Raw genomic sequence first — 60,948 nt, 5'->3', positions numbered from 1 at the left:
TATCAGTCTCGAAGATAACATAAGAAATGTGACTCCATTGTATGCAAGTGTGTGAAATAGACTCTGAAAACACGACCAGCAGAAATCTTCCAATCGTCATAGCTAGCAAGTAGAGCTGCATGCAGCATATTTTACAATCTGTCTAGAACAGGTAGAAAATTCACTGCACATGTTTGTTGTCTAGTACCCAAACCCAACCACCATGGATGCACCCCCTACCGTTAAATAGAGCCGTCCTCCTTGCACCCCTCACCACACACCTTGCTAGCTGTTGCAGATCAAGAGAAGAGCCAGCTGAGCTTAGATCAACAATCAAGCAAAGCTCCGCCTCGACCGCCATGACCGGCAGCAGCAGCTTCGCGGCTCTCTCCATCCTCGTCGCGGTCGTCGCCCTGCTCGCCGCCACGGCGGCGTCGGCGGCGGGGGAGAAGGAGACGCACCTGCGCGTGTTCTGGCACGACGTGGTGAGCGGCGGCCCGAACGTGTCGACGGTGGTGCAGGTCGCCGGGGGCCCCTCGTCCAACGCCTCCGCCACGGGGTTCGGCTCCGTCGTCGTCATCGACGACCCGCTCACCGAGGGCCCCAACCTGACGTCGAGGCTGCTCGGCCGCGCCCAGGGCATGTACGTCAGCGCCGGCAAGGACAGCCTCTCGCTGATGATGGCCATGAACTTCGTGTTCGTCGACGGCGCCTACAACGGCAGCAGCCTCGCCATCCTCGGCCCCAACCCCGCCGAGCGGAGGGTCCGGGAGATGGCCGTGGTCGGCGGCACCGGCGCGTTCCGGTTCGCCACAGGTTACTGCGAGGCCAGGACGCAGTGGATCGACACCAGGACCGGCGACGCCACCGTCGAGTACAACCTCCACGTCCGCCATGACTGAGACGACGGGTCATGCTGCGAGCGAGCAACCACACTGTTCCCGATCGTCCTTGATTTAATGATGATGATCTTTTTACATGTTTATTAGAGCTCGTATAGATGCTTGTTTTATCGATTTTGGCATTTGGTTTAAAGTTTTGATCTAGAGGGTGTGTTTGTTCTTGTGAGATGATGCAGAATAATGAAGCAGTGTAGCATTTGATTATTCAAATAATGCAGTGTTCCTTGTATACACCGGCTTTACTGTTTGAACGGGAGTGATCGTTCAATTCTGACTTAGCCAACCCCGTTCATTCTCTAAATATTTTCGATGAGAAGAACCGCAAGGAGAAGATGCATGCTATCAACTAACAAGCTAAGGACGACGATGAAATTAAACCATTATTACAGATGAAATGTGATGTTGCAGCGACGCACACAGTACAGTATATATTTCGACAAGAACAGATCAAGAAACAGTTGTTGGAATGGCAGACATCAGGGGCGAAGCTACGGTCATCGTGCCTGGTGCATGTATAGGTGAAACGAAATTCACAGTAACGTGGCAACCAAATTTGGGTGCCTGGTGCCGGGTACAAACGTTTTCTTGGTGCCTAAATTTGCTGATATGATAAATTTATTTATGAGGAGTTTCATGGGATAAAAGAGTGTCATCGCCCAGGGGCGAAGCCACGGTCATGATGCCTGGTGCCGGGTACAAACGTTTTCTTATTCCATTGTAGTACTAGAATTTTCTTGTGTCTAGAATACAATGCTAAGTTGTGCGCCAGGGTTTGTTTGACCTTTAGCTTCGCGTCTGTCATCATCATAACACTCCTCCGATACTGTTATCATCTCAGTCTTAGTAACTCTACAACTCCGATATGGTGACACTCTCCACTAATCAGAGTGTCCTTACTACTTTTCTCATTGCATTGGTTCCTCTTCAACTCTACAAGCGACTACTAACGGTTTTAACTATATATATTTAGATACTAATTACTATTATTGTGGTCCAGGGGCGGAGCCAGGACCCGTGTTGGGCGTGCTGGAGCACGGATCCAGCTCGGTTCATCCCATGTAAGCCCGTGTAGTATTTAGACCAAAGGAGTACTATTTTAGCATAATTTTAATTAACCATGTATTGTTCACTGGTTTAGCCCGGCTGGAGGGGCTTTAATTGACTAGAAAAACATTCTATAGTCGTCTACTTCAGAAAAAAATGCCTATGTAGTATTTAGACCTACAACTTCTGTATAGACTATTTTTTAATCTGAGACAATTTGAATTTCAAAAAATACATGTTCAAATATTATAAAAAGTCACAAAGGTGACGTGTCTTGATGTTGCACGTCAGGTATGTCATACGCGCTTTGATGCCCGTCACCTTTGACTTGTCAAAGCCCATCACCTATAATAACCTTATAGGTGACGTGCTTTAATGTTGCTTGTCACCTATATGAAACTTATAGGTAACGGACTATAAATGTAGCTCATCACCTATAACAAAGGTGACGGGCAATGTTTTAGGGAGGCCCCCTGTAAGCATCTAGGCCCTCTAGGTATGTTTCGGTGATTAATGACAATCTTTATTGTGACTAATGAGTTTGTGCAGCTTAGGTCACTTGTTAAAGAGGCCCCTCAATTTCATTATTCAAAAAGGCGATCTCGGTATTCAACTCAAATATATATCAAGACTAAGGATCTTTCTAGTCCTAAGTGTCGTAAAGTTGAGAAGGACACTTAGGTTAGTATAGGTTTTATTTTTTGTAGTGATCGCACTATTAAGAGGGGTTAAGGCCAAGTAACTTGAGCATGGACATGGTCAATCAAAAATGGATGCACACTGGTAACTCAGGTTATTAGAAGTTCAAATAAGTGTTTCTCAACTTATATCTCAAGAATATTTGGATTTCATTCAAGACTCAAATCAGAAAAGGCAAAAATCAGAAAAAGTCTATACACCAGTTTAACCGACGACTCAATTTTTCTATACGTTGGTTAAACGCAGTTAACAGAGTCTGGACAGGTTCTATACACCGGTTAAACCGACGATATTTGAATTAACGTCGGTGCATTAGTCCAGAGTTGGTTTTTCCAGGGTGTTTCAAGTTCTATACATCGGTTAAACCGACGATGTTTGAAATCAAACGTCGGTGCAATTGACCAGTGAGATGGTTTTTCCAAGGATCTCAGAAGTTGTACTCACCGGTTAAACCGACGATGGATTTGAGTTAACGTCGGTGCAGTTGTCCAGAGAGTTGGTTTTTCAGTTGATCAGTGGACAACTACACTCACCGGTTAAACCGATGATACGTCGGTCAATCTGCCCGAGTTGTAACGGCTAGTTTTCCAAATGGGAAGTTTACATTCATCGGTTAAACCGACGCTGGCTATTGGAGGTTCGTCGGATTAACCGGCGCTAAGCAGTTTTCTGGCAGCTTTTTCTCCAACGGCTCTATTCGTGTGAGCTGCCTATATATACCCCTTCAATGGGTCATTTTGAGTCCTCTTGACACCAGGCAACATTCATACACTATACTCTTATTGAGAGCAACCTTGAGCTTCATCTTCCACATATTTGTTCATTCAATCATTCAAGAAGCAAGACTAAGGACTTGAGTAGAGAGAAGCTTGTGTGCATCCGTTCTTGGTGATCGGTTCTTGCTCAAGTGAAGGCCCTAGCTTGTTACTCTTGGTGATTGGCAGCACCTAGGCGATCTTGGTGATTGAAGGTGTTTCTTCCGGAGCTTGCCAAGGATTGTGGGAGCCCGAAGAAGTTTGTACGTGGCTTGAGCTCCACCACGCCGGGATGGTGAACGGAGACTCTTAGTGAGCGCCCAAGTCTCGGTGACATGGGAGGTGACAAGACTCTTAGTGAGTGTCACAACATGGATTAGGGGTGTGTGCCAACACATCGACACCACGGAAAAAAAAATCCGGTTGTCTCTTGCCCACTCTTTCATTTCAAGCACTTACTTTCATGCAATTATTTATGTGGTTGACCTTAGAGATCATAACTTAGCTCTACCTTGCTTAGTTTCTTATCTAGTTGTATCTTTGATAGCTTGTGTAGATTGCTTAGTTAGCCAGTTGGTGAATTGAGCCTTTCTAACATTGCATAGGTTAAGGTTGGTTTAATTGTTTTAGAAATTTGAAAAAAGCCCAATTCACCCCCCTCTTGGTCCATCGAGCCTTACACCCCCAACGGGTCAAAGGTGATGTGCATCATCTTCGCGTGTCACCCATATGACAAAGGTGACATGCGACAATAATGTGTCACCTTTGTGCGCGTCACTATAGGTCGTTTCTTATATAGTGAACTTTTCAACTACAAAGTTGCGGACCACGTCGAGGGCTATAATTTTGATATAGAGTTTATCTTCATTCGAGTTCATATGAAAAAAATTATGAATTATTTTCTAATATAGAGTTTTTAATTGCCCTATATTGACTCAAACATGACTCAAAACCAAGTTTAGGGACCGGTATGACACATCTTAACAAGTTTGAGGACCTAAACGGGTGATTTCTAAGTTAAAAGACTAGGATGACATGGCTGAACAAGTTTGAGGATCTAAACGGTCGATTTGCAAGGTTAGGGAGCGGAATGTCACAGCCGAACAAGTTTAGGAATCAGTGATGATGGAATTTACTCTAAGATAAATTAGTGTGCTACTCTTTTGGCAGGGCCATCGATTCAGAACTGACGACCGGAGGGAGTGAATAAAAGCCTTCTTCAAAAATTCTCCAAAAGAACAATGCCTATGTCCCGACTTCAACCTGACACGTCTTTCTTCTAAACAACAAGGCGACACAAGCCAACTCATAATGATCTCACCCTAGGAATAGTTAGAAAAAGCTCAATGCAAAGTAGAAACAAAGATGAACCAAAATACCAAAAGCTCGACAGTAAGCAGAAACAACCCAGAAGTAAACAACTCGAGTGAAAGATATCACAAAAGCTTCACTTGACCAACATGCGATGACTCAATACAGATTAGCGCATCACTAAATCAAGCGAAAGCAAAGCTTAACCTATAAGCCGATCAGAGTCTCACCGAAAAAAGTCAGACTGATCACTATAAAAGAGTCCACTTAATTAAGCAGGTAAAGACCAGTAAAGATTATCAATCACAAGAGCTAACTATCAAAAGTTAAATACTTGCAAGCACCGGTAACAACGCAAACTAATTAACTAGCTTAAGCAGGAAAGAAACATGAACGGAAGTAAATTGCAAACCAACACTGCAGGCTGCTGGACCGTGCTGCGCTCACCTCTTCTTGGGCCACGTGCCTGCTTGCCTTGCGTGCCTAGCAGCTGGGCTGCTACGTGCTGCTGCCGAGCCTTCTTGTGCAAAGCTGGGCTGCCGAGCCTGCTTGCGACCAGCGGTGGAAGCTGACCCGCCTGCTCGCGCTTGGGCCGCGTGCCCGGCCTGCAAGTCCCACAGGCCTGCTCCCTCGCGGGCTGCCTGGATGGGCCGCGCGAGCCTGTGCTCCCCCGGCCCACGAGCGAGCCGCCGCGCCTAGGCGTGCGAATAAGGCTAAACCCACCCCAGGCCCAGCTCAATGCTTATGGAAATTAAATGACAACCCACTCTATAATAACCCAAAAGGTGAACTAAATAACCCTCTCTGCCCCCATTGAATGCCTAAATTCATGGGTATAGATAGATCTACTAAATAAAATTCTCCAACCCATATTTAACTATATATATACCAACCTAACCTCCATGTCCAAATACTTGTAACTTTTGGTCACTTTATATGTTTCGAAACACTTGGCAATTCACGTTTCTCTAGAAAACACTTTACTATTTTGTCCTTAAAAATACTTTAGGAATATTCTAGAAACACTCAAAGGTAGCTTTATAAGGGCGTTTTAGTTATTTCACTCATTAAAAAGTGAGTTGCCTTGGTAACCATGTATGTTCAAAATTGCCAAATATTTAGAAACCAATGGGGTCTATATGTAGGTCTAGCCACACTACTTCGCACAGAGTAGCTGTCAGTTAGACTGAGTCATCTCTAATAAATTTTATGGCTCCTGATGTTATGCCATGTGTAGTTCTAGCCACGTGCTGCTGGTAGTCGAAGAAAACAACACAAATCTAATCCAAGGAGGATCTGCCCCAAGAAAAATCTAATCGAAGAGTACATAGGGCCAACTAAAATTTTGTTGAAAGGGTTAAGCAGATAAAATAGATTGTTTAGAATGATAGGACAAATTAGTGTGCTACTCTTTTGGGAGAGCCATCGATTCAATTCAAGCTCACCTTGTCCAAAACCACATCCTTTCAATTCATCATCTTACCTTATGCATAGATAGTCTGAAGAAAGTATTAAATAATTAATAAATAAATAACTGAAATGACCTTGTCGATACATATTCCCCATTGCACCGAATCTTTGCATGTGCATTGCAACTATGCTGCAAGTATTCTAATCCAAAGTGCTACAGAGTGTTAAAGTCTACCCTTGAATTGCCGCTTTTTTTTTTACATCAGCTTTGAGCTTTTCACATGATCTGTGCGTCGGGGGGGGGGGGGGGGGGGGGGGGGGGGGGCGGCTCCAACAACGGCTTTCCGCGGAAAAATTCCTCGAATTCTGACTCATGTCCACAAGGGTCATGCCTTGCGGCGAGCACAACGAGAGGAATTTTTTTTACCCGCAACGGAAATTCGCGCCAGTCAAGATTCGAACTCGCGACCTGCGGGGTGCCAACCGGCCGCTGTCGCTACTGAAAGGATCGAGGCCCAAGAAAGGGGTTGAATTTGGACTTTTTCAAATTTCTACCTGGTCCTTAACCTAGACTAGAGCACACTAGCAAAAGGTCCTTAGATAGGTAAACACACTATCATGATCATTTTGTCTAGATGGTTGCACACTAGCAAGATCAAGACCAAAGCAAGAGATTACACTACCATGCAAGTTGTTCTAGTCAATCTACAAGCAATCAAAAGCAAGAATAACAATAAAATGATTTAATTGCTTGAAATAAAAGTAAGAGACACGAGACAACCGGATTTTTTCCCGTGGTATCGAGGAGTTGACGCTCCCCCCTAATCCACGTTGGAGCACCCACACAAGGGTATAGCTCCCTTGCTTCACCAAGGAGCAAGTGATCACTAAGAATGCTCCTTCTCCATTTCCGAAACGGCGAGCTTCACACCGTGTACAATCTTCTTGTCTTGGGGCTCCCACAAACTCCAAGAGCTCACCAAGAACCTCCCGATCACCGAGACCGGCTAGGTGCCGTCAAACACCAAGAGTAACAAGCTCCTAAGCCTTCACTTGACCTACACTCAGTTGGCCCTAGCTCAAACACACTTGCTACACTTGCAAAGGTTGAATTCTTCAAGGTTGAAGCACAATCAATGTACTAGATCTTCACTCTTTTGCTCAAAGCACTTTCTCTTCTTCTCAAGGGTGGCCTCAGGTATTCAAGGTGTCAAAGGCACTTCAAAAGAGCCAGGGGGTGGCCTTATATAGAGTGGAGAGGGTCACATAGCCGTTGGAAGTACACTGCAGAAAAAACGTGACCATCGGAAGAACCGACGGGTTAGAAAGTGAATGCGTCGGTTCAACCGGTCTCTCTGTGTCCAAGTAGTAGCCGTTGGGGTTTCTGACATAGTATCCAGGCTTGCGTCATTGCACCGGTGCATGCTCCGTAGAGGCATCGGTTCAACCGGTGCTGAAGAGGTTCACTGATCAACCCAAACAAGCTCTCTGGAACATAGTACATCCAATGCACCGGTGGTTGATTCTGAAGCGTCGGTTCAACCGGTGCTGAAGACGAGTTGAGGTCCACCAAAACATGCTCTCTGGAATATAGTACATCTAATGCACCGGTGCTTTGCTTGGGACCATCGGTTCAACCGGTGATATAGAGTGACTTGACTTGATTTCAGCTTGCTTCCAAGAGAGATAGACCAACAGGGCGTCGGAACTTCCGTCAAGCATCAGATGCTCCGATGATAGGGGCATCGGTTAAACCGGTGCTGCTGTTTTTCTTCGTTTTCAACTGAATTGACTTGGATTTGAATGTAACTTCGATTATTTCTTCTTCCAAGTGTTGTGTTGACTTCTATTGACCATATTAGGCTGTTTTTAAGCGAGTGTGCAAGATTTCTAAGGCCAACTCAAATTTGATCAAGCTACTAACTCATGAACCCCTCTTAATAGTATGGTCAAGAACTAAAAACTATAAACCCTAGCTAAATCAAGTGTCCTTCACCTCCTTGTGACACTTGAGACTAGAAATGTCCTTAATCTTTATAATTGAGTCCGTGGCACGCATGATTGTTTTGAATTGAGGGGTCTCCTTTCATATTTCATATGAGACTAATCTAATCATTGATTTTTCCTTTAAAACACACGTTAGTCGCATACGGTTGTCGTTAATCACCGAAACTTACCATTAGCATCTATCGGCCTAGATGCGCTTCAATCTCCCTTTTTTTGGTGATTGATGTCAACACAAAGTAGAGATACAAAGATATGAAATTGAAACGCGATAAACAAGCATGCATTACTAGAAATAAAGCACATGTAGGGACATGTCAACTCAGAGCAAACACAATATCCAAAAAACATGTCCATACACAAAATCCATGAAGATCGAAACACGCCACAAACCACCAAGCTCCCCCTATGCCTACTCCCCCTAACTATCTCCCCCTTTGGCAACAGAGCACCAAAAAGGAAGGCGATCTAGTCCTGAGCTGGAGAAGGCGTGGTCTTCATGCTCGGTCCGGTGGAGAACTGAGTGGCGGAGTCGTCGGCGTCGTCGTCCGTCCAGTCTTCGTCGGCCGAAGAGGACTTCTGCTCAACCGGAGTCGTCGGTGCAGCAGAAGTAGCTGGAGTAGAGGTAGCAACTGGCTCGGTGACGACCGTGGAGTCCGTCGGAGGAGCAGACGTGACGGGAGTCAGGTCTGGCTGAGTAGGGCGAACAACGGACGGACGGAGCACCTCAGGCTGTGAGGGTGACTCGAACGTGAGGGACTGAGCTGAGGGGTGCTGTAGCTGATGCAGAACCTGCTGCTGCCTAAGGAACTCTGCACGCTGCTCGGCAGTCCAGACACTAGGCTGTGGAGCAAGAGCCGGAGCAAGAGTGGAAGTAGGAGTAGGGCTGGCAAACAACCCGGTCTGAAGAAGAGGTGACATCGGGATGGACGCCAAGGGTGTCTGCACAAAGCCACCAACAGGTGGAGCAGGAGCAATGGGGTCGAACTGGAGCTGCTGGGGTGTAGGGAGCTGAGGCTCAGGCAGTCTAGTGTGACGGTACAGCTGACCGAAGCATCCCGAGAAGAATTTGAACATCTGCTGCTGAATCTGGGACTGCTTCTGAAGCTGTAACCTCTTGGCCTCCTGCTGCTGCCAGATCCCCTCAAGTACAAGTGTCTGGGCCTCTTGCTAGCGAGCCTGCTCGGCTTGCATGCTCAGCTGAGCTGCCGCAAATCTGTCCTGCTGGTCAGAGAGCCTCTGAAGAATAGCAGCGAGTGAATCAGGCTGAGTGACCTGAGCAGCAGTAACTGGAGGAGCAGGGACTCGGGCTGCACCAGAGGATCCTGCCTCATCATCATGAGCACCTCGAGGGACGGTAACAATGGGTATGAAGTCCTCGTCATCCTCCGAGTCCTCTGAGTCTGTGTCCAGGTAGTGTGGGAGTTGGGCCTCTACCGCTACGAGTGAAGCGTCCTCAGCTGCAGTGGGATCATCCACAACTCTACCCTCAGCCAAAACACGCTCATCCAGAATCCGTTGTGCCCTGCGCTGGCCTCTCGGGCTACGACGACCGTCTCGAGGAGTAGTAGGTGAGTAAAAACTAAAGTGCATTCTCGACTGCTCCAGCTCATCCATATGAGCATTCTGATCGAGCTGAGCGAGTATCCAGCAGATCCAATGAGCAAAAAGATGGCGACAGTGAACTGTCATCCCATCCAGGATCACGTCCTCTAGCTCGCAGATGAAGAAGTCGACAAGGTCAAAGTCTCGTCCTGTCATGATATACAGTAGTAGTCACTGCTGCAGAGCTGTGATCCCCTCGTTGTATCCAATCCGGAACAACAGACTCTTCCTCAAAGCTAGGTGTACGGTGTGAGCCACGAGAGTCAGTCTGTCCGGGGTCCTCAGTGTGCCAGGCAGGAAGGACTGCTGAAAGAGAACGCTGACCGCTTCGTCAGACGGGACGTGAGTCTCATGAGGACGACGAGGAGGCACCGTGTTGCCATAAGCCTGATAGTGCAAGAAGTGTGACTCCTCGGCAATCTGAACTCCTTGCAGGGTAGCCAAACGTGCTCGAGTCAACCTATAATGCCTCTGCTGGTAGACCCTCATATCTCTCAAACAAAGGGAGTATAGGAATACCTCCTGCTGCCACGCGCATAGCCACCCAGTGAAGCATTTTGTGCTCACTGATCTTGATGTCCATATGGAAATAAGAGTGGTAGAAAGATTCCTGGAGCAGAGTGTGAAAGCGACGGTCAACTCCAACGTCCCTCTACTCGGGAAACCACTGCTCCGGGGTGACATATCTCAATCTCTTGACCCTAGGTTCTGGAATGCCCCGAAGATCAAGCAGCTCAACATGTGGAGGCTCCTCCTCTGCATCACTGTCCTGACCAGCTACCTCTCTCTCACTGTCATGGCCTGCTGCCCTGTGAGTACCACCACCTCGAGTCCGTGGATGAGAGCGGGACTCAGGTGTGGTCTGAGCTGTCTCTGGCTGACGAGTACGTCCTGAGCGACGTAACTACTACTGCTGTGGCTCCCCCTGAGCCTGAGGAACCCTGATCCTGAGTGAACCCTGCCTGTCTACTGCATCTGCAACTGCCTCTGCTCTCTCTCGCTCTCGGTCCTCATGAGTGCGTTTCTTCTTCTGCACAACCTGCTTGCCTTTGCCCTTCTTGTCTCATGCCATCTGTCATAGAGAATCGATAGAAGATAATGGAAATAAGACAGGGGATTATGCATATATGAGATATCCACTAAAGGGAAGAATGTCCTTAAGCAAAGCATGGAATGATATGAGCCTATCATGATGAGATCTAGTGGATAACAACTCACTAACACCCTAAAAGGACTATTGAAGTAACGAGATTTGATGTGAGTGAGCAAGGTAAGGATATATGTAAACATGTGTTTAAAGGATAAGAAAACGAAGATACATCACATGCTAGGAGGGGCAGCACCATACCCTTGCAAATCCGAGAATCGGTCGAGAAGAAATCGAAGAAAAAGCCTAAGAGGCAATTCCTCGAACACCTTGCGTGCACTCGAACCAAAGGATGGGGAGGACGAAATGAGTCCTGGAGTCGAGTGCGTGTGTCTGAAGGAAGGGAGCTGCGCACAGGTGGAGAGGAGGAGCTGCGCCGGGGACGACAGTGAGCAGCAGTGTAGGCGAGCGGTGGCGCTGGACGTGGATGGCGGTGGCGCGCGGGCTGCAGAGCTGCGCGGGAGGAAGCGTGGGTGCGCAGTGCTGCAGCGGAGCAGAGCTACTGCAGTGGCGGCGTGTGTGCGCGCGGCGGTGTGCGGACGGCGGAGCTGTGTGCGAGCGGCGGCGGAGCGAAGGCGCGGGGCGCAGCGGCTCGGGAGGAAGAAGAAAGAGAAGGGTGTGAGACTGACACGTAGGGCTCGCGGGAGGGATAAGTGTAACTGAATGATCGGACCCGCAAACCCTAGCTTACACCGGAAGAACCGATAGCACAGAGTTTTGAGCATCGGTGTAACCAACCTAGCAATTTTGACCTAGATCTGAAAGAGTTTGAACGAGGTCAACAGAGGGCATCGGAAGAACCGCCACTGGGTCATCGGAGTATCCGATGGGCGTCGGTGCAACTGCAGGAGGAAGGTCCAGAGACGCTGCAAGGGCTAAAACTCCACGCAGTAGCACCAGTTGAACCGATGCTTTGGCGTCGGTTCATCCGCCAACCATCGGATGCACCGGTGGCCATCGGTGTAATGGTCGGAGGTTGTTCCAGAGACGATGCACAAACCATGCCACAAGGAGTTAAGCACCGGTTGAACCGATGCAGGGAAAACAAGGCGTCGGTTTAACCGGTGGTTAAGGAAAAATTTCTGCTGAACTACAAACTCTACTTCTGATCCAAATATCTAAAATCAAGGCCATAAACGCTCAATTTGGACCATTTTCGAGAGACAACCTCACCCTTCAAACACTCATACTTATAGTACTCGCAAGCTTTTACATAAACATAGGCAAATTAAGATCCAAGCGAGGTTTTAAACACAAAAAACCAAATATATGAGGCACTTTGCCTATGAATTTAGAGATTGAAACTTTAAGTTCGATAGGACGTGGCTCAATAGGCATGAAAGCGCAAAATTGATCTTATCACTCTTGTAGAGTTGATATATCATATTTAGCATGAATATCTTTCTCAAAGTGTGATTTGCTTCCTTGTGATGCTACTCACGTGATGCAATGCCAATGCAAAGCTAGAAATTAAACATGGATGCATTCTATATGACAAGCACATGTAATATAAAAATTTAAATCTATCTTGTCAAGTTTGAACCCTTGGCAAGCTTCTTCATGATGAATCATTCTTCATGCCATGAGCGAAACCAAGACCACCGGCTCATGCAAGACCCATGTTCATCACTATCTTTACAAGATTAGACAAGCCCCTAGCATTTGTACATATGAAATGCATCTATATGACTAGGCAATTACATGACGTTAGAAGCATCTAGAACGTTAAGCTCACTTCGCAACCTACAAAAGGTGCTCTCATCTAGTGGTTTGGTGAAGATATCCGCCAATTGATCTTCGGAACGAACACCACAAAGTAGTATATCATTCCTTGCCACATGATCTCTTTGAAAGTGATGACGAATATCTATGTGCTTGGTGCGAGAGTGTTGAACCGGGTTATTAGCAATTTTAACGGCACTCTCGTTATCACAAAGGAGCGGGATCCTATCTAATGCTACACCATAGTCCAAGAGGATTTGCTTCATGTAGAGGATTTGAGCACAACAAGCCCCGGCGGCAATATATTCTGCCTCCGCGGTTGACGAGGCCATGAAATTTTGTTTTTTTGATGACCAAGAGACCAAGGAATGCCATAGCAAGTGGCACCCACCCGATGCACTCTTGCGATCCACACGACATCCGGCAAAGTCCGAATCCGAGTATCCCAAGAGTGTAAAACTAGCGCCTTTGGGGTACCACAAGCCTATGCTAGGCATATGCTTGAGATATCTAAGGATCCTCTTAACGGCACTAAGGTGTGATTCCTTAGGATTAGCTTAAAAACGGGCACACATGCATATGCTAAACATGATATCGGGCCTAGATGCGGTTAGGTAAAGAAGCGACCCAATCATAGAACGATAGAGAGTTTGGTCAACCGGTTTACCTCCCTCATCCAAGTCAAGATGTCCATTAGTTGGCATTGGAGTCTTGATCGGCTTGCAATCATCCATCTGGAATTTCTTGAAAATATCCTTTGTGTATTTTTCTTGATGGATGAACGTCTCTTCCTTCAATTGCTTGATTTGAAACCCAAGGAAGAAATTGATATCACCGATCATGGACATCTCGAATTCCCTAGCCATCATTTTTCCAAATTCTTTGTAAAGAGTGGGGTTAGTTGAACCAAAAATGATATCAACAATATAAATTTGACATGCGAATAGCTCTTCATTGATGATTCTTGTGAATGGAGTTGTATCCACCCTCCTGATCTTGAAGTCCTGGTTGAGAAGGAAGTCACGAAGGCGTTCATACCAAGCCCTTGGTGCTTGCTTGAGCCCGTAGAGCGCCTTGTGCAACCTATAAATATGATTAGGATATCTGGGGTCCTCAAACCCGGGAGGTTGTTCAACAAACACCAACTGATTAATAAAGCCATTTAAGAACGCACTCTTCACATCCATTTGAAAAAGTTTCATGTTGTGATGTGAAGCGTACACTAAAAGGATACGGATTGCTTCAAGTCTTGCAACGGGGACAAATGTTTCACAAAAATCCAACCCTTCAACTTGTGCAAAGCCCTTTGCCACAAGTCTTGCCTTGTTGCGAACCACTACACCATGCTCATCTTGATTGTTGCGGAAGACCCACTTAGTACCAATGATATTCTTGTCTTGAGGACATTCTTCAAGAACCCAAACTTCATTGTGGGTGAAGTTGTTGAGCTCTTCTTGTATGGCCATCACCCAATCCGGGTCCTCAAGAGCTTCATCTATATTTGTGGGTTCCAAGCAAGAAACAAACGAGTAATGTTCACAAAAAGAGGCATATTGACATCTACGAGTTTTTACTCCACTGGAGGAGTCACCCATGACCAAGTCAATGAGATGATTTCTTGAAGTTCTTGTAAGCCTCTCTTGTGCTTGCGACGTTGATTCTTCTAGTGGTTCGCCATCTTGATCTTGAGCTTGGGCTTGTTCACTTGTGATGTATGTGTCATCAAATGGAAGTTGTTCTTCAACCACTTGTTCATTTTGGGCATCATGGAAAGGAAGTGAGGCATCATCTTCTTCATCGAATGACTCATCATGGTGATGTGGTGGTGTAGACTTGTCTTCATCCTTTGAGTCATCCTTGGAAGTGACTTCAACTTGAGTGGATGAGACTTGTAACTCTTCTACCTCCTCCTTTGGTTTGACTTGCCCAATAGTAATGTTCTTCATGACTTCTTGAAATGGTTCATCACCTACATCATCACAAGAGAAAACTTCCCTTTGGGAGCCATTAGTCTCATCAAACTCCACATCACAAGTTTCTTCAATCTTGCTAGTAGCACTATTGAATACTCGATATGCTTTGGAGTTTGATGAATAACCAACAAGAAAACCAACATCACATCTACTTTCAAACTTGCTTAGGTGCTTGCTTTTCTTGAATATGTAGCATTTGCAACCAAACACCCAGAAGTAGAAGATGTTGGACTTCCTCCCAATGAGAAGCTCATAGGGTGTCTTTCCCAAGAAGCGGTGGAGATAAACTCGGTTGGATGCATTGCATGCGGTGTTGATGGCTTCCGCCCAAAATCTTTGTGAGATGCCATAGTCATCCAACATTGCTGTTGCAAGAGTGATTAATGTCTTGTTCTTCCTTTCCACCACTCCATTTTGTTGGGGTGTGTATGTTGATGAAAACTCATTCTTGATCCCCATGTCGTTGCAAAGCTCTTCTACTTGAGTGTTCCTAAACTCCGTGCCATTGTCACTCCGGACCTTCACAACACTAGACTCAAATTCATTTTGAGCTTGCTTGACAAAAATCTTGAAGATCCCCATAGTCTTGCTTTTGTCCTATAAAAAGAAAGTCCAAGTATATCTAGAGTAATCATTAACAATTACAAGACAGTAGATATTACTACCAAGACTTTTGTAGGTGGTTGGCCCAAAAAGATCCATGTGTAGTAGCTCCAAGCTTCTTGATGTTGACAAATAAGCCTTCATGGGATGTGATGATGCAAATTGCTTCCCGGCTTGACAAGCACTACACAATTTGTTTTTGTCAAAAGTAACATCTTTGACACCAACCACCATACCTCATTTGAAGGCCTTCTTGAGTTGGCTCATGCCAATATGAGCAATACGGCGATGCCAAAGCCAACCCATGAAGTTCTTAGAGAAGAGACATGTCGCCAAGCTTGCATCATTAGATGAGAAATCAACAAGGTAAATGTTACCATGTCAAAATCCTTTGAATATTAAGCACTTGTCCTCCTTGCTTGTCACTACAACCTCACTATCACTAAAGGTGCATATTAGTCCTAGATCACAAAGTTGAGCAATAGATAACAAATTAAAACTAACCAACTCAACAAGCAACACATTAGAGATAGAAAGATCCTTGGTAATGGCTACCTTACCCAAACCTACAACTTTTCCTTTTGAGTTATCCCAAAGGTGACATATTCATAATCGCCCTCATCTTCATCTAGTGAGGTAAACATATTTACATAGCCGGTCATGTGTTGTGTACATCCGCTATCAAGCACCTAATGCTTGCCACCGGCTTTGTAGTTCACCTACACACAAATGAATCACTTTTGAGGTTTGGGAACCCAAGCAAGTTTGGGTCCTTTGACATAAGTTACTAAAGCTTTAGGAACCCATAGTTGGCGTGGTAGCTTTCCCTTCTTGTGAGTGCCAATGAACTTTGCCTCAACCTTGCCACTTTTAAACTTGTTTATCAAAAAATGATGTTCATTGAATTGAGACTTGTAATTAGGAGGCAAGGTAGGAGGTGGACGAGTAGGAATTGGACACTCCCTTGTGTGATGCCCGATGATTTGACAATGTTGGCAATATGAGCCAACTTCCTTGTTGAAGCATGCCTTGAGCTCCGACGACTTGGGACAATTTTCCGGAGGTTTGGGAAATGATCCAAGTCCATTTGTCCCAAAGTGCCTTGCATTGTTAAAAAGAATTTCCTTATGCAAGTATTCTCCCCTTGTCACATTGAACATGTATTTGGTCATGCTTTCAAGTTCCTCATCAAGTTGTTTCTCCCTGCCATGGTTAGTTTTTGAATAAGAATGAGAAGTATGATGACAAGTAGTAGGGCGAGGCAACTCCACAAGATCATCACAAGAAGTAGCTATATTGACTTTGATGACTTTCTTTTGAGTTTCTTTTAGTTCTTCATCCAAGGCATCAAAGGTAAGGTCAAGTTCTTGATACATCATACTTAAATTAGCATAATCAAACTTAAACTTCTTATTGCATGAAGTGACTTGTTAAGCACAACTACTTCCTCATATTTAACATTCAATTCATCATGGTTAGCAAGTAGCTTGTCATGCTCCTCTCTAAGTTGCTTGCTAGGAACAATACAAGTATCATGAGTTTCAATTACCTCATTGTGTCTAACAATGAACTCATCATTTGAGGCCTTAAGCTTGGCATATTCAATTTCAAGAACTTTACATTTTTATTTGTACTTCTTGATCACTTGTTGGTACTCATCTAGGATGTTTTGCACTTCATTAAGAGATAAGTCATGTTCACTTTCATCACTGGATGAGTCGTCGTCATCACTCACCTTGGAGTTACCTCTTGCCATAAAGCACATGGATGGTGGAGGTAGAGGTGCCTCATCACCATCACCATTATCATCATGCATGGCAATCCCCACAATCTTTTTCATGGATTCTTCATCACTTGAGTCATTACTTGAGGATTCACCATCCGTGATCCATTCTCCAAGAAAAGCCTTGACATTCTCTTTTCTTGTGAAAGACCCTTTCTTCTTGTGGTCCTTCTTCTCATGATTTTTCTTTGATGTCTTGTGTTGGTTGTCATCATCTTCTTATTTCTTGTTGAGTTTTGAAGGCTTCGGACAATCATATGAGAGGTGGCCATATTTGCCACAATTGTAGCAAATTTTCTTGACATTGTCCTTACTTTTCCGGGTACGAAACTTGTTTTTCTTGGGGTCATAGTTGTACCCTCTCTTGTTCAACCTTGACCTCATCTTGGAGGTCTTCCTCATGAGAAGTGCTAGCTCAACATCACCATCTTCATCATTTGAATCTTCGTTAGCTTCATCCTCGCTTGAGCTTGGTGATGAAACTTTGCACTTGTTTTTTTTGGACTTATGATCACTCTTAGCTTTGAGTGCAAGATCTCTCTTGTATTGCGGTGGACCAACTTCTCACAAGAGGAATATCTCATGAGACCGAATCTTCCCAACAACATCACTCACTTCAAGTGTTTCATGATCCTTCTCATAGAGTAATGAGGTGACGATGTTGTACTTGGGCTTGTGTAGACAATGAAGAATCTTCCGGATGATGTCACTAGTAGACAAAGGAGAAATTTTAAGAGCATTAATGTCCTCAATAAGCACATTTAATCGAGCATATATTTGTTCAACGAACTCATTTGGAAGCATTTTGAATTCATTAAGTTTTTCCTTAAGCACTTGATATTTTTCTTCACGAAGTTTTTTAGAACCAACATAGATACCTTCAAGTGCTTCCCAAATTTCATGAGAGGTCTTTTTGCTGTGAACACGAGCAAAAATCTCATCACTAAGAGCATCAAACAAAGCATTTTTCGCTCTAGCACCATATTTGATTTGATCTTCATTCCAAGGACCGACAATAGGTTTTTCCGTGACCGCCCAAGCGATGGGATTAATAGCCTCAAGGTAACCCGCCATGTGCGCTTTCCAATAAGCATAGTTTCTCCCATCGAGCTTGGGTGGACCACCACTCCCCCCGGCCATTCTCTAGGATTTTAAGCCTAAAAAGAGAGCACTTGCTCTGATACCAATTGAAAGGATCGAGGCCCAAGAAGGGGGGTTGAATTGGGACTTTTTCAAATTTCTATCTAGTCCTTAACCTAGACTAGTATTGCCCAATCTACAAATTTGAAACCTAGTCACTAGAGCAAACTAGCAAAAGGTCCTTAGGTCGGTAAACACACTATCATGATCATTTTGTCTAGATGGTTGCACACTAGCAAGATCAAGACCAAAGCAAGAGATCACACTACCATGCAAGTTGTTCTAGTCAATCTACAAGCAATCAAAAGCAAGAATAACAACAAAAGGATTTAATTGCTTGAAATAAAAGTAAGAGACACGAGACAACCGGATTTTTTCCCGTGGTATCGAGGAGTTGACGCTCCCCCCCTAATCCACGTTGGAGCACCCACACAAGGGTATAGCTCCCTTGCTTCACCAAGGAGCAAGTGATCACTAAGAATGCTCCTTCTCCATTTCCGGAACGGCGAGCTTCACACCGTGTACAATCTTCTTGTCTTGGGGCTCCCACAAACTCCAAGAGCTCACCAAGAACCTCCCGATCACCGAGACCGGCTAGGTGCTGTCAAACACCAAGAGTAACAAGCTCCTAAGCCTTCACTTGACCTACACTCAGTTGGCCCTAGCTCAAACACACTTGCTACACTTGCAAAGGTTGAATTCTTCAAGGTTGAAGCACAATCAATGTACTAGATTTTCACTCTTTTGCTCAAAACACTTTCTCTTCTTCTCGAGGGTGGTATCAGGTATTCAAGGTGTCAAAGGCACTTCAAAAGAGTTAGGGGGTGCCCTTATATAGAGTGGAGAGGGCCACATAGCCGTTGGAAGTATACTGCAGAAAAAACGTGACCATTGGAAGAACCGACGGGTTAGAAAGTGAATGCGTCGGTTCAACCGGTCTCTCTATGTCCAATTAGTAGCCGTTGGGATTTCTGACACAGTATCCAGGCTTATGTCATTGCACCGGTGCATGCTCCGTAGAGGCATCGGTTCAACCGGTGCTGAAGAGGTTCATTGATCAACTCAAACAAGCTCTCTGGAACATAGTACATCCAATGCACCGGTGGTTGATTTTGAAGCGTCGGTTCAACCGGTGCTGAAGACGAGTTGAGGTCCACCAAAACATGCTCTCTGGAACATAGTACATCTAATGTAACTTCTATTGTTTCTTTTTCCAAGTATTGTGTTGACTTCTATTGACCATATTGAGCTGTTTTTGAGCGAGTGTGCAAGATTTCTAAGGCCAACTCAAATTTAGTCAAGCTACTAACTCATGAACCCCTCTTAATAGTACGGTCAAGAACTAAAAACTATAAACCCTAACTAAATCAAGTGTCATTCATCTCCTTGTGACACTTGAGACTAGAAATGTCCTTAATCTTTGGAATTGAGTCCTTAGCATGCATGATTGTTTTGAATTGAGGGGTCTCCTTTCATATTTCATATGAGACTAATCTAATCATTGATTTTTCCTCCAAAACACACGTTAGTCGCATACAGTTATCATTAATCACCGAAACTTACCATTAACATCTATCGTCCTAGATGCGCTTCAGCTACCAACCTTATGCGACAGCTCAACACAATATCAAGAGCTTGAGGTGTTGATACGAGCCGTGACCAACGCAATCAATAAACGAAAATCGCACCCGACACATCATAAATCGAATTCTGCAGCAAGCAAGCAATCAAGGTAAATGCTTGATTACCTTGTGTGCAACTACTGTACGAACAGTACGGGCGCCTCTTTTGTTGGAGTTCGTTCTTTGCTTGAAGCAGCACGGTTCATCTTCAGGGGGATGCTCAAGAAAAATGGCAGCTTCTACCAACTCCTCAGTACAATACAGAGAGCATAGGTGCTCCCTAGGGCCACAGTACGGGTGGGGTTAGTTACCAACAAGAGATATCGATGCGCGACATACTAACAGAATATAGGGCGCGTTTAGTTCCCAAAAATTTTCACCCAAAAATTTTCACCTCCCCTTTAAACACATGTATGAAGCACTAAATGTAATTAAATAACAAAACTAATTACACAGTTTGGATGTACATGACGAGACGAATCTTTTAAGCCTAATTAGTGCATGATTAGCCATAAGTGCTACAGTAACCCATATGTGCTAATGACGCGGTCAAAGTCCTCAAAAGATTCGTCTCGTGGTTTCCAAGTGAGTTCTGAAATTAGTTTTTTAATTAGTGTCCGAAAAATCCTCCCGACATCCGGTCAAAGTGCTGATTTGACATCCAAAAATTTTTGAACGGGGAACTAAACGCGCCCATAGTTATATAAATTGTGCTGCGTCATCGTCATGGGTTCTACCAAACCCCTGAATGATTCAATATAACAAATCTTACAGTTACTTATTATCAGTGACTCGTTTTAAGCTTCATGCTAAACATCATAAAACGTGGTAGAAAACAGAAGCATATCATAGAAATTCTCGCAAAAAAGGATAAAACGTATACAACTGAGTTGCTTCTAAATTGTGCACCAATTTTATTAAGCAAGCAATCTTTAAGTAACAACAAATTTGGATTTAAATTATTCCCCTCTAACATTACGGTAATTATCTAGAGTAGTCATCCTTAATTTCCATGTAAGCTGGCCAGCTATATATGTCATAATAATAATCTAAAAGAACTCTCTAATTCTACATGTAGATTACCTTCCTCTACCATTAAACAAACTAATTCAAAATTATTTCTAAATATATGTGCCAGTAAAACGAAAAATATCCAAAGTACCTTATATATATATATATATACTAATCTACACCCTAGGTGTAGAATAGCATTCTACACCCAACCAACCAGACAGCCCACCTTCGTAACCTACACCCGCGCTCCTGAGCCCACCTGTGCGCCCTCATGATGGCCCAACCCGCCCATGGAACGGCTAAAAGCCCACACACGCCCGCACTAGCAAACCCACCCCAGCCCCCATAATCCCGATCGGTTGCCCCAAACCCGATACATTTTTCCCTTTAGTTTCGCCGGAGGCGGCAGGATCTGCAGGCGTGGGGGCGGCCGGCGGCAACAGCAGGCGCGCGAGATCCCCCCACACCCCGCAGCCCCGAACCACACACTGTGCTCTTCGCGCACGCGGCGCTGGCGAGGAAACACAGTCACCGCGAGCGGGATGAGACAGCGGCAGCCGCGGAACGGCGGCGAGGGTGTGGCAACAGCGGAACGCTGCAAGCGTGAGCCCTGCTTCCTAGCGCCCCTCGTCCTACCCCGGCGCACGGATCACGCGCAGCTCCCTCCTTCACCTGCAGGGACGACGACAACGCCCGCTGTTCTCCATCGAGTGTTCGAGTCCTTCTTCACCACTGCCAGGAGGTAAGTGCGTGCTACTTTTCTCGTACGAACCTATTAGTTAGTCCAGTATTTCTGTTAGTATTTTTTAGGCTCAGTATTTTGATAATTCCAGCACATGGTAATTGTATTTTCTATGTCTATATGGTACAAGAAGAGGTATTTTGTTCAATTCAAGTTGGGCATGAACTCTCTCTTTTCTCTCAATTATTTTACTGAACATTGATGCTTTGAGTTAGTCTAGTAGTTGTGTCAGCATATAGTATTAATAATTTTTTGTTAGGTCAATATTACCATGGTTTTTTTCTTAGACTCAATAATATTCCCAACACCATATTTTTTTGTGATTACTGAATGGTTATGATGAGCTGAGTAGTTAGTACAATAGTTCATCTTTAGTCCAGTAGCTTGTTAGCTGCTCATGTACAATTGCTCTTTTTTTTGTTAGGCTCGTCAGTTCAGTAGTAGGTGGTATTTCCGTATTTTTGATGTGTTAAGTTGTTGGTATCATAAATTGTTCAGTAATTTTAGTTGGTATCATAAATTGATCGCACCAAGCTAGTCATTAAGCAATCAACGACACTCATAAATTCATAAAAATAGTGGGAATAATGCTTAATATCCAAGTTCACATGCCCATTTTTGTTTGCGGTTACAGAATATTTCGACGCTCTAAGCTCAGTAATATTCCCTGCACCACTTTTTTGTTGGCAATTACTAAATGTTGATGCTCAAAATTTAGTTAGGGCAGTAGTATCAGACTATCAATAATTTTGTTAGGTTTAGTGGTTAGTCCAGTATTTTTTTTATTTTCCTGAGCACTGATGATCTGAATAGAGTACGTAGTTTAGTAGTTCAGTAATGAAATACTAGACTATCGAACTACATGATATTGAGCTCAATCATCTCATGAATCATCTCATGAATCATCTAGATCCAGCCACTCAACATAGATTGAATATGCTAATTACTGAATCATCTGCACAATATTTGACTGATATATGTGTTCTAGGTTTTCTCGTGGTATGTTGAAAATGGAGACATGTTGATCACATCAAGCTAGTAGTTAAGCAAGCAATGATGTTGACAACTTGAGGTGAGAACAGCGGGAGTAATGTTCAATATCCAAAATCACATGCCCATTTTTTGTCGGCGCTTACTGAATATATCAATGCTCTAAACCGTGCTCCATGTTGGCTAGTTAGGCTAATTGTTTTTGTTAGGATTTAGTATCAGTAATTTTTGGCTAGTTGTTTTTGTTAGGATTTAGTATCAGTAATTTTTTAGGTTTCGTAGGTAGCCATTATTTTTTTCATTACTGATGCTTGATGATAAAGAACTAAACCCCAATTCTATCGGATATGGGGCCATCCTACCGCCCTTGCTGTATGTATCCAGTAATTCAGTAATACATACAAATATCAGTAATCCCTCGATACCCGAGATTTACTAGCGTATTTTTTTCAGTAATTCTCTGTAACCCCGTAATACCTATGTAGTAATTCAGTTACTCTTAGTAAAGCAGTAACCCAGTAATTCAGTATCCTGCTGTATTTGCTCTGTTTTTGTCAATGATTTTTTCAGAGTTTCTGGTGGCAGGTTTATGTGGGCATGCTCTATTTTTGTCAATGATCTTTTCAGAGTTTCTGGTGGCAGGTTTATGTGGGCATGGCATGACTTTCCAACTCTCTATTTTTGTCAATGATCTTTTCAGAGTTTCTGGTGGCAGGTTTATGTGGGCATGGCATGACTTTCCAACTCTGTCACCTCATGCACATGACAGTGATAGTACTGAACTTCACAAGGGGAGAGGGCTCCAAGTGAAGAGAAAAATGCTTCATGTTTTTTCTTGAAGACTTTTTGTATTTTTGGAGGCTGCATGAGATAGATAATCATAACTAATATGTGTACATATGCGTAGTCACCGACCAACTACATGTATATCCTTGGATTCAGTAATTCTGGGAACTCGCTGTTCAGAATTATGTATTTTTTTCAGCTGTTTCTTAGATTCTTGATGAATGTTTTTTTTCCAGTAATACACCATGTACATGCTTCGATTGACATCCAATTATTCAGTATTTCCAGTTATCCATACCCACTATCCATGCCCACCGCCGACTATATATATATATATATATGTATATATATATGTATGTATATGTATATATGTATGTATGTATATGTATATATGTATGTATGTATATGTATATATGTATGTATGTCTATGTATACATATATATATATACATATATATATATATATACATATATATATACCTATGTGCTATTCTACACCCTAGGTGTAGAATAGTATTCTACACCCAGCACCCAATCGACTCTAGCCAGCCAACCAACCGACCGAGCCAGTTTTCCCCGTGCCAGACCCACTCCGAACCCGCTCGGCCCACCCCCGCTCCAATCACCCCCTCGTCTCCTCCCCCAACCCGACCTCTTCCTGATCCAAAAATCAACACGGCCTCCGTGAGCGGCAGGAGCGCGCGCGGCAGCCTCGAGCGAGAGGTAGCACGGCGGCTAATAGCGGGATAGCCGCGGGCGAGCGGCGGGGCGCAGAAGCGAAAGCGGCAAGCGGGGCGTGGAGGCTGCAGTGGCGGTGAGCAGCATCGCGGGGCTGTGGCGGCATTGAGCAGCGTGGTGCGGAGGCTGCTCGTCGGCGTCCTCGAGCGGCCGGGGGTGCGGCACCGGTGATGGAGTGCGGCGGGGCGAGCGGCCGCCGCGGTCTCCACACACCCGCCTGGGCCCTTCGCGCACCGAGCGGTGTCTCGGGGTTTCCGGATGCCGGCGTTCTCCCCATCCTTGCATTTGGCCCTTGCACCTCGATCTGTGGGAAAAGCTACCTGAAAGCATCCCTACTCCGCGCACCTTACCGTCCCTCCCCTGCATGGTCCTGACGAGCAGCAGGTTAAAGAAGCGTCCTGATCCTTCACGAGGTACTCCGGTGAGCATCACACCGCATCATTTTTCTAATTTTTGCAATCCTCTAATCTGGAATTCATATCTATATGTATGCTCAATTGAAAATGAACACGCTGATTCCATCAAACTGGTTGCAGCGACACTGACAAATTAGTGGGAATAGTGAGAGGAATGCTCAATATCCAAAATCACATGCCCATTTTAATTTATTACTGAATATTTCGATGCTCTAAACCACACTCAATGTTTGCTAGTTAGGCCAGTAGTTTTGTTAGGATTTAGTATCAGTAATTTGTTAGATTTAGTAGTTAGTCTAGTTTTTTTATTGCTAAGCACTGATGATATATGAATTGAGTAGTTAGTCTAGTAGTTCTGTAAGTATTTTTATTTTTTTTCAGTTCAGTAATTTTGTTAATGCAAGCATAATTATTCTTTTTATTGCTTACTTTAGGCTCAATACTTTAGTCTAGTATCAGTAATTTTCGGTCATTGCTGTGCTTTGAGTTAGTACAGTACTTCAGTAGCTATTACTGGACTACTGGATCAAACAACGAAATACTAGACTACTAAACTACATGAGGTTGAATAGATGAGATTGAATGGAGCTCAATAACAAAAACTACAAGAACTAAAAAAATTACTGAACTCGTCCAATTTTTTATATTTAGTAACTCAACATAGTTTGAATAGGCTATTTACTGAACCATCTAAAGCAAGATACTGATCTCCATGCCATAAACTACCAACTCAAACACATGAGTTAGTATAGTAGTAATATTTAGCATCTAGTGTCAATAAATTTTTTTTGCTAGTTTAGCAATACAGAGGCTTGTTTTGCTTAGACTAAGTAATATTCCCAACACTACTGTTTTATCGGAAATTATTGAATGTTGACGCTCAAAATTGAGTAGTTAGGCTAGTACTATCAGTAATTTATTAGGTTTAGTTGTTAGGCCAGTATTTTTTTCCGATTCCGAGCACTGATGATGTGAACTGAGTAGGTAGTTTAGTAGTTCAGTAATGAAATACTAGACTATCGAACTAGTAGTTCAGTAATGAAATACTAGACTATCGGACTACACGAGATTGAAATAGAGCTCAGTAACCAAAACTAATGAGCTCAATCATCTCATGAATCATCTAGAGCCAGATACTCAACATAGTTTGAATAGACTAATTACTGAATCATCTACGCAATTTTTGTTCCATATATAAGTTCTAGGTTTTCTTGGGGTATATTGGAAATGAAGACACGTTGATCCCATCAAGCTAGTCGTTAAGTAAGCAACGGCGCTAACAAATTGAGGTGAGAACAACACGAGTAATGTTTAATACTCAAAATCACCCCATTTTTATTGGCGATTACTGAATATTTTTTATGCTCTAAACAATGCTCAATGTTAGGTAGTTAGGCTAGTAGTTTTTGTTAGGATTTAGTATCAGTAACTTTTTAGGTTTCGTAGATAGCCCAGTATTTTTTTATTACTGATGCTTGATGATAAAGAACTAAACCTCAATTCTGTTGGATATGGGGTATGGTTACCCTACTGGCCTCGCTTACGATATGTGTTCAGTAATCCAGTAATACTTACAAATATCAGTAATCTCTGAATTCCCTAGAATTTCTTGCTTATTTTTTAGTAATTCTTTGTAAACCAGTAATACTATGTAGCACTCTAGTTATTCTCAGTAAAGCAGTAACCCGATAATTCAGTATCCTGCGGGTCTTGCTCTGTTTTTGTCAATAATCTTTTCAAAGTTTTACTAGTGGCAGGTTCATATGGCATGACACCCTTTTCCAACTCTATCACCTCATGCACATGATAGTGATAGTACTGAACTTCACAAGGGAGAGGGTTCCAAGTGAAGACTAAGAGGCCTCAATTGTATTTTTAAGATTTTTTCGAAGGCGGCATGATACAGTTAATTGTGACTAATATTTGTACATATGTGTAGCCTAGACAATACATGTATATGTTTGGATTCAGTAATCCATAGAAGCCTTTTTATTTCTGCAGTATGCCCTTCTCCATTATTTCTCTGGTGTTGCTGGTGAATCATTATTTTCTAGTAACACCCCTGTACATGCTTGGATTCAGTAATAGGGAGATCCAGTTATTCAGTATTCTTTATGTACATACAGTAATTTTCTGTTCACATTTTTTGGTGACTCGAGACTTTTTCACCTACACCGTTTTTTACATTGGATGGATTCAACAAAATAAGATCCAATTATTCAGTACTTTTTTATATACAGATCCAGTAATACATATGCATACGTAGATTCAGTAATTAATATAGATCCAGTTAGTTAGTGTTCCACGCAGGCCCGTAATTGTTACAAATTTGAGAGGGGGATGGGATGATTTTCTATTATTTCAGTATTTTTGGATGTATATATAACCCCTGTGTTTTGATTCACTTACCGAGAGACTTAGAAAAAACTATTCAGCTGATGTTTGGATCCAAGAGCACCTATTCAGTATTTTATGAAATTTGTAGTTTCGTATTTTATGCAATTTGTAGTAATTTCTTCAGTTATTCAGTATTATATACGTTCAGTTATTTTCTTATTTTCTTACATGATTTTTTACGTTCAACAATGGTGTACCAGCAATTACTCAGTATTTTTTATGCAGATCCACTTATACTTATGTATGTCAACTCAGTAATTCGTAAATGCGGTTGTTCAGTATTTTGAATTATTGAATTCAACAATGGTGCAGGCCCTTCATTCCCCTGCCGTTCTAGCACAACTTTCGTATTGTGACCCCCTTGAACAAGTAATTGAATTATTGTCTATTCTTCCTTGTCCTATTCTTTCTTGATAGGAAATCCAACAAGCTTGATATATACTCTGTAGAACTCATCATATGCAACATCCAATGTTTTTTTGAACTATTGAAAAAAATATTAGACTACTGAACCAGCAATCGATGACTAAGAACAAAACCAAAAATCATGCTATAAACTACTGAACTCAACACAGCAAAACACACGGAGAGAAGTTACATCTGGAGGTGGAATAGCTCAATTACTGAAAGGAGAAGTCGAATGTTTCAGTAATTTTCTACCCCCAAATCTGCTCACCCTGGTACAGCCTCCTTGCGGCCTCGGCATGGCGGCATGCGCCGCCGCTGCTTACTACCCCCCCACCCCCCCCACACACACAAGCAGGTCCCACCGCCGGCTACTGAGCAGCAGGTTCGTGCAGACCGCGTCACCACCACCCGCGGGCCCTCGAACATCCGGCTCTCTGAGAGCTTGCACCTCCCGGTGCCACGGCTTGCTTCAACGAGATCATCAAGCTTGAGAGCCTGGCTATTATTCCACTGCAGTTTGTTGGCCGGCCCGTCACCGCCAATCTCGCCGGCTGCGCAGCTGCCTCCTCCCACGCCGCCCCATCTTGCAGCAGGCTCCACCACCATCTACTCTTCGCACCGCTGCTACTGGCCACACCGCCGCCGCCACCGTGTGCCATCGGAGAAGGCTGGCACTCGCGGCTCGTTCTTTGCAGATCGCCGCTACCCCCCGTGCGCCGTCAATTCGGAGACTCGTGCTCGCGAATCGTCACGACTGCTGCAGGCCTGCGCACCGTCGATGGGGCCCGCGCGCCACAGCTCCCACCAGCCCCGCGCTCTGCTGCCGTCGCCGGCGTGCGCACCCACAGCTCTCACTGGCCCTACGCGCCGCCGATCCAGGGAGGTCTCGCACTCGTCGCTCGCGGCGCTCCGCGCCGCTCGCAACTCATGCTCGTGAAGGAAGAAGGTGGGGGACGGGGCGGAGCGGTGGGGTTATCGGTTCGTTGGTTAGCTGGTTGGATGTTGGGTTGGTTGGGTGTAGAATCCCATTCTACACATAGGGTGTAGAATAGCGCTACCGTATATATATATATATATATATATATATATATATATATATATATATATATATATATATATATATATATATATATATATATATATATGCTTGGATTTTGGTAATATAGAGAATCAGTTATTCAGTATTATGCACTTCCAGTAATTTCTCATGTTTTGGGGGAATCATTTTCTTGTAACAACCGTTTACATGTTTGATTTCATGCACAGTTTCAGTTATCTAGTAATGCATATGCATATGTTCATCCAACAATACCTATGTATATGTAGATTTGGTAATTCATCTAATAATTTTGTACATTCATTTGGGTTCAGTAATGTGGTGATATTTCAATTCAGTATTTTTTATGTATATGTAGATTCAGTTATTCAATACACTCAGGCCTAGTAATTCTTTTTACAATTTATCAAGCAAATCCATAGAATATTTTGTGATCCAGTACTGCTTGTGCACATGTCTTGGATTCAATAATCCAGAATCATAGTATAAATATTCAGTAATCCAGTAATATATGTTGACCAACACTGCATAGGACGTTCAAAACATTGAGGTGTTGGACACGGCTTGCATGTATGGTAGGACGCTTAAAACGTTGGGGTAGAGGACATGGCTCACATGTATGGTGTCAACTGGATTCATCATAGTTGGGTCTTCACCTTGTGCGCCATTATACGCATTTTATACGCGGTGTAGGGACGCGCTTGTAGTTATATTGAAGCACAATGCGTGTAAAAAGGGCACGCCTACATCCCCTGTTATTCTAGCACAACTTTTGCCTTGTGTTTCGCCTCCAATGAGCAATGTAATTCTCGCACATTCTTCCTTGTTATGTTTCTTAGACCGTCTACTAAGCTACACGAAAAACCTATGTCCAAATTTTTTTGCAACCAACAATGGTATACCTTCCAAATATTTAGTATTTTCTCATGCAGATCCACAAATGCTTATAAATATTTTTAGGATTACTAGTTTTATGCATTTTTTTCTATTAATCTCAAGTTTTTGGTGATTCGTTTCTTTTGAGTAACACACCATGTGCATGCTTAGATTCAGTAATAGGGATTTCCAATACAACCAGTATTTTTAGGAGCATATCATGACCAGTAATCAGATAATACAAGAGATCATCAGTAATGTACTTTTTTGTTTCATAAAAATAAATAGACATGGTATATCAGTAATTTTAGTATTCCAGTAATTCATGAAATCATCAGTAACTCAGTAACGACCATGAATTCAATATAACATGATCATTAAACAAAATCAATGACATGTTTTTAGCGTTTTCAGTAATAATAGTGATTTTTGGGGAAGGCCGTGGACTGCGTTGTAGTAACACAATTACTAAGAGAAGATGCATGGCGAGTGCTTCAGTAATTTTATCGAATCCAAGCAGGAGGTTCAGTAATTTTCGAATTCCTAATCTGCTCCACGGAGAAGAAGGCATGAGGCCCCCTCACTGCCGCTGCTACTCGATCAAGCCGCCACCTGCCAAGCAGCTAGCCGCTGCGCGCTCTGGTCTCTGCTCTCCTTGCCGCTTGCGGCGCGCAACCTGGTCCCCCCTGATAGGCGCTGCTAGGTGGCCGCACGGCTCCTCCCGCCGCCCCTCACTGGCGACGACGCTGCTCCTTGCGCCACTACTACTAAGCCGCACCTCGTGCGCTGCTAGCGCCTCGTCACGCACACCCCGCAGCTGCCACCCGTGATCCGCTCGCCGTGCGAGGCCGCCGTAGCCGCTGGCTGTGTGCCGCTCCCGACATCCCCGCTGCTCTTGCTTGACCGCGGCACTGCTGCTGGCCGCTCCTGTGCAGGGCGTGCCGCCGCCGCTCCCCTCGGGCCGCGCCACTATTGCTCCGTGCTCGGGCCGTGCCCGCCGCCCCGCGCCGCCGATCCAGGAACGGCTCGCACTCGCCGCTCGCGAAACATAGAAGCTAGATAGTTTGGGGATGGGTGGGATGTATGGGTGTAGAATTCCATTCTACACCTACGGTGTAGAATAGCGCTGCCGTGTGTATATATATATATAATCACATACTTCTACCACTATTAAATGTATGGAGAAGATAGGTCAAAGTATACTGATTGGTGGAGAGTAAAGATAATAAATTCTGATTAGCTAGATATATGCTTAGTTAAATAAATATGTACCGCAACGAAAGTTAGCTATTGGATCAAGCCCGGTGAACCACCTATGCCACGCGCGTTCGTGCCCCAATCCCTTCCAGCCTTCATTGTCGTCTCGTCAAGCTCACCGCATCCTTGTTGCTGGGACGATCGACATGGCAGTTGAATGACCACCGGGAAAAAAGTGGCCAATTGCCATGCGAGAAAAGGCAAAAATAAGTTTGGAGCAAAGGAAGAAGACGATCGATGGCGACCTCACCTACCGGCTACCGAGCCCACCACTACAGCAGACAGGCTGGCTAGCTGGCGACCTGCCGCGCACCGGCCAGATGCCAGCTCGACCACCACACTAGCTAGTTGCTTCACCTTCACCAACTACTCCCACCACCACCACCACCACCCACCTTACATATCCTGTAGCTATCTAGCTGCCTCATCCCGGCCACCGCCTCCCGAAGCACAGCATCCCCCACATCTCCACCACCATGGCCGGCAGCAGCAGCAAGCTCCTGTTCGTGTGCGCCGCCGTCGCCCTGGCGGCGGCGATGGCCCCGTCGCCGGCCGCCGCGGCGGGCGACGGCGGGTTCACGACGTTCAAGCTCTACTTCCACGACATCGTGGGCGGGACGAGCCCGACGGCGATCCGCATCGCGCAGGCGGCGTCCTCCAACTCCTCCTCCACCTTCTTCGGCGCGGTGGTGGCCATCGACGACCCGCTCACCACGGGGCCGACCCGCGCCGCGGGGACCGAGGTCGGGCGCGCCCAGGGCACCTACACGTTCGCGGACCAGAGCACGTTCGGGCTCCTGATGGTGATGAACTTCGTGTTCACCGCCGGCGAGCACAAGGGCAGCAGCCTCTCGATCCTGGGCCGGAACCAGGTGCTCGCCGACGTCCGCGAGATGAGCGTCGTCGGCGGCAGCGGCAAGTTCCGGATGGCGCGCGGGTACGTGCAGGCGCACACCATCGACTCCGGCGCCACCTCCGGGGAGACCGTCGTGGAGTACACCGTCAACGTCAAGGCGTAGCCGCCGCCGCCGCCGTCGTCTCGCTCTCCGGCGGCTGCTGCTGCTGCTGCCGCCTGAGATGGGTTTCAGTCTTTGTACTTTAGCTTGTTGTTCTTCATTCTGATTGCTGATATCCGTGAGAGAGTTCATTCAGCAAGATGGATTCTTGTTGCGAGAGCAGTAGTTAGTTGAACGGGGGGTTCGGATTTGGAGAGATATGCACGAAATTCTTGGAGAATTCGCAGGGTCGGGTCGAAATGTCTGAAGAAGAGAGGTTAATCGGGTTGGGAACTTGGGATTTCTTTCCGGACGAATCGAATCTCGGTAGTAAAAAGTCAGCAGCGCAAGAGCATGTGGCTGTTGATGATTGCGTCGATGCGACCAGCAGCAACCGGCTGCTGGCCAACCAGAGCAGCAACATGTGAGGTGCGAGGAAAAGCAGGGGTGGGGTGGAACAGAAGTAGGTGAGCAGCAGCGCCAAGATATGGGCTCCGAGGGATTCGCATCAGCTCTCCTCTTTTTTTTTTAGCCCAACCACCTGTGCCAAGATATGGGCTTCTAAAACAGGCCCAACAGCCCACCACCACACAGGGCAAACCGAACAAACGTTGCGGGCTGCCAATTTTGGAGCCAGAGCCCATCTCATTTCCATGCGTAGGCTTCTGCATGCGTTCCGCGGCCCGGCCCATGGACCTTGAGTGGGCTACGTGCTCAAATGATTCTCGGGTCTTGTTGGCATGCGACCCAGCTCGGTGCGGTTTTTTCTTTTTTATATTTAAAAAAAAATTAAAATTTCAAAAATATATGTCGGTTTTGGAAAATTTCAAAAATATACCCCGGTCGCCCTATGGGGGGCGACAGGGCTCAAATGTAAATTTTTTTCTTCAAATTTGCAACGAAGTCCCTGGAGAAAAAAAAAGAGGGGGGCCTGTCGCCCCCCCAACGGGCGACAGGCCCCTGTCGCCCACCCCAGGGGCGACAGGCCAGTGGGCCCGCCAGGGGGGCCGGTCGCCCCTCCTGCGGGCGACAGGGGGGGCCTGTCGCCCCCCCACGGGCGACCGGGTCAGCCTCCCTATATAAGGCCCCCCTCATTCCCTCCCCTCATTCCCTCCTCTCATTTGACCTCAAAAAATCCAAAAAAATCCAGAAAAAATAGAGGGGTGAGAAGAAGGGAAGCGGCGAAACTCTGCCGAATTCCGCACTTGTGATCTACCGGTAACTTTCGTATAAATTCGTTGATATTGTATAACAATTTAATTTAATTAGCAGATTAGCTGAATTAGATTTGGTGCTTTAGAACACTGGTTTAGTATTACAATTTGAGTACTATTACAGACTTTTTCAAATAAAATAATTATACATTAGAATAGAATTATGATAGTACCTTATTGATATTGCAGTATAAGACAATAGAATTATAACAGTACCTATATTTTCACGCATCGATTTGGTATACGATATGTGCATTGCTTAAATTATGGTTTGTTATTTGGCGCACCACACTATAGCGCCAATGTCTTCGTCAGGATCAACCTACATTCCGTGGAGCAAGTGTAAAGCCACCGTACCCAAAGGAATTAATGTGCCAATGTGCTTCTGCGGTTCGTTATGCAAGTTCATGCAATCTGAGGTTTTAGGAGATGACTACGGCATGAGGTTCTTTATGTGTGAGAACTACGAATATGATCCACCTAAGCGATATGGCAAAGACCGGGCCAAGGTAGCAGGATAACATACGCTATTTTTCTATATGACCTAACATTGAATTATGATTCTAACTTGTGTTGGACAAAGTCTCCTCCGCCTCTTTGTGATTTTATGCAGTGGTTCGACACCGTGCAGTCGCAGCAGGCAAAGGACATTGTGGAACAAAAAGCAAGATGGGCTGCAGAACGTTGGCGCCGAATGAAGCACGAGGAGCAGCAAGAGGAGAAGCGCAACAAAGAGCAAGAAGAGATCCGCAAGAGGATGGAGGAGGTGGATCGTAAGGCGGCGGCCGAACGTGAAGCTGACAGGGAGAGAAAGCGAGAGAGGGCACCCCGTGCGAAGGAAGCCGGGCCCGAAGCAATTAGGAAGGGCAAATATCCTAGGTGCACTCAGTAGAGTAGTACCATGTAATCCCGGCATTTTACATTCCATAAGGCATGGTAGGTTTAGATGCAACAAGAAATTATCTTGTCGCGTGCACATGCCACTGCAATTAGTTGTTTATGTTTTAAGTTAAGAGCTTAACTCTGTGTGTTGTAGCCTTTACCATTAATTTGCAGTTGTAGCCGGGAGTCTATGAAATCTTTGAACTTTTCCTTAATATTTTCGGAGCTTTTCATGTCACTAGAATACTAAAAAACACACATTAATATAACGATAAGAATTAAGAACTAAGAAATACATCAGGGTCTGCTGCTAAAAAGCTCAGCACGCCGATCACAGGTTTCCCAAATGTCGCATTGTTTGCCTAGACATACGTGACAAAAGACGACAACCTAATAGCAGTGCTCTTCCATGCCACTGCATGTTAGGTTAGTCCGGAATCTGTTTACCGTAGTTTGCAACGGGTTCTGACATGCCACTGCATGTGTGATGTGTGTTTCATTATCGTTGTATTATGATGTAAAATTTGGTGGTTCACATTTTTACTTCTCGTCACCCCTCTCTTTTTTTCTGAATTTTTAGTCTCAAATGACAAAGGGAATGGCGGCGAATGGTGGCCAGGGTTTAAGCAATAATGGAAGCAGCAGCAATTAGTGGATTCATGTTGAGTTCCTCGTGTCAAAAAAAAAATGGTTAAGGATAAAATCAACCAAGAAATTATTACTTCGAACTTCTAAGCTCTATTGGTAGAAGTAACTAATAAGTACAAATAAATGATAATCGAAATCGTCCGAATTGCTTCGAGATCTCGTTTTTAGTTTCTAATCATTATAGGTTTGTGAAATCTGCATCTACCAGACATCCGCGCTGACAAAAAAGTTTATAGTTCGAAATCACATGAAAAGTAGTTTATCTAGTGTTATCCTTTAGAGGCCGCATCGCCCACCAAAATTGATATCCGACACCTTCCGTAAATTTCATGATAATTCGAACTCGATTTCCAAATCCTTCTGCAAATATATCACAATAAATCTTTGGACGCTGGAGGAATTTTATGAAATTCAATAGGCTTTGTTGGCTAGGACACAGGACCCTGCGCCCCCCCCAACGGGCGACAGGGTCCTGTCGCCCCTGGGGTGGGCGACAGGGGCCTGTCGCCTGTTGGGGGGCGACATGCCCCCCTCTTTTTTTTTTCTCCAGGGACTTCGTTGCAAATTTGAAGAAAAAAAAATTATATTTGAGCCCTGTCGCCCCCATAGGGCGACCGGGGTATATTTTTGATATTTTCCAAAACCGACATATATTTTTGAAATTTTAATTTTTTTTAAATATAAAAAAGAAAAAACCGCCAGCTCGGTTGGGTTGTCAGATGGACCCGCTAGCGGGCTGCAAGGTGATCAGTGAATCCGTGGGCTCTTCTTAAAAAAAAAGGTGAATCCGTGGGCCCGTCTGGGAAACAGACATGTTCCGTTGATCTCTCTCGAGTTGACCCAACATCTTTCGTCAGGCCGTGTTAGTTCCTCTTAAAGTTCCAAAAAATTTCCGGCGCTACAGTAATTTCGAACATTTAACTACTATTTAGAAGTCTTAAGTCTGGATAACTGATAAAATTCATTCCATAACCACCGTGCGTGTGGGCGGCAGCGCAGCGCGCAGGCCGGTGATCACCACGAGCGCCAGCGACGAATCCAGCGGACACCATCACCGGCCACCATCTGTTTTGCGATGGTGTTCCTCACCCGGTGTTCATCCTCGTGGGGACATCAGCATCCATAAGGGTATTTACAGATCAACATGTAAGTGATTAAGTTCTGTTTATTTACAGTTCTTATGTGTTCGTGTAACTAGTCCACATGATCATCAGAATAAGTGATGTTATTTTCTAATACGAGTGAGTCGAATAAAAAAATAATAGGGAACACATCACTACTGGGAAAAGGCTCTTTGGCACCGGTTTTTCCAACCAGTACCCCGAAACCGAGACCAAAGACTCTTGGCTTTAACACCGGGTAACACAACCGGTACCAATGTCATTCATTTTTGTCAAAAATATGCATGTGGTGGTGGCTAGGATTCAAACTTGGGACTTCTTGCGTCATGTGCACCTTTCTTACCATCTCACCTACACATCACTTGTGATGGGAAGAGAGATATTTTTCTTTTGAAGTAACCTTTGGATGAGCCTTACGTACCGGTTGTTAACACCAACCGGTACCTAAGGCTCATTCATAGGTACCGGTTAATGGTACCACCCGGTACTAATGTAAAAGTTACCACCCGGTACCTATGGTGAGTCTTAGGTACCTAGGCTCATCCATAGATTCCATCAACCCAAAAGTACAGGTATAAAGATGAATCGGTACCTATGCTAGCATAGGTACCGGTTTATTTTCATACCGGTACTTTTAGGGTGGACTTTTGGCTTGTTTTCTACTAGTGCATCGACAACAGACTATTTTGTTATTATGAATTCAAGTGTAGGAGTATGACCAGATAGATAGGTTATTCTTGATTAGATTGAATAAAATTTTGAAAAATGAATGATGACTGCCGTGGTAGCAGACATTAACAACGCGAAAAGGTATTTGTGAGAAAAGGACGTGGATATACAATAAGCGCTGCATGTAAAAGGAAGAACTGATATGGTCAGGATGTCACCCTATGGTCCACTGCTGCTTTGGGCTAAAATATCGTTATGGATTGATCAGAGGTTAAACGATACGACGCACGATCCATGCTCGCAAGAACATAACAAGCTTTACTTTCTACAAGGATAGGGCAAGGTAGCGTCCATTGTCGACACAAGAGGTCGACTTCTGATATTTTCCCACCTGAACAGCAGATAAAGACTTGAATTGAAGTTGAATGTGGATCACGAGCCATTTCTTTATGCCTTTCAAAAGCAATGTTTGTTACCTACACAAATACTGTGCCATAGAACACTACTTGATGTGAATCTTCTTTATTTTTTTTTTGCCACTCTCCACCTCCAGTGGCACACACTTGGTGAATCAAAGGCAATGAATAAATAGAGATACAAATAAAGAATTGATCGATGATCCATCGTCAACCTGTCGATGCTGTAAGAGCGGTAAAAATCAAAGATAAAGAAGATGTTTTTATTCTATCTTTCAAACCACTTTGATCCTGTCGGACCGCTTGAGTGGCTGGACAATGAAATATATATATATATATATATATATATATATATATATATATATATATATGCTATATTTCTGGTCGACGATGCAGATTACGAGGCAAGGCAAAGTACCCACACTACTCTTTTGGGTGTGCTGTGAATGACCTACATATACACGCAACAGCTACGTGGATGCACCTGATACCAAGTGGTTAATGTGTGGTGACTTAGATAAAGATTCAGTGCTTGCCTAGTTGGCATGGCAATCCTAGTATGTCGGATTTTAAAGTTGATTTGCTTGCATTGTCGGTTCGGTGATTCATGTGATACATACAAGGGTTGTAACGCAAGTACATGAGTCTTCATGTTACTTATAGTTTTGAACCGCCTCTAGCTAAGATGTAAAGCTCACTTTGCGACTTTGCGAACATGTGAAATGAGTTTTCTTCTTGATTTGGATGTGTGACCCTTAGCTTTTTGTGTGTGGTTTATATCACAATCGTGCCATCTTGGATCACTAAATTAGTCAATTTGGTTACTTTCATTCTTTTGATGATTCTGAATGTAGAGCTACGACATATGCGACCATTGTTCGATACTTTTGACATTATCCATCTTCAAAAGTAAAATAAAGGTCTTTTGTGTATGAAACCGATGTGAGTCACTTGATTCATTTTCCTTAAATCCATCCTTGGATAAGCTTTATGTACTGACTTAACAGGATAAATTATGTACTATACACTATTATAATTATCTTGCCGGCTATTTCTAGGGGTGCTTATTTATTAGATGATTCACTGGGCTGCAGAATACATTTGCCTTGACGAGCACAGGAGGTTGATGCCATGGAATTCAATTCTTTGACAATAAATATGATCTGAAGTTCAGTAATAGCACTACTGCCACAGAAACATTATGTAGTTTATTATATCGTTTCTTTGAAACATCAGCTCCAAGCCGAACAACAAATATAGTGCATGCATACAGCTTGCTGCATTATGCAGAATGCCAAAATGATTTAGCTAGGTCATTTGATGAATACAAATATAGTTGCATACTTGGATCCCTGGGGCAGAGCTACATGTATTCATCGATGTTAGCTGACATCGATGATTTTGTGCAAAAATCAGTAATGAATCACTATTTTACACTGTTTATGTGTGAAGCTGACAACATTGTGACATAGGGTTGATATCGGTGGCTTCATCTGCTGGCTCCACCCCTGTTGCATCCTATTGTGTTTCACTATATCAGGATATATTTGTGATTGAAGCTGTATGCGAACAAGAGACTGTCTAAAAACCAAAAATAATGTCAGTATTATTTGGCTGAATGTTGGATCGGAGGTAGTGTATTAAATACCAGACCCCTAGTTGTCTGATAGAAATTAAAATTAAATCTGTAGGAAATCATTTGCATTCTGAGCTACGGTAAATTAAAAGTAAGTACACCTTTGATAAGAAAAACATATTTACTCTGTCAAATCGATCTGCTTTAGCGATAGCTATCGGGCTCAATTATTTTTGCACGTTCTCTGGACAATATACATATCCATATGACCATGACAACAAATCAATGAGGGTATGATTTTTCCAACCTAGGAAACCAAATTTGCATCTTTTGATTCAATGCATGCTTTTGGGGTTAAAGGTTTAGGACTACTACGAGAACCCTGTGTTGCACACATGGTTCTATCCATCGATTATTTTGTTCACTAGTAAATTAATATTAACATAGACGCCCAATAGAGACAAGCTAAGGATTTTTGGTCAATTGATTAAGAATTGTTGATGCTTAATCACTTGATCTGTTATTGGGACCCAATGTCGTCCCTGCCAGTAAGCGGCCAGTAGGATTGAGCAATTGGTGCGGAATAAACATGATTATATAGTGAAGGGGGGAAAGGAGGACACTTTAGCTTTCCTTTAGTTTTATTACTTCCTCATTACAACAAATTTGGATTTCATATGGATCGAATCTGCTATGAAGAAGGAATCAGAAAATGACATCACTGCGCATGTCATTTATGTTGGTATGATGGTTCTTGCCGGGATATGATGCTCTACAACAAACCTTTTTCTAGAAAATGCATCCTCCCACAAGATTTTAGCTTTGCCATCACTTTTACCTTGGCATATGATGCTGAAACGTCAGGGTAGGACCCAGAGCATATTATCGTTGGTGGCAGCAAAAACTAATTTTTTATATTTTTTTAACAAAAGGCATACTTAGTGGTCATGGCACAAACGGGCAATAGAACTACATGCTTGATCAACTTTTTAAAATGCTACAACTACTGGCCTAGATTACATGGTATAAGCCTCATTTGGAATGCTGGAACCCAAAACTCAAGGCCTGTTTGGCATGGCTCTAGCTCTACCTGGAGCAGCTCCACTCCAAAACAATAGGGGAATGCAGAGATCCGCACTACATGACTAGAAACGTTTCCTAATGGTCCTTTCTGTAAGTGGCCAATGCTTTATAGCTATTTTGTTTAAGTACCCGCTACAACTGTGGGAAAATAGTTTTCACTATTACTAATTACATAATCTCTCTATAAAATTTTCCTTTGCAAATGGCCCCCACAAGATTTTCTATCTTTTCCACCACTTTTACCCTGGCAGTTGATGCCGAAATGTCAGGGCCTGTTAATTTGAAATGCAAAAAGAAACATTTTTTACAAAAGTCTCCCTTAATAATCATAGCTCGATTTGGCAATGAAAACTGCACATTGCGCTTTTTTAAAATTGTGTGGCCACCGTCTTAAGATTACATGATATAAGGCCTGGTTTGGAAATCTAGAACTTTTTAACCAAGGCATCATATACCTGAACCAAGAATAGACTAGAATTGATTAATCATTCAGCCCACTGCCCGCTAATTACGATATAACAGTAAAAGTCCTACTTTTGTGGCCTTTTTTGGTGAACAAGCATTGTAAAATTTCCCCTAATTGTCATCAATATTCGGATTCTCAGTGCTTTAAGCTATAGCTAGCATTTTTAAAATTATTGTAACTGTGTAATCTCAAAAAAAAATCCACACTATCCTCTCTTCTTTTAGGATCACTTGACTACTTTTAGGAACATTTATTCATGGCAAGTTCGACAGGGCCAAGCCGCCTAGGCTTCCACGTGCAGAGGCAGTTGCGGTACACGAAAAAGATTGGCCGTCCAGCTGCCAAAGGCCACCCGACAAAAGCCGACCAGATCAACGTGCAGCGTATCCTGATCTGATCAGCGATGAGCCAGCTGAGATCGTAACGGGTCAGCAGGTGAGCAGGGTAAGCTGCTGAGCTCGACATGCCTGCATAGCTGTTTTCCTTTCATGTCATACACGCCGTTTCTTTTCCACACAGAGATATGCTTTGCAAATTGTATAAAAAAAGTTTTTTTCCATGGAATAATCGGCATGTACAGGATTTGCCGTGTTGATCATCATCTCCGGAATTCGCCAGATTGCATGATCCTAACCATACATGGATGTTGGTAGAGCCTCCATCTTCCATTATTAGTTGGCATGGATTCGTATAATTCTGACATGGTAAAGCCAAAAAAGGAGAATGGAAAAAAAAAGCTGCTGCTTTTGGAGGATGACTTCATGTCAATTGCCTTTGCATTGGAAACGAATGCAGAAGCATGCCACAACGTGTAAGCATCTAGATGTATCTCTCTACCTTCGTGTTCTACCTCTCTTGTTATAAAGTTGTAAGCTTGGAGCTAGCATCTGTGTCGACCAATGATTGAGGCCACTGGGATCGGTCCGGTCCATCAAGCCAATAAGGGATCAGAGGAGCACTTTGCTTGCAAGCATGACAAGTTTGCGATTCCAGTTGATTGATCCAGAGCATAATTCTCTCCCTCCATACTCATCCCGACACACCAGTTGTGCTCCATCAATCGGCACAACTACAGGGGCATGCTTCTATTTGAGCATCTGACCATGACCAGTTTTTGTCACTAGGACAACAACTCTTTGTGCTTTTGTTCATTTGTTCGGTAGGATCCATCTTGTCGTAATTAAACTATATGTTTTTGAAATACTATTCCCTACCAATTTCGTTCAATTTCAACAAGTGTAAAAAATTATGTTTCAGCAGTGCACTACCCTATGTTGTAGATCAAACACTGGTTGATTTCAATTAATAAACGCCCTACCAGTACCAATTATCTTTCTTGAAAAATGCCATTTTGCTTTCGAGTACATGCGGAAAGTTCCTTCATTCAACATTCGTGGACTTTTCTCTTCGATCATGTCAAGTGATTACAGATGAAAATCATCTCCGCCGCTTTTGTCCTTTAATAATAATTGATAATAATTCTAACATTATCTCTGAATAGAGTACAGAATTATACAGCATTATTGGCCACCAAAAGTGCTAGTACAATTAGCTAGGTAGCCAACTATTTTGGAGGGAACAATATATATAATGTGTAAATGCATTTGGCCTAACCTTATTCCGTTCCAATAATTCCAAGCACCATGGAGTCATCTGAAATCCAAACGCGGGATATGACTTATGACGACATAAATAATAAAAATAATGATCCATCAGCTATCGTTGTCAAGTGTAAGTACATTCATCTTATTATCTCATGTATCTTATTACAACAAATTAGAGGATCCTTTGGAGCCTCCATGGTAATCTCGGCATAGATTTGTACTAACCGATGGTTCATCGCTGGAACGACTTTTACTGATCGCAACGAAATCGCCATTTTGGAGTTGTTGTATAGTGTGAGATGTGCTAGAAAGATAAATCCTAGAAATTTTAATAAAAATCAGAAGCATTTAAGCATCAATTCAATAGACTCTAAGCACCATGATAATTGTCATATGATCTATTCTATTTTTTTTAAAAAAAAATTACGCACTACTACTGAATATAAACGACCCACTAAATTCCCTATGTGTTCCTTCAAAACCAATAAGAAAATCCCAGTTTCCTTTTGTGTGTCAAAAAAAACTCTCAAGAAAATTGGTCTCGCACAGGAAAATTCCAATTTGTTCCTAGTGTCTATATTGCTTACCTCTGCCATTCACAAGGATCCTCACATATTTACCATCATGTTCATGCGTGAGAGTAACGCAGTCATATAATTCAAGCTGGGTGCCTTCAAGACTTATTTATTTAGAATATCTAAACTTCTTACATTTCGTATGCCCTAAAAAATAAACTTCTTACATTTGGTATGGGAAGTCATTTATGTTCTTAAACCTATGCGAAAGAGTACCGTGCCATGCCATATCTCTCTGTGACATGAGTCAAAGAACCAACCCTACATAGCACTACTACAAAACTAGATTAACTGAGGCGTTTTCGAAAGACCTCGGAGGCGGACAGGAAAAATGAAAACAATTGGGTTATTACCATTGTTACACGTGTCCACCTGTACCTAGCAAAGCTTACCATTCTCCATCCATTAATGGGTCCATGCATCCACAAATAAAAGGAACCCATGGATGGTGTTTCATGTTCACAGCATATTCTACGGAGCACACATACCGCCATCCGCCGCCCTGGAAGATTCGGCGACAGATACGGGGCCTTGAGCTGCTGCCACATCTTTGGCCTACTCCTTCTTTAGGCTTTGGCTTTGGCTTTGGCTTTTGCTAAAGGGAAAATGGCGGTGCAAAAGAGGCGGATTGGACGCTCGCTCCTGCCCTGCATGATATGCGGCCCAAAATAAGGCAAGTCAAAATACTCATGCAGGTTAGGCTAAGCTAGGAGAAGCATCTACTCCACATTGTTGATGACCGGGCTTGTTTTGGAACTTGTTTTTTGTCAGATATAGAGCGTGCGTGTTAGAGTGCTGTGCAATCTTGCCAAAGCCAGATGTTGCACTGGTCCAAGGCATGGGAACTTGGGAGCGTGCAGATCATTTATACCTGTGTTCTCCATACGTATTTACTCGATCTAGCTAAGTAGCTAGCTACTGTCTTTTTTTTTTGACTCGAGCTAGCTACTGTTTTTGGAACACAGGAGATAAAATGCACTAAGAAACAGCTTTATTAATATTAATAGGATCCTGCATGAACAGAGTACAAGTTCCTGATATCGCCACATGTGCCGTGTGCGCATATATGCTCTACAAACTGATTTGCTAAACCCCATGCATGTATATGCATGCATAGTCCTTTTAGGCTACACATATTCTTTTGTAGAACAATCATGTTGGACAGTAATGGGCATGCTCTTTCTTTCAGAAAATTGCGCTTCTTCTCATTTTTTTAAAAGAAAAACTGCAGCATTTCTTTAATTTTTCATTTCTAGAAAAGAGAAGAGTATGTCTAGTTTGGAGTTTGGATGGACATGGCATCTTCTTCCTGCTGAGCGCGAGAGCCACTCCTCAGCTCGCTTCGCATCATCCAAGCTGCCACATGGCGTCTCCTCCGCAGCCGCGAGTGGAGAGCCGGTCCAAATGCAGGAAAAAGGTTACGGCAAATCAAGTGACGTAGTGGCCTCAGTGGGCCGGGCTAGTTTGTTGACTCGTGACACAATGGTCCCTCCGTGGCTCTGTAGTTTTGAGTGTTTATCTGTATTGATGCTCCAATCCAACTGAATGAGAGTTGAGATATGGAGTTCCCTGTGTTGTTGTCCCAATCCAACCGAGAGTGTTGAGTTGTGGTGTTCCCCACGTTGATGTTCCTTTCCAACTGAGTGACTTTTCTTTTTTGTTTCTTATCTTTTTTCTGCCTATGATCTCTCAGGGCTGTAATCTTTGTATTTTTCTACTATATCAACTGAAACTCGCACTATTTTGTGCGGTTTGTTAAAAAAAATGAGAGTTGAGAATAAACTTATCTGAAACATATATTTATAAGAAAAATCTCATTTTCAGCCTCTTATTTGTACAATAGTTCGATTTTCAAAATAACCAAAATAGGATAACATAGGCTATTCAACTGTGGAATCAGACAAATCTAGTTATTTGATGGTTTCAAAGGTAGCTTGGTATTTTTCTAAAAAAACATAAATGTCTGGTTATTACTTAAAAAACCTAATTAATTCATTTTAAATAAAGAAAGTATAAAAGGGGTACAAACTTTTTTTTTCTAAAAATGTAATCTATCTTTGATGCTCCATTTGAATCTTATTTATTTCAAAATAATAAAGATAATTATAAGAAAATAAATATTAGAAATATAAAAAATTGAATCCGAATAAGTAGCTTAGTGTGCCTTACATTTTTAGAAAATGGTGGCACACGTTTCATATTTTTCTAAGTTTTTAGTTTAAATTTGAAAATGTCTAATTCTTGCAAATTGAAATAATATTTTTAAAATCACTTAAAAAAGTCAAATTTGTCCGGATTCAACAGCTGGATAGTCCTCATTATCCGATTTATAGTTAAAATTTTAATTAAAATAAAACTTTTGAGATGTTTAAGAGCGCAAATTGGACTTTTTCCTGTATTTAAAAATGAAAGAAATCCTACTAATTAAGGTTAAGGTTAAGGTTAAGTGCAATTAACACGCGCTAACTACCGCCGGGGTGCCTCGACTCTACTATCAGATCTAGCACTAGTTGAAACCGACGCATATCCATCTCGATCCAAGGCCCAGCTGTTGTAGCCAACACTAGAAACAGGGTGCTGGCTGAATCACCCGATCGATCACGCAAGGACGACAAGCCGGAGAGCGAGAGCTGCCTGAGTGTAGCTACCACACTTGCATCCAGAGCTAGCTAGTGATGATGCGACGCAATCCATCATCATCTTGGTCTCTCCATGCCACCATTGACCTAGCTCCAGCACGTACAAGGCTGCATCCTACTAGAGTGCGTGGCGGCAATCCAGGTCTCCATCATCTATCCTGAGCGCCGCCACCGGCACTCAGGCTGGTGGACACAGCGGCGCTTGCCGGCAGTGAACAGGGTCTATGAATTTGTCTCAGTCGGCGTGTAGGGCAGTGCGCAGCGTTGTCCCTGTTAGAAATCTAGGCAATTTTCGGTATATTTTAATTCCAAAATTAGATGTATAAACTAGCAATATTTCTATGACTTTAAGGAGTAAAATAAAACATATGAACATGTTTATACTTATCACACATATAAGCATAAACAATATAAATAACCAAAGTTTTAGGGAGTACCCTAAAGCGGGGCCGTTGCCGGAGGCATTGGCTGCGCTGTTACCAACTGGAGTAGACATCTACTCGGTTGGCCTCAGTCGAAGTAGTCGAACTAAATCGGTGCAGGAAGATGTTCGCAGTGCAGTCCCACGAACGGTCACCAAGATGTAGTCGACGTAGTCGTTCGGCCACCAGAATGTAGTCGACGTAGTTGTTCGGCTCGTCCACCAGGAAGTAGTCGTACAATCGGGCAAAGCCTTAGTATTTTTGAGCAGTCACGCTAAAGCGTTACCCAAAAACCTGATTGCCCGCCTATCCCGTGCAGGATCTCAAGGCGAGCAAGGTTTCGGAGGCCTGCTCACGCTAATTCTGTGCGCGCAGAGATTAGCGTTGGGGAACTCAGTTGTTGCAACTGGAGAGGGAGAAGAGAGGAGCCGAGTTGCCTCAGTGCTCTGGTGTAGGATGGATGAGGGGCATGGCACTCCTTATATAGTGACTCAGGTGCTCAGGTTCGTTGAACCTGGACACCATCAGAGTCATTTAGGTGATGCGGTTATGGCCATTAATTACAGATTTAATTGCACGTTTAATCGCACGATTAATTGCTGTCAACGGCAAAATAGCCATCACATCACACCGCGCCACGGCCACGGCCACGGCCACGGCCCGGCCCGGCTCGGCGAGGCGAGCGAGCGCGCGCGCGTGTGGTTCACCGTCCTCCTCTTACCGGCTTCACAAGTGGTGTACAAGAAGTCCACCTTTTAAGTCGGTTGAGATCCTCCTCAATTCCCGGTACGGAATTAAACATTGATTCCCTAGCATTAATAGTGGGCTTTAAATTCTTTTATTGCTTTAGAATAAATGGGCCAAGCCCATTACTCCAACAATCCCCACCAAGAAATTCAAGCCACACTAGAAATACCCTCATTCTCTCTTTGATATACCAGTATTCGACAGAGACTGTTAAGTTGAACTTCCATCTAGGACAAAGGCTACACTTATTCACAACTGTGCAATGGACTATGCCTTGAATTGCCAGTTTTGTGCAAACAAGTTTGACCAGAGCCCTACACTGGTACTAGGCTGCAAAAGCATCCCCGCGGTTTGGAGCTTATAAGTCATACTCCAGGCCCTTCATGAGTTTCTAGAGAATACCCAATTCTCATAGACCATGACCAGTGGTCAAACTCATATAGGTGTGTTCCTTTCAGATGTTCTGTAGGACAACATCTTTTGTTTCAAGAAAACAACTCATTTGTTTAAAAGAAACCACCTGGCACACATTAAGGTATAGACCAACCTGCCATACAGATTAGAAGAGAAATGCACCTTATACACGGAATGAGCCCTTTTCACAAAGGTTCTCTTCTCACAGTCAGACTTTAGTTTTGTTTCACCATCCTAATTCACGGGATCTCCGATCACATAGGACAGGTTTCCACTATAGAATGACTCACGTGGGTCTCAAGCCCAATTCCATAGATGCATTGTCTATCACATTTCGTGAAAGACCCTTTGTAAACTGATCTGCCAGATTTTTAGCCGTCTGAACATAGTCCAGGGCTATAACTCCGGAGTTTCTCAATTTTCTGACAGATTTCAACCGCCTTTTCACATGTCTAGATGACTTCATGTTATCCTTTGAACTATTCACCTTGACAATTACCGTTTGATTGTCACAGTTCATTAGGATTGCCGGTAACGGTTTTTCAACTATCGGCAAGTCCATAAGGAGCTCACGAAGCCACTCAGCCTCAACAGTGGCGGTATCTAATGCTGTGAGTTCTGCTTCCATAGTTGACCTCGTTAAGATGGTCTGCTTGCAAGACTTCCAGGAAACAGCTCCACCACCAAGTGTAAACACATAACCACTTGTGGCCTTTATCTCATCAGCATCAGAAATCCAATTTGAATCACTATACCCTTCTAGTACCCTTGGGTACCCGGTGTAGTGAATTCCATAGTTCATTGTCCCCTTCAGATAGCGCATTACTCTTTCAAGACCCTTCCAATGATCATCTCCCGGGTTTGAAACAAACCGGCTCAGTTTGCTTACAGCAAACGAGATATCAGGTCTTGTAGCGCTCGCTAAATACATTAATGAACCAATGATCTGAGAATATCTCAGCTGATCTCGCATTATCCTTTTGTTCTTTCTAAGAATTAAACTGGCATCATATGGTGTTGAGACAGGTTTATAGTCGCTATAACCAAAGCGACTTAACACCTTCTCCACATAGTGAGACTGTGTAAGAATCACCCCACCATTGATCTCTTTTACCAGCTTTAAATTAAGGATAACATCAGCTTCTCCCAGATCCTTCATCTCAAAATTTTGAGATAAAAACTCTTTGACTTCCTTAATCACATTAAGGCTAGTGCCAAAGATCAGTATGTCATCCACATACAAGCACAAAATCACTCCTTCAGCCCCACCATAGCGATAGTACACACATCTGTCAGCTTCGTTCACAACAAAGCCGGCAGAGGTCAAAGTTCTATCAAACTTTTCATGCCACTGCTTAGGCGCTTGCTTGAGACCATATAAAGATTTTAACAACTTACAAACCATTCCTTCTTGACCCTTTGATACAAACCCATCCGGCTGATCCATATAGATCTCCTCTTCTAACTCTCCATTGAGGAAAGCCGTCTTAACGTCCATCTGATGAACGAGAAGACCATAAGAGGCTGCCAAGGAAAGTAACACTCGAATTGTGGTCAATCGGGCAACTGGTGAATAAGTGTCAAAGAAATCTTCTCCTTCTTTTTGTGTATAACCCTTGGCCACAAGCCTAGCCTTGTACTTTTCAATAGTACCATCTGGCCTAAGCTTTTTCTTGAACACCCACTTGCATCCAACCGGTTTACATCCATAAGGACGTTCAACGACCTCCCAGGTTCCATTAGACATAATAGAATCCATCTCACTCCTTACTGCTTCCTTCCAATAGTCAGCATCAGGAGATGAATATGCCTCTTCAATGGTTCTGGGTGTATCATCTATGAGGTATACAATGAAATCATCACCAAAAGACTTTACAGTCCTTTGTCTCTTGCTCTTTCTCGGAGCATCATTGTTATCCTCCTCAGGATTTTCTACAAGTGTATGTTCATTGTGTTCTATCGGCTCAGCAGAGCCATCATCCTTGATGAACTCTTGCCTAGATGAACTTGTTTCATCTCTCATGGGAAAAATGTTTTCAAAAAAATGTAGCATCTCTGGACTCCATTATAGTACCAACATGCATGTCAGGTACTCCAGATTTCACTATTAAAAATCTATATCCAACGCTGTGAATAGCATAACCTAGAAAGATACAATCCACAGTTTTAGGTCCAAGCTTACGTTTCTTGGTTATTGGCACACTCACTTTTGCCAAACAACCCCATGTACGTAAGTATGACAGTGTTGGCCTTTTCTTCTCCCATTCCTCGAAAGGAGTTATCTCTTTATTCTTTGTAGGAACACGGTTTAGGACATGACATGCAGTCAATATAGCCTCACCCCACCATTCCTTGGAAAGTCCCGCTGTATCTAACATGGCGTTAACCAAATCCGTTAGAGTGCGGTTCTTTCTTTCGGCAACCCCATTTGACTGAGGTGAATAGGGAGGCGTCCTCTCATGAATAATACCATGTTCCTCGCAGAATAAAGTGAATAAATTTGAGAAATACTCACCACCACGATCTGACCTAACTCTTTTGATCTTTCTCTCAAGTTGGTTTTCTACTTCAGCTTTATAGATTTTAAAGTAGTGTAAAGCTTCATCTTTTGACTTCAACAAATAGATGTAACAAAATCTAGTACTATCATCAATCAAAGTCATGAAATATTTTTTACCACCTTTTGTCAACACTCCATTCATTTCGCACAAATCGGAATGAATTAATTCTAAGGGTGCCAAGCTCCTTGCCTCCGCGGTCTTATGAGGCTTACGAGTTTGTTTTGATTCAACACATACATGACACTTAGAATTTTTGACAAAAGTGAACTTTGGAATTAAGCTCAAATTAGCTAAGCGCATCATACAACCAAAATTAACGTGACAAAGCCTCGAATGCCAAACATTTGTTTCATCAACGTTAATAACATTGTATGCAATTTTATTACAAACATCTGACAAAGAAAGACGGAACAAACCTCCGCTTTCATAACCTTTTCCAACAAAAGTACCAAACTTAGACAAGATACATTTATTGGACTCAAAGACTAATTTGAAACCATCTCTACACAGTAGAGAGCCGCTGACTAAATTCTTCTTGATGGTGGGGACATGCTGCACGTTCTTCAGCTGCACGGTCTTCCCCGAAGTAAACTTCAGATTTACCGTACCAACACCAAGAACACGCGCATGTGATCCGTTCCCCATCAGCAAGGAGGAAGTCCCGCCGGTCTGGTAAGAAGAGAACAAAGAAGCATCAGCACAAACATGAATATTAGCACCAGTATCAACCCACCACTCGGGTGAACCAAAGACTGAAAGAACAGTAGGTAATAAATTACCGTACCCCGAAGTTCCTCCAGGCTCGCTAATAACCATGTTGGCGGAGTTGTTGCCTTTGCGGTTCGGACACTTTGCAGCAAAGTGATCCGTACTAGCGCACACATAGCAAGCTCCCGTCTTCTTCTTCTTCTTAAAAGTGGTTGTCTTCTTAGTCTTTGGTTGGTTCTGCGGTGGCTTTTTCTTGTTCTTGTTGGAGTTGTTCTTCTGAACAAGATTGGCACTTGAAGCACCAACAACTCCTTTCCCACGTATGTCCTTTGCTCTCGCCTTCTCCTCAACATCAAGAGTCCCTATGAGTCCATCTATTGTGAACTCCTGTCTCTTATGTTTTAGAGAAGTAGCAAAGTCCCTCCAAGAAGGTGGCAGCTTAGAGATTATACCTCCAGCCACAAACTTATTGGGTAACACACATGGGGACTCTTTGCTGCAATTTTTGAGATCTTTTGCCAGAGTATGTATTTCATGAGCCTGTTCCACTACAGAACGGTCTTCGACCATCCTGTACTCAAGGAACTGCTCCATGATATACAACTCACTCCCGGCGTCAGATACTCCATATTGAGCCTCAAGAGCATCCCACAAAGCTTTGCCAGTTGGCAGCCGGATATAAGAATCCACCAGGTTATCACCGAGAACACTAATGATCAAGCCTCGAAAGAGGATATCAGCCTCATCGAACGCACTCCCTTCCTCTGGAGAGAATTGTTCAGGCTTACCCTCTTTCACATGGATCACTCTCGATAGTGTTAACCACAGTATAAGCCGCTCTTGCCAACGTTTGTAATTTGAACCATCAAAAGGTGATGGTTTGATTGATGCAGCAAAGCTAGATACCGAAAGCCTATTAACATAATCAGGTTTTTGGATTGTTAGAAATCTAGGCAATTTTCGGTATATTTTAATTCCAAAATTAGATGTATAAACTAGCAATATTTCTATGACTTTAAGGAGTAAAATAAAACATGTGAACATGTTTATACTTATCACACATATAAGCATAAACAATATAAATAACCAAAGTTTTAGGGAGTACCCTAAAGCGGGGCCGTTGCCGGAGGCATTGGCTGCGCTGTTACCAACTGGAGTAGACATCTACTCGGTTGGCCTCAGTCGAAGTAGTCGAACTAAATCGGTGCAGGAAGATGTTCGCAGTGCAGTCCCACGAACGGTCACCAAGATGTAGTCGACGTAGTCGTTCGGCCACCAGAATGTAGTCGACGTAGTTGTTCGGCTCGTCCACCAGGAAGTAGTCGTACAATCGGGCAAAGCCTTAGTATTTTTGAGCAGTCACGCTAAAGCGTTACCCAAAAACCTGATTGCCCGCCTATCCCGTGCAGGATCTCAAGGCGAGCAAGGTTTCGGAGGCCTGCTCACGCTAATTCTGTGCGCGCAGAGATTAGCGTTGGGGAACTCAGTTGTTGCAACTGGAGAGGGAGAAGAGAGGAGCCGAGTTGCCTCAGTGCTCTGGTGTAGGATGGATGAGGGGCATGGCACTCCTTATATAGTGACTCAGGTGCTCAGGTTCGTTGAACCTGGACACCATCAGAGTCATTTAGGTGATGCGGTTATGGCCATTAATTACAGATTTAATTGCACGTTTAATCGCACGATTAATTGCTGTCAACGGCAAAATAGCCATCACATCACACCGCGCCACGGCCACGGCCACGGCCACGGCCCGGCCCGGCTCGGCGAGGCGAGCGAGCGCGCGCGCGTGTGGTTCACCGTCCTCCTCTTACCGGCTTCACAAGTGGTGTACAAGAAGTCCACCTTTTAAGTCGGTTGAGATCCTCCTCAATTCCCGGTACGGAATTAAACATTGATTCCCTAGCATTAATAGTGGGCTTTAAATTCTTTTATTGCTTTAGAATAAATGGGCCAAGCCCATTACTCCAACAGTCCCGGCATTACGTTTATTTTCTTGGTGCACTTTTGCACTCGTCTGATATCGGATAGGATTTTTTTTTACAAGAAGGAATAATTGGTTCCGACCTCTGCGACCACACACAGCCAATGCAAGTCACCATATCAGACATGAATGAGCTGCTTCCAGTATCGGACACAAAAGTTTAGTGAAGGGTAGGGGGCTGAGAGTATACTTGCACACAAGAAGCAAGAACAAGCCGAAACACAACGTTCATTGACAAACCTAGATGACCCAGAACAATTCAGAGGTTCATTATTTTCTGTTTTGAAATTTGAAGGTTCCGAAATATTTGGATGATCCGTGCTCACTCAAACGGTGCCTCCGGAGCCTAATGTCGCAGCCGATTATATGTCTCAGCGGAAAAGCAGTTGCGCTTCCATAGATGTCGCTGTTTTAGGCTACACATATTCTTTTGTAGAACAATCATGTTGGACAGCAATGGGCATGCTCTTTCTTTCAGAAAATTGCGCTTCTTCTCATTATTGTACTTTTTTAAAGAAAAACTGCAGCATTTCTTTAATTTTTCATTTCTAGAAAAGAGAAGAGTATGTCTAGTTTGGAGTTTGGATGGACATGGCATCTTCTTACTGCTGAGCGCGAGAGCCACTCCTCAGCTCGCTTCGCATCATCCAAGCTGCCACATGGTGTCTCCTCCGCAGCCGCGAGTGGAGAGGCGGTCCCAAATGCAGGAAAAAGGTAACGGCAAATCAAGTGACGTAGTGGCCTCAGTGGGCCGGGCTAGTTTGTTGACTTGTCGTGACAAAATGCTCCCTTCGTGGCTCTGCAGTTTTGAGTGTTTATTTGTGTTGATGCTCCAATCCAACTGAATGAGAGTTGAGATGTGGAGTTCCCTGTGTTGTTGTCCCAATCGAACCGAGATAGTTGAGTTATGGTGTTCCCCATGAGGGACCGAAAATGCGACCAGAGGGGGATGCATAGGAGCCGATAAAAAATTATCGCAATTGGAAGCTCGGCTTAAGATCCCAAGTACACACCCAACCCTATAATCCTAGGTGAAGTGTGGAGTAGCTATAGATGAGCTACACCAACACAAAACAGCCCTAGGAACAAGCGAGAACAATTGCAGAAGCAAGCATGAAAAACAGCACAAGAAACAGCACGATATAACTCACCGGTTGATCCGACGTATATGAGTCTGAGTACGTCGGTTGAACCGATGAGTCAGAGCCGGCAGCAGTGAAAAACGATCACCGGTTGATCCGACGTTCAGGTTTGAACACCGTCGGTTCAACCGGCGATACTGCACCGGATGATCCGACAAATTCCAAATGCAACGTCGGTGCAGTTTTCCAGAGCGACCCCAAAATGGAAAGTGCTGAGCACCGGTTAAACCGACGTTAAGGAAACTCGACACGCCGGTTGAACGGGCAAAACAGCAAGCGCCGTGCTAACGCCGGTTGATCCGATGCACGTAGATACTAATGCACCGGTGCAACAAAAAACATAGGTCGAAAACCCCAATTGAACACCGGTTGAATCATTGGCAACGCTGGTTCAACCGGTGATAGGAAAAATCCAACCCGACGCAGAAACTCTGTTTTTGCTCTCGGTTCGATCCAAGACTTGACGATTGGAGGATCAAAACAAGCCCAAATCTCACCAAATTTTGCAGGCACGATCACAAAGACCTTGTGAACATACCACCAAAGAAATTGACGAATCACTCCATGGTTTGGGAGGAATCGAGGAATTCCCGACCAAGAACGGTGTTTTCTCAAAACGTGAAACGCTCAAGAACGTCGATCCTAAGGAGCTCGTGAATCCTAGGAGTTTTGCACTAGGCAAGAGAGCATGGATTCACCACAAAGAGCTCTAAGAACCACCACGATCTCATGCACACAAAGAATCAAAACGGAATTGAAATTCAACACAAACAAGAGTGCACGGAGTATTGAATTGATACGAAATCGAAAAGCCTCGAGGGCACAAGGAGGATAGGGCCTCCTTTCCCAATCGAATTCAATACAAGGTCTCAAAATTCCATCTCAAAAATCCTACTCTAGGCAGAGGAAGAGAGGGAGGGGCGCCAGGGAGAGAGGAGGTGCTGCGGTCTGGGTGCCAGCCAAAAAGAGAGAGGGGGTATTTATGGTGCCCACGCAGGGGTCCAAAATACCCTTAGACTTAAACTAGAGACTAAAACACCCGTAGGGGTTAAACCGGAAATATCTACATGATCTCATCCGACGGCCGAGGTTCTTTCTTCGAATCGAAGTCTTCTCCGCGATGCCACCACGTAGATGAAGATCCGGTCCGCGGTTTTGGAGGGTCTGCGAAACCCGGGTAGGTGGCCGGTTTTGAGAAAACCGCCAAAACTCCACGCACGGGAAGATTCCCGCCTCCACGCCGTGGCCCTGGACGCCATTCCCACCTCAGCCTCCTGACGGCCCTAGACACCGCCCGACGCCCGTCAACTCCTCGCCCGCAGCGAGGCTCTAGACGCCATCGACGCCCGTTCCTCCGCCAGTCCCGAGACCGACGCCCGTGCCTCCACGACTTGGCGTCTTCAACCGCCGTCCGCCAACTTGGTTTTGTGCCGCAAACCAAGAAACCCGCCTTCTGTCGGCGCTTGCGCCCTCGATCCCGGAGTGGACGCCACAGCTGTCACCCGGCCCGAGCTCCGGTCCCGGCTGCCCTTCACCACCATCCACCGCACGGTTCATCGGCCACAGCACCTCCACGGTAGCTCTCCGTCGACACTTGATACACGTGTACCTGCAACCAAAAACCAAGCACACGATCACACCGCATGGTTGACAATTCACTCATTATAGCCAGAAGAAGGTACTCAACATTCCTCAATCTCCCTCTTGATGAGTGCATTGTCAACACACCACAAACGAAATAAAACGAACTAAGAGAGAAGCAAAAACCGAGAAGAACAGGGAAGAAGGAGAACTCGAACAAGTGACAAAAGCTCGAAAGAGGCAAGAACAAGTCACTTGACCAAGCAAAGATCAATTCCCTAAGACAAGGGCAACGGCTCGACGCAATCGATCAAACACAAACATGACTCCTCAAAGACATGAATTGCTGAACCAGGATGAATTGCAACAAGTTAAATATCAAAAGCTACACTAGCATGAATAAGATAGCAAAGCATATCAACACGCTCTAACATATTAGTAGCCAAGACAGGGTGACCATGTTTTCGATTTTTCAAATCAAAATAGCTTAACTCAGAGGATATCATATACACAGTGGAGCAAGCTATTCATGATCACGTTTATAAACTCACACTAGCAAGCACTAGGAGGTCATAGCAAAGTATACAAGAATGCTAGTGTAAGTGAGGCAATGCAAAAATGCTGAAATGTACAATGCAAGTGCAAAATGCAGCTACCAAGCCTAGAAAAACAAAGAGAAAAAGAATCAAGCCCTGCAAAGCTAACCAAAGAAAAACTAGCAACTAAAAGGGGTAACAAACCCCAAGATCCCCTCGCAAGCGAGCAAAAGTCTCATGCTCAAGTGGTTTGGTAAAGATATCTGCTCTTTGCCTCTCGGATGGTACATGGATCATGTCTATGTGGCCTCTCTCATGGTTATCTCGCAGGAAGTGGAACCTGGTGTCTATGTGTTTGGTTCTGGAGTGGAGCACTGGGTTCTTTGCAATGCAAACGGAAGACATGTTGTCTACAAAGATGGGAACCCTACCAAAGCTCAACCCGTAATCCTGCAAGGTTTGTTTCATCCAAAAAATCTGAGAGCAGCAGCTAGTAGCGACAACGTATTTGGCTTCTGTGGAAGAGAGTGCTACACTAGCTTGCTTGCGAGGGGACCACGAAACCAGCGATGTACCGAGAAAGTGACAAGTGCCAGAAGTCGACTTGCGATCCAACCGGCACCCACCAAAATCGGCATCCGAGAAACCAACTAAAGCAAGAGATGAATCCGCAGAATACCAATGACCGAACTCAGGAGTGAACTTGAGGTACCTGAAGATGCATTTCACCACTTGCATGTGGGAGGTGCGTGGCGAAGCCTGATACCGCACACAGAGGCCGACACCGAACTGAATGTCCGGCCGCGTCGCCGTCAGGTACAGGAGGGAGCCGATCATGCTCCTGTACTCATTCTGGTCCATCGCCTTGACGTCCAAGTCCACATTAAGCGTCGTCGATGTGCTGATCGGAGTCGGCTGAGGAGACAAGTTACTCATGTCGAACTTCTGCAGTAAGTCCTTGGTGTACTTGGCTTGATGGACGAACATGCCCTGAGAAGTTTGCTTGATCTGCAACCTGAGGAAGAACTGCAGCTCACCCATCATGCTCATCTCGAACTCCCTGGACATCTGCTCAGAAAACTTGGAAACAAGAGCGTGAGAGGAGCCACCAAAGATGATATCATCCACGTAAATCTGAATCAACAAAAAGTCAGAGCCAGAGTGCATGAGGAACAAAGTTTTATTAACACATCCCATTTTAAAATCTTGAGCAAGCAAGAAATTTTTAAGCCTATCGTCGCTCTAGGCGCCTGTTTCAAACCGTAAAGAGTTTTCTGAAGTTTTTAAACTCGGTTTGGAAACTTGGGATTTTCAAAGCCAGAGGGTTGTTTCACATAAACTTCCTTTTCAATAAAACCATTTAAGAAGACAGATTTCACATCCATTTGGAAAACTTTAAAACCCTTGGAAGCAGCAAAAGCAAGAAAAATTCGAATCGCTTCTAAGCGTGCTACCTGGGCAAAAGTTTTCTCATAATCTATCCCTTCCTTTTGACAAAACCCCTGGGCAACAAGTTGAGTCTTGTTCCGCACTACCAACCCATCTTCACCTTGCTTGTTCTTGAAAACCCAATTGGTTCCAATGGGGTTACAAGTAGGCGGAGGCTCAACCAAAACCCAAACCTGATTCCTTTCAAAATTTTCGAGTTTCTCATGCATGGTATTGACCCAATTGGAGTCAGAAAGCACGTGTCCAACATCTTTGGGCTCGAAAGAGGCAATAAACGCTGAATGAGCAAAGCCAGTGATACTTGTTATCTTGGACCGTGTGACTCGCTCGTTGAGGTCACCTAGCATCTGTTGAGGTGGATGACGACGCTAAATGTGTCGCGGTGCTTCCCTTGTCGAAGTCGCCTCCTCCTCAACCAAAACTGGTGTCTCCTCAGATACAGTTGCTGAAGGCTGAGTCACCTGCTCGATCGGCCCCCGGGAAGTAGATATAGTCGGGGCGGGGCCGTCATCATTGTTTGAGCTCGTGGCGGAGGCAGCTGGGTCCACAGCACGCGTGGTTGCCTCAGCATCACCCTCCGCAGCTTCTTCCTCCTCATCTTCAAAGATGGAGGTGCCGAGCTCATCATCTCCTGCAACTTCAAAGACAGAAGAATTGCATGGTGCAGTCTCGTCGAAAGTGACCTCACAAGTCTCTCTGACGATGTTAGTATCAACAATCAGCACACGGTAAGCTCTAGAGTGAGAAGCATAACCAATAAAAATACCGTCAGACGATCGAGACTCAAACTTATCGAGATTTCCTTCCTTCAGCACAAAACACCGGCAACCGAAAACTCTAAGATGGTCAACGCGGGGCTGGAGTCCAAATCGCAACTCATAAGAAGTCTTGTGCATGAAAGCATGCAAGAAAATATGATTGGACACATAACAAGCGGTGTTAACTGCCTCGGCCCAGTACTTTCTAGGAGTCCTATGCTCATCGAGCATCGTCCTAGCTATCTCAACCAGCGTCCGATTCTTCTGCTCTACAACCCCATTCTATTGTAGAGTGCAGGGGAAAGAATACTGGTGTTCAAGACCTTGATCACTGCAAAAGGTGTCAAAATGAGCATTTTTGAATTCTGTGCCATTGTCACTGCGTATCGCTCTCATGGCATGGGGTAGCTCATTTTTCAACCTCAAGATCAAGTCTCGAACAAACTCGAAAGCCTCATCCTTGGTTCTCATGAAAAAGACTCAAGAATAGCGAGAAAAGTCATCCACGATCACAAGAACATACCACTTCCCACCAACCGACATCACCCGAGAAGGACCAACTATGTCCATATGTAGCAACTCTCCAGGGTGAGTGGTCAACACTTGATTAATCGGCGGATGAGAGGTGGCAACCAGCTTCTCGTGGTGACACGGGTGGCAAACAAAATCTTTTTCAAACTTCAATCTGGGCAATCCTCGGATCAGGCCAAGTGAGCTAAGTTTTGACAATAAGTCAAAGCTCAAATATCCAAGTCTCCTATGCTACTTCCACAAATCAGAAGAAGGACCAGCCAACAAGCAACAAGGAGGACCAAGAGAAGTTCCAGAGAAATCAACCAAGAAAACCTGATCGCGAGGTAAAATCCGGCAAACCAACTCTCCTCTGGAATCTAAAACATGAGAACAACCCTCATTGAAGCGAACTTCAAACCCCTCATCAAGAAGTTGCGAAACAGAGAGCAAATTGAACCCAAGGTTCGAAACCAAATCAACTTCTCTCAGGGTAAAGCGAACGGAAACACAATCAGCGCCAATTCCATGTACCTTTCCTCTCCCATTGTCCCCGAACACAATGTACTCCTTTGAGCACATCGGGATGAGGCTAGAGAACCACTTGTCATTCCCGGTCATATGGCACGAACAACCGGAGTCCATGATCCACCCGTTCTCCAAGCCTCTGGCCTTCACATCAGTAGCGAGACAAAGGGTGAGCAAATATCTCAACACTGGGGTTAGCAAAGTGTGAAGCAAACCAGTGTCGAGCCATTTACTCTACAGAAGGGTTAGCAAAATCAAGCAAAGTGTATCCCTCGTCCCGTCTACCGCGAGGCAGACGACCACCACCACGAGGAAAGCGTGGTGTCTCGTAACCTCCTCCAAAGCCTCAGTCCCGTGGTCCATAGCCATACTAAGGACGACCAGGAGCACGACTGGCAAAGCGACCACCCGCTAAAGCACGGTATTCACCACCGTCTCCCTATCCTCCACCTACATGGCGCACCCTAGCATCTTGCCTACCACCACGCTGAGGAGGACCATGTACTCGAGCAGAGTACATGTCCGAGTTACGTCTCTCCTGCTCACGCCTCACAGCTCGCTTCCTCCTGAAGCAAAATTCCTTCAAGTGACCGTCTTTGTGACAGTACTCGAAGTGGTACCTCACCTCTCTCTTGGGAGGTGGAGGCCCCGCCTTTGGACGGAAAGGAGCAGCCCCCTTCTTCTGGGAAAACTGGGCTGTGGTAGCAGGGAGCGTATCGAGGGGTTTCCTCAGCTCATTTGGCTTTGGAACCCAAACTTGCTTCTGTGGAGGTGTTTTTTGTTATTCTTTCAGCACACCATCCACGGGGTCAACAAGCGAAGGCTGTGTGCTCGTACTAGCAGTGTTTAAAGCACTTGGAACTCCAGCAGCCTTGCCGATCTTACCATACAGCATGTCAAAGTCTGACTTCATGTAGGTGTAACCGACCCAAACCCATCACCACGCTTAAACTGCTTGATCATCATGCCCAACTGTGGCTCACTACTAGAAACCCAACTAAGAATTGCCCTAAGATATGTGTTCTCATTCTCCAAGTTGGCTTTCTCTACCGCAACATTATCCAAATCAGAAATCAGACCAGGGCAAACATGACAATCAATAGGTGGGCTAGACTCCCCGACCTTAGTCTTCCCCAAAGACTTAATCAAGGCGTTCTTCTCATCTAGCTCCGACCTAAGCGTGGGACAAAGCTTACAAGCACCAAGCAGAACAGGCCTAGACCTAAGCTCCTCTAGCTCACATACAACAGTAGCAAACTTAGACTGCAAAAAAGTTAGATCAGACTTAAAGATGGAGCACTCGTCACATTCAAGCACATCACTAACGATAGGAGCGTACTTGGGCAGTTCAAGCTCATGCTTGGCCCTAGCTAGCTTGTGAGACACGTCAGCCAGTGAGATCTTGGCAACATCCATGTTCGCTACGTTCTCATCAAGCTTGGCATGGAAAGCAACAAGATCATTCATGTGAGATATGCAGCCAGCACACTCATCCTCACCAGATTTCTCTCTAGCACAAGTCAGCTCAGCCCTAAGCCGCTTACGCTCTCTAGCTGCTTCCTTAAGCAGCTTTTTCTGATTGTCGAGAGCGGCGTACAACTGCCTAACCTTAGTATCAAGCAGGTCGATAGTGGAGTTTACCTCTGAATCACTCTCGGATCCAGGAGAAGAGTCGTCGTGCGTCGGTGTAGCATGTCCACCTGGAGACGCACGAGCACCATTGGCCTCACCTGCCATGGTACAAAAACTCTTGCGCCGACCAACCACCAAGTAAAGGCCGATGAAGCCAGTGGCTTCCTTGTCTCGCATCTTCTTCTTCTTGTCATCGTCATCAGAGGTCGATGAAGAAGAGCGGTCGGTGTCGAAGCTCTTGTCAAGGTCGCTGAGCTGCGCCAAGAAAGTCTTCTCCCGCTTCTTGGCCTTGTACTAGAAGCGCTTCTTGATCGATTCCTTGTCAAAGCGTCCTTCCTTGTCCCGGTCACGGCTGCGGTGCTTGTGGCGTCGACGCTCCTTGTTGGAGCCTCCCTCGTCGCGGTTGCGGTAGTAGTCGAAGTTGTTGTTATGGCCACCGCCAGACTTCTTGGGGCAATCGGCGACGAAGTGGTTCGGATCGCCGCAGTGGTAGCACCCGGGGTTCTTTCGCCTCTGCCTATTGTGGTAGACACGCTGGAACTTACTGATGAGGAGGCACAAGTCGTCATCGCCCAGCGTCTCCAACTGCTCATCTATAACAGAAGGCAAAGAGGCAAGAGAAAAGCCAAGAGCAGAGTTAGCGTTAGAGCTCAATCCACCTGGGCCAGTCACAAGAGCGATGCTCTTGGAGGGCACCATTGAGCTTGGCTCGTGTCTGGTTATCCACCTCAGTGGCCTTGAGCTTGTTGAAGAGCTCATTCACGGTCAGAGTCTCATAGCCTGCAGACTCGATGATCGTGTTCATCTTGAGATCCCACACAGAGCGGTCAAGTGCGTAGTGCAACTTGAGAGCCTTCTCATGCTCTGTGTAGTTAAGGGCATCAGCAGATCTGTTAGCACTGACTTTGTTCACAATCGATTGAAACCGACTCAACATGTCGCCAATGCTCTCACCCGATCCTTGTGTGAAGTTCTCATATTCATGCCGGTGAGTCTCGAAAAGTCTAGCCTTAACCTGAGGTGTGCCCTCGTGGTAGTTCTCAGGCACGTCCAAATCTTGTGGGCTTCCTGAAAACCCTGGATGCGTGAGAACTCCGCACGAGAAACGCCAGCGAACAAGGCATTGACAGCCTTGGTGTTAGCCTCGTGCTCGGTCACTTGAAGAGGAGTGACCCGAACGGCAAGCACCTCGTAAGCCTGGTTCTTGGTTATATCCCAAACCTCGGCTCCCAAGCTCTGCAAGAAAGCCCGCATGCGAACCTTCCAGTAAGCATAGTCCTCGCCGGTAAACACAGGGATCTTACCAAGACTTGCCATGGTCGCCAAATGGTTAGGGTAATGAAAACCTTAACCATGCTCTGATACCAATTGAGGGACCGAAAAGGCGACCAGAGGGGGGGGGTGAATGAGAGCCGATAAAAAATTATCGCAATTGGAAGCTCGGCTTAAGATCCCAAGTACACACCCAACCGTAGAATCCTAGGTGAAGTGTGGAGTAGCTATGGATGAGCTACACTAAAACAAAACAGCCCTAGGAACAAGCGAGAATAATCGTGGAAGCAAGCACGAAAAACAACACAAGAAACAGCACGGTATAACTCACCGGTTGATCCGACGTATATGAGGCTCTGTGACGTTGGTTGAATCGGTGAAGATTTTCTTCGCATGTCGGTTTAACCGGTGTTCATATACCGTGCTATCTTTGTTGCTTG

The 60,948-nt window shown here is 44.4% G+C and overlaps 2 protein-coding genes and 1 long non-coding RNA gene across 3 annotated transcripts; all 3 read left to right on the top strand.

Moving 5' to 3' along the window:
• The first annotated feature begins 242 nt into the window (after positions 1 to 242).
• Positions 243 to 1,114, top strand: LOC120646130 (dirigent protein 22-like). Its single transcript, XM_039922837.1, has one exon. It carries the CDS (start codon positions 339 to 341, stop codon positions 879 to 881), a length of 543 nt encoding a protein of 180 aa, XP_039778771.1. The 5' UTR covers positions 243 to 338; the 3' UTR covers positions 882 to 1,114.
• Positions 1,115 to 23,781: 22,667 nt separating this feature from the next.
• Positions 23,782 to 26,492, top strand: LOC120643817. The gene is made up of 2 exons (XR_005663186.1): positions 23,782 to 24,389; positions 25,590 to 26,492. It is a non-coding gene; the product is annotated as an uncharacterized LOC120643817 (long non-coding RNA).
• A 4,196-nt stretch (positions 26,493 to 30,688) lies between these two features.
• Positions 30,689 to 31,687, top strand: LOC120643815 (dirigent protein 21-like). Its single transcript, XM_039920288.1, has one exon. It carries the CDS (start codon positions 30,856 to 30,858, stop codon positions 31,396 to 31,398), a length of 543 nt encoding a protein of 180 aa, XP_039776222.1. The 5' UTR covers positions 30,689 to 30,855; the 3' UTR covers positions 31,399 to 31,687.
• Positions 31,688 to 60,948: the final 29,261 nt, after the last annotated feature.

The sequence above is a fragment of the Panicum virgatum genome, chromosome 8K (assembly GCF_016808335.1).
Source record: "Panicum virgatum strain AP13 chromosome 8K, P.virgatum_v5, whole genome shotgun sequence".
Lineage (NCBI taxonomy): Eukaryota > Viridiplantae > Streptophyta > Magnoliopsida > Poales > Poaceae > Panicum > Panicum virgatum.
Note: the sequence above shows the minus strand (reverse complement) of the source record. Positions and strands in the feature narration are given on the sequence as shown.

Excerpts from the sequence above, each read along its gene's own strand:
- LOC120646130 (XM_039922837.1), top strand. The coding sequence starts at position 339 with ATGACCGGCAGCAGCAGCTTCGCGGCTCTCTCCATCCTCGTCGCGGTC.
- LOC120643815 (XM_039920288.1), top strand. The coding sequence starts at position 30,856 with ATGGCCGGCAGCAGCAGCAAGCTCCTGTTCGTGTGCGCCGCCGTCGCC.